Source organism: Papilio polytes, unplaced genomic scaffold (genome assembly GCF_000836215.1).
Source record: "Papilio polytes unplaced genomic scaffold, Ppol_1.0 DF824080.1, whole genome shotgun sequence".
NCBI lineage: Eukaryota > Metazoa > Arthropoda > Insecta > Lepidoptera > Papilionidae > Papilio > Papilio polytes.
The window spans coordinates 987,456-1,059,544 of NW_013525124.1; the positions used below are offsets into that span (position 1 = coordinate 987,456).

Below are 72,089 nucleotides of genomic sequence, written 5' to 3' on the forward strand. Positions count from 1 at the left end.
GAAAAATGTTAGTTTTATTCGACTTTAAGGGGACCTGAGGATTCGTCAGGTCCTGTCATTTAAGAGTCTAAGATCGGGTATATGTTACAAGTAAACAGTAATGGCATACTGTAAATCATTCGGAGTGTCACTTTGATTTCAAACTGTCACGAATACATTTAATTAAGCCGCCTTTATGTCAATTTGTGTTCCATGACCACATGCCTGTTGCTACACGGGGTATTTTTAGAACATATGTCATGTCTATATACGTCGTATTATGTAATAATTGTAGTCGGAGAATTAAATTCACTTCCCGTTTAGGTTCGAACACCGTAGAACAAACAAGTGTTACACTCATGTATGATAATTTATCGATCGAAAATCATAATCAAATAACATTTTACACAAATGGGCAGGAAATTAAAGTCCTCAACTGCAAATTTATTTGAACAAAATATTTGTTGAATACTGGGAACACTAGCAGAAATTGTAACTAACGATAATAATGCGAATAAAATAAACAGGAAACGAGAGAACAACAAACAGTAGAATATTATCTGAAACAATCCAAACAGAATGGAATTAAATAGGTGACCCATTTCTCTGGAGTACTGACAACATACGTTTCAACTTGAAATAATATTGCGACTAACAAAGGAAATGATTGCGGAGTCTTATTCGTCTAGAGTACTGAGACGTGTGTAACTATATCTTTACACACTTTAAGAGCGCGCGGACACCTTTGACTAATCTATCGCACAACTGTTCTGGATTGTCGGTTTGGTAACTGATTCAAGTGTTTAGTTGCACAATTTAAAATCTAGTAGCATGCAAACCTCCATATAAGCTCATAGAAATCAAAGCAAGTGTAAGAAATTGGACCAAAAGTCGAAGATGTGCACGCGCTCTAATTACACCCTAAAATGTTTTAGTATTTAGTTTATTATAAACGACTAAATAGTCATATTTTAATAGTGGTACGCCAGCAACATCTGTTGCATAAATTGGTCAGCTCGTCTGGTGCCACGACCATGCAGAATACATATGAAGTGGAAGCAATTCCGCGTTTCATCTGAGTAGAAGTTGCGGAAGCATAATTTCAGTCCCTTTTCCTTTCCATTTTCTTATAAGGAATGCATGGTAAGGGGAAGTGGAATTGATGGAGGAGACCACATAGGATGTGAAAATGTATTCTTTCTATGCGTCCCCTCCTTCGTCGATGTATGAAGGCAACGCATCTGCATTGGCGAATTTAGATGGCCGCTTGCTCATTTGCTATCTTAAAATATAAAAAATAAATATGTGATGTGACTTTGTTCGTTTCTAATTTGATAATTCAATTCGTTTCATCTAATTTATCCGTTAGTTCTTTTCTCCTGAGAAACTTTTACCTTCGCCTTTTTCCTTACTTAGCGAAGTAAATTGCACAGCGACAATGGAATTACCTTTGAACTAGTTCTCGGGAAAATGAAATGCTTTCTTCAAATGTATTGTGAACGACTGATGTATTAGTGTTTGAGAGTCACAGGGAAAGTTCTTTTCTTAATTCAATTAAGAAAAGAACTATAATATATGTTGTGGTGATATTATAATATATGAAAACACAGGAGATTGCGTGAGAGTTCTCATTTATTAATGTACTGGCTGTTTAAATTAAAAAAAAAAAAACAATAATTAATGTTACTTCCTGTTAACGTAGCTTTTTAATGTTGGAAAATTATGAAATCGACCACATTATTTTTGAGTTTTTTTTTTTGCTCTCCCTTTGTCGTAGAGAATCCAAGGACTTTGTTCTCTTTACTTAAAAATCAATAACAATATTGAATAATAATAATTAATAGTTTGTTAAAATTTAAAAATAATTATAAAATCACAAAAATACAAATTTCATTTTTATAATTTTAGTATAGAATTAGTCTATAAAAGTCTTAAAATATTATAACGTAAAACTAATAAATATTGGTAAAGCTACTTTGAGCAAATCTCCTTTGATTATCAAGTAAACTTCGGAACTGAAAATCCAATGATGATAATTCCTTCTTTGTTTCCATTGTCTTGATTGAAGATTCTTTACATAATTCTCGAGTTCTTAAAAGTCTACTGTCAATGAATTACGTCCGGAATGATTGAATTAAGTTATTTAATTAAATTAACAATTTTATATGCAATTTACTAAGAAATTTATCTGTAAGTCAGTAGTAATTTCTTTCTAAACTAACGTATCTCAATAAATCTGAAAAGTTGAAAATGTAATGGTAAACATTTTAAAAGCTCAAATGTAAAGGTTTTTTACTTTATAAAAGCTCGATTGCTTGTAAAATTTTCCCACACGTCAACAGCATAAAAGGCCTGATTGATCAAAGCCGATGCAAGCTTCAAAGCAATTCCGTTGAAAGAAAAGTGCATGGCCACAACAAACCTTGAAGTGGTTTCATAGAATTTGTATAAAAATAATTTACGGTATTATTAAAATAATTTGTGTTTTCTATTTATTATTAGACATAGTGCGGACACACACTTATGACTAAACTATCGCACGTCTGGGATTGTCGGTTTTTTGCATCCAATTCAACTTTAGTTGCACAACTAAAAATCGTATAGTGTGTGTACCTCTCTATATAAGCTTAAGGAAACGATTAAATAGTTGTGCGATAGTTTGGTCAAAGGTGTGCGCGCATTCTTAGAATTATAGTAGAGCTCTCGTGCAGACATAAAGGTACTGTACGCTTGCCAATTTTCTCCGTAACATCATACACTCAATTTGCCTGTGTTAAAATAAACTGACCTTAATTTGTTTTACCAAGTTATTTATGATTACTCTCAGTTAACTCAATATTGTGTATGATTACTTCATGATCATTTTTTTTCCAAATGCTGTCTATATTTTAAATTCAGAATGTTGAGGTCACCTATAGTACTATAAACTTTCTGGTAGACAAAATTGAAAGCAGTTTTGTGTTTTTCTCGCGAAAGAACGAAAGAAGAAAGAAGAATAGAAAGAAAGAAAGAAGAGAAGAAGAAAAGAAAGTATGTATCTCTTCAAAATATTTCCGAAATTTTTTCACGTTGTTTTCTACTGCCACAGTGTTTTTCTAATCGCCTACTGATTTACTTTTTGACCGACTTCCCAAAAAAAGTAGGGACTCAATCCGTCTGTATGTTTTTTTTTATGTGTGGTATAACTCCGCCGCTAGTAAACCGATTTTGATAATTCTTTTTTTATCTGAAAGATAGTGCTTGTAGGTGGGTCCCATTTTTTGTTTGATTTTTGTTTATTCAAAAGAAAATCTAAAAACGTGAACGTTCTTTTGCAAAACTATTTATTTAAAAAATCATACACAATGGATCATCATCGATTGAAGCCTTCTGGAGAGATTTCATAAGATTTATTGCGAAATAAAGTTTCGGGAACATCTATTTGTGTGAAATTTATTTGGTATTTCGTATATAACGAAACAGTTTCCTCTACCCATATCACTTAACCGTCTTTCATCGGAAAATGTCAATTTCGTTCACCAATACTCTGTATTGAATGGGGAGTCGGTTTAAATTGGAAAGGTACGAAAGGGAGAACGTCAACACGATATTCAATTGAATGTGTTTGGGAACGGAAAAGTTGTTTACGTAAGTGAATATGTATTATAATAATAATAAACAGAACGTGAACAATATACCTATTTAGATTCGTAATTATATATACTATTAGATTTTTATTTACGACTAGCATTTGCCCGCGACTCTGTTCATGAGGAATTAAAAAAGTAAGTAGTCTATGGATTCTTTCAGACTATCCTCTACATTTACGCCAAATTTCATTGAGATCCCTCAAGCCGTTTAGGCTACAAATAAACAAACATCCACCCAACATTATGATGATATGGTATTTGGTATATCATTTTAAAAAAGAGGAATTATAGGATATGTTTCTAATTTTACATGCTAACTTATCTATATAGTAAAGAAAGGGATATGATATCAACCTCTAAGTAATTTCCCGACTCTATAAATTATTAATGAACTTCTATGTTGAGAGTCAAAAACACCTTAACCACCGCACAACAAGCCTTGGACCACATAGCTCCAGTTTTCAACAGCCTTATTAAAATGAAATTCTTAGTTCACTTGAAGATCTTATCAGTAACATTGCTTAACGATCGATCGAATTAACTACCATTTTCTGCGGCATGCGAAGGTTTTTATATCTCACAAGCGAGTCGATTACCGACCACGCCATAAAGTAATTTTTATTTATGTAAACTTATATTTTTAAAGAATACGTTAAAATTTCTAACATTCCTGGTAACAAATTGCTTACCGCTGTAATTTGTTAAGACAGCTAAGGACCAATAGTCTATGATTTAATTGCTACTTAATGTCTATTTCCACTGAACATTTAATCGCATAATTATAGGACCGCTGTTTGTAAAAACATGTCATATTTCGTATGATTCGGCCGTGAGTCATCGTGCAGCTAGTTGCTAAGTGGAATTAGATCTTTAGTTTCATTATACGTATTATTAAGTTGTTTCGGATTTTTACGATAGTTACAAGAGTAAAGGCTCATGTGAATTAAATAGAAGTAAAATATATTACTTTAACACAAATAACCTAATTACGGCAAGGCAGTTTACAGTTTTAGTATATGTAGAACAATTTAGCAGATGTGCGGGTAATAAGCGATCAATTATACGTTGGGTAATTTTCCATTGTCTGTCGACTGTCTTGTTTCGCGCGTCATTATCTCCACACGTTTGGCTTAAATTCAATTCCCTTTTGAAACGCATCCCATTTCATTTCAATTATTAACGTCAATAATTATTATTGTTATTTATTATAATTTTACAGATATACATCCACTATTTTGTTAGTAAAATTTGACTTAGTCTAAGTTAGTATTGTACATTTAAAATAGATTATATACTTATACTAGTGCACATGGAATACTTGTTTTATAAATTGTAATTATTTACTGAAATTAAATTTCGCTTGTGAACTGTGTTTCGATAGTAATAAATTAGTTTAACGTGAAAATGAATTCAAACAGACGACGAAACAATACGTAAAAGGTCTTTTTTAAAAGGTAATTCGTTTTTATAATAAATATAATAAATAAATAGTTTTTATTAAGTTGATTTATTTCTAAATTTCATTTTCAGTCACTTAACTCGAGTGATTTAAATTGAAAAAGGTTTAAAAAAGATCCCATTAAAGAAAATACATTGAAGTTTTCCTCGACGTAGAATAATGCAGAAATCTGCATTGCTTAACTCCGATAGGAATTTATTCTAGAAGCACTTTCACAGATTGATTAAAATTCCTTTGTGCTTTGTTATTTGTTTTAAAAAAGTATATTTAGATTATCAATGTCCCTAGTAACATCGTCTGTGCAGAAAAATATAGCAAGTAAGGAAACAATTAGAATAAAACTATGCTTATTTTACGAGTAGTATATAGTTCGAACAAAAATTGTAATGTAACGTCATTGTAATGTTCATCTAGAAATAATTCTAAAAAAAATCATACTGAAGAGACACTATAATATTATTCTAGAAATAATTCCTATTATTATTTGCCATTTTCATTGAAAGCTATTTTTAATTTTTTGTAACGCAAATAACATAAAAAACAAAGTTCTTCTGAAAGGAAAAGAATGCATTTATATTCAGAGAGAATTCCTCGACTTGATAATTTCGCCTTTATGATGTACGTTTCTTCATTATGGAAGGAAATAGACGTCGCCTTTTTCTCGACTTTGAAAACTTTGAATGGAATTTTTCTTCAACAGAAACAGAGTTTAATGAAACTGTAAAATGTCAAGGTTCCTTTTAAATTAGGTTTTGTACATTATCAATAGCTACGTAATATTTACTTTTATATGTATTTTTAATATTGTTCTAATGTAAAATAGTATAATTGTGTAAATAAGATAGATTAGTTTGATAAATGACGCAAATGAAGTATCGAATTAAATTTGTATTAAGACAAATGCCGTACTTAACAGACCGCAGTAGCTATGTACAACGCTTAAACAGCAAACAGGTCCGTCAGCAGATCCAGGCGCCTCGCCGCGGTGACGCCGGCAACTCTGCGACAGCGAAGCTCGGCAACAGCGAGGCTCGGCGACAGCGATGCTCGGCGACAACGTGGCTCGGCGACAGCAAGGCTCGGCGACAGCGAGGCTCAGCGACAGCGAGGCTCGGTAAGAGTGTGCGCGGGCCACCGCGTAAGATGGTAAGATGTATGAATTCGAAGAAAACATACGGGCTAAAGAAGACTATATTTTATTAAAGCATAAAATGGCTCTTGGTCCTATAGTAATATCAACATTTCTATACATTTATTTTAGTACACATTCGTTACGGCATTAAGGTTGCTATTGACAACCTGATAAGATTAAAAGCAAAGGATACACTCTCAAAGGGTCTTTTATGATACATCATTAAGTGAGACCTCTTTTGATATAGTTTATCTTACGATCTAAGGAATGAAGGAATGTTTAACGCCGCTAAATAACTGTGCGTTCTTCCACAAATAATTAACTGAATGTTGTTCAAAGAAATGTACATTTTTTTTAGAAAAAGTTGTGATATTTTTTGATTAAACCACAAAAATATAAGTTTTAAAACAATAATTAAATGTTAAGTGCATTATATCTGCACTTTGTTGCTTTTTTATAGTTGTCTTATATAGTCATGTTATCTACACCTTATTTGGTTTAAAACCTTTTTTGACCGACTTCCCAAAAGGAGGTACTCAAGTCGTCTGTACGTTATTTTTTATTTTATTTTTTTAATGTGTGTTACGGCATGACTCCGCCGCTAGTTTACCGATTTTGATATTTCTTTTTTCATCCGAAAGGTAATGCATACAGGTGGGGGACCCACCATCAAAGTAACAAAGAAGTAATAATAATTGTACAATATAGACATAACAGCTACAATAAGGGAGGTTTAGTACTTTATTGTAGGGTAACCTATACAAGGAATTTTTTTGTTACTTTTTAGTGAACTGTCTTTTTTTGCGAATATTTTGTTTTTAGTGTACTTTGTTTGGAAGTCGGTTTTGTTTTTTTATTAAAAAGTTTTTATTTAATTCACTTTCCTAATTTGCAACTGTCTATTTACTTTTAAGCTGTTTGGTGAACCTAATAAAATAAAATAAAAAATATCATTTCAGGAATAGTAATAGTTAAACCTTAAAGTCGAACCTATTGAGAAATAAATGTCTATTTATAACTAAAAAACTTACACAAATCTTATTTTATCTGTGTATGTATTACAAGAATTGCGTAGTCTTTTATATTTCCTTTAATAGGAAGCCGGCGCGTCGTATATTTTTACGATTCGGATTAGATTGGGTAACGGATCACGTGTGCGGCCAGCGATTATTTTACTCGATTAACATTTACAGCACTCCCTTAGGCCGTACTATCCATGATCGATAGTCGAACTGGGATAGAGTTTTACGTTACTTTTCTTTCTGAAGTGTTAGTCGAAAAAAATTGAAAGGAGTGTAAGTAGTTATAAAACGCAACATTTGTATGGGGCGGATTGTTTGTACTGGCATCTCGACTGATTTACAAAGACTGTGCGAAGCCAGTGTCATGCGGCAAGTTGCGTAGTGAACATAGGTATCAAACATTTACATCCATTCGGACATTATTGCTTAGTTATAAATAGTAATATTATAATACAAAACATTTCCCTCAATGCCAAAAAATATCGCTTAGTTATGAATTGATTTTTTTGAAAGACTATAGATGTATTACGAACTCCCAGACTATCACAAATCTTCGTTTAAAAGACTTTTATCGCGTTAGTAATACAGTTAAATCTATTCTGAAGGAAATTTACTGAGATCGAAAACTTCGAACGCAGATAACTTAGTAAATTAGATAGAACGTGAAGTAAAAAACATTTAAAGCGAGAGAATTGTCCGCGAGGACATTTTCTTTGTTTTCTTGAATAATTTAAGTAAATTGTTCCCTTTGTTGTCCTACATTGAGAGATTGAATTGAGATTCTTTACTTTTGTGTCGTATATAAAAATATAAAGAACATAAACATAAAATCTTATAAACGAAGTAATAGAGGTAGATAAAAGTTTTTAAAAATAAACATGAATTGTTGTCTTTAGAATAACATAAATAAAAATTATTTCTTTTTTCAGTTTTGCCACAGACTATAATTATAATAATTTTAAATGTTCGTCCAATGAAAACCTACGATTATATGATGTGTTTGTAAGGTCAGGGTTAGGACAGTGAAGGTTACACTGATGGAACACCAACGTGATTTGATTACACGTGTTTGCTTTCACGAATTCGCCTGTTGTTCGACAAACTCTCAAGTCGACTATAGCAGTTTGTTAACTATGCTAATGAACCTAGTTAGTGCCACATTCAGTCATAAAGTGGTAAATAAAGGTGCATCTTAGTGTAGATTGAGTACGGAAATTGTACACTAGAAATTAATTATGTAACCATCATATTCTGAATGTAAGATATATAGGAGAATAGATTAAGCCATCCCTGTGCGGGTTTTCAGTAGGTTCTATGAGTTTAACTAAATGGCTACATAAACATTTGCGCAAAATTTGTCGATAAACGAGTTTTTCTGTGACGTTTAACATTGGTAGAGCCCGCTTTGACATCTTGGCATGCTTGGGCCGCTCACCCGGTGCAATATCACGATCACACAGAAGACAGGACTGGAAGGCTAATTTTAGTCGCTTTCCCTTTTAACTCTTTTCTTATAAGAATAATATGGGAAGAGACTAGTTAGCGGCGGAGAAGATGCATAGAAAGGGGAAAAATACTCTATATGTGCGTCTCCTCCGTTCTCTTTTTATATCACGTGGGCGAATTCTCGATCAAAAGTTAGTCTATTCTAATATAATAAAGCGTAAATGCACACTTCTTTGTGGCGTAAGATGTCAGCAATTACAGAATATTTTTGAAAAACTCTTTTTTAAATAAAAACCTCTACACTTACGTCATGATTTAGGCTATATATTTTCGCAATACACTTAGGGGGTAAATGAATTGAACAATAATCCTAATGTGGGAAAGTGATCATAAGCTGCTGCCAACATAAAGGAAGCAAGATTGCCAGGTAATTGGTATTTTGACATTTGCAATTGAAAGTTTTTATAATTTCACGCAGATGAAGTCGCACGGGAACAGCTAGTATGATATAAAAAGAGTATTTATATTTGTTAGCTATATTTCTGTCGTATTTGTTTAGGTACCAAGAGTTTCGCCCGTGTTCATAGCCGGTCGTTCGCTTTAGTGATTTATGTATCCGATGCTATCACGATGTGACGTCACACTAAACAACTAAATTAACCTCTGTCTGAATCTCTGCTAACAAACGCCTTCCTCTATATACGGAGATGATATGCACAATCCAGCATACATATAATAATTTATTTTACTTTCTAATTGTAAACGATTTAACATTTGTAATGCACAAGGCCTTTCAATGCTTAATGTTATAGAAGACTTTTTCTAAATTGTTTATAAGTGAAGTTAATTATTTAAAAAAAAAATTTGTTTACTGCTATTAATGGTTTCAGTATCATATTGAAAACTAAAACTTATAGAGCGGGCGCACATGCACATGTAGTGCGATTGTCGATTGTTTCGCAGCCAATTCAACTGTTTAGTTGCATAATTAAAAGTCGAGTAGTGCATGCATCTCCATACCAGCTCGTAGTAATCAAGGCGAGAGTAAACAGTTGTGCGACAGTTTAGTCAAAGGTGTGCGCATGCTGATAGCAATAGCTGCAACAGCTTTAGTGTTTTTCAATAAGATACGAGCGTTTATTTCATGACTGGTATAGTTTTACAAATTCAATTTGCCAAATAGCAAGTCAGCGCCATTCCACCGATCACGCGCCAAGCGACTGTCAATTGTCTTTGTTTATTCACGAGGTGGGGTCGAATACAGTCGACTACCTAGCAACAGTATATAATAAAATGACTACCTTTCGCGCGCGACTCGGTCCGCGTGGAATTAAAATATGTGAGTAGCCTATGTGTTCTTCCACAGTATCCTCTACGTCTATGCCAAATTTGACCTAGTTCCGTTCAGTCACTTAGGCTACAAACTCTAACAAACATCCATCCATCTAAACTTTCGCATTTATAATATTAGTAAGAGTAAGATATAACAAGATGATATTATGATATACTACCTTTTGCCCGTGACTCTGTTCCTGTGGATTTATAAAAACAAAAGTACGTACACTATGTGATCTTTCAGACTATCCTCTACATCTATGCCAAATTTCACCGGAATCTTCTCAGTCTTGGCTACAAACTCTAACAAACATCCATCTAAGCTTTCACATATATTTGTTTAACTTGTTACCGACAGCGCGGCAGCCAAAAATACGAAACAAACCTTTTCTTCCAACTAAAACATTTTTATTTAAAACTTATGTAGTTACATATTTAGAAGTAGTTAACAAAAATATATCGAGATCACATCTGGACTCTTGTATGCGTCTTTTCCTTCTATTTCTTTTTAATAATAAATAATGCAAACGTCTTGGTGGCCAGTTGCAACCTCTTTGGCTGTATTCGTACTGCTTGTCACCCAAAGAGGTTGTATTTGGCACTCAGCAATTTTATTAGTAAAGATTTTACATCTTTTGATTCTCTTAAGGGCAGTTTTTCCCCTCTGTCTATAATATAATATTAAATAGAGACTTAGGGAATGTCTCCATATCAATATTTACAAGATATTTCTACCGATATTAATTTTAAAGAGAACAAAAGCCTTCGAAGCCAATCGAGAAAGCTGATAATAAGTCTTTAACATATAACCTCCGTAACATATTACAGTGAATTAAACCTTAGTGTCTTTTAAGTAAAGTTCAAATTTCTCTGGGATGAGTTTCTCCCTTTAATGCCAAAATTTGGCTTTTATTTCTCGTCGTATTAAGTTGATACTTGGAAGCTTACTAAATGGTTTGTTATAATGTTGTACAACCGCTGTGTTTAAACGTGATTTAAAAATATTCTTTCTAAAGCTAAATAAAACCCTATAGGGAGCATATAAAATGACAATGAATCAAACGTCGAAAAAAAAGACTTTTTATAAATAACTAGCTGTTCCCGTGCGACTTCATCAGCGTAAAATTATGAAATTTTTATTATATCGTTTACATGTGACAAATTATCAATTGCAAATGTCAAAATGACATGACATGGTGACAAAGCATGGCAACCTTGCTTCCCTGATGTTGGCAGCAACTTATGGTCTCTTTCCTACATTAGGGTTTTTATTCAAAATATTTACAAGTTTAATGACGTGAAAATATATAGCCTAAAGCGTGACGTAAGTGTAGGGCTTTTTGTTTAAAAAAGAATTATTCAAAAATATGCTGCAATTTCTGACATCTTACGCAACAAAGAAGTGTGTGTTTACGCTTTATTATAATAGTATAGATATAATGGTAATCTTATAACTATTTACGTAAATACAAACTAAGTTATCGCTGTTTTCCCAGTTATGTTAAACCATTCATTAGTGTCTTGGTTCGATAATTTCATAAAATGCGTTTCCGAACTTCGTAAGTTAAGTTTAACGTCATTCAAACTTAGGTTTTAGTAACATAGTTTAACTTTGTACCGCGAATTAAATAGAATACCACAGAAAAGTACATAAACTCAATGTTTACTAATGTATGTTGTTAGAAGGTATCTTTAGATCAGCTCAGCAGTTCTTGATAAAATTAGGTACGTATAACATAGTTGGGAAGAACGCCTAAGTAACGTAATAACATTACTGAGTTATTTTTAATTGAAACGTGCTTCCAAAAGCTAATGACGTAGTTATAATTTTTCACAACAACAAACTGTAATTAAACTTGCGAGATTATTCTAAAAAAGGAACGAATGACGTAGGGTAATAATCCCTAAGCGGCGGAGTTAAGAAATTGTAAGAAACATATAAAAAGATTTCATTGCGAAAGCTTACATTTCGAAACTCGATTTCGTTACGTGTTCCCCCAACGTTGCTACCCTTTGCGTCACGAATTCTTTTCATATTGAAATTTATCTTGTTCATGTGAGAGCATCGGATAAATGACTCGACAGTTATAGAAAGGCTTATAAGATTTGCAAATTGAAACTTTTCTTTGTCAATACAACGTTTTTTTATTTTAATTTGTATCTTTACTGAATTTTAATATTTTAAAATAGGAAAAGCGGGCATAGGAGAAGCGGATCGCTTGATATTTTGGCAGACCAAAGGCATCAGAATGCCTATGAAAATCCCCAACGCAAAGAGAACTTCAGATGCGCTGCCGACCTATAAGGAGGAGTACACTCTTTTCTTGAAGGCCCCTAGGTCGTAACTAATTTATATGTTTTAATGATTGTAGTTTGGACTTGATATTATTTAGTAAGAATGAAACGATTTTCGTAACTTTGATAAGTCGGCTAATAGAAATGTATTACGGAGCAGCACATACTGTGTTGACCCTTCTTAGGGACAAGGGCAAGGTGATGATGATGACTACAGTACTGCTATTGGGGAGAATTTTGTTAAGTTAGATTTGTAAATGTATACACAGGGAGTGATGACTGAGATGACGGATGGTAGAGTTATTTGGAGGACGAAAACCCGGTGTGTCGACACTACGGGAGTAGGATAAGGTAGGCTTAGGGGAGATGAACACATTTTTGCAGGTTGTACATAACAAGGTAATAATTATTATGGACCAATCGCGGCTTCTCTTCAGTTAGTTTGTGAATTATAATTTTTTGTAAAGGTTATGGTTGAGATAATGTAAATTAATTCCCTTGCCTTCACAATAACCACGATAGGATCTATTAGATAAAATAATTATTTTAACAATGTTGCAGCGATTGACTATAATTACTGGCACTGGAAATTGGCAGATTATTAACACTCACGTGCTTGTTAAAATAGCATTATTTAATAACGTTTTTCATTAAAATTCAATAATTAACACAGGATTATTTAACAGGAAGAATTGTATTGATTAAATGCATTTATGCATTGTTTAATTTTTTGATTCCAGTAAATAATTGTGTATATTACATTGTGTCATATTTAGATTTTAAAGGTCGTTTTGAAAAAGTGAAGAATTACAGTTATTACGATAATACAATTTTTATTTCTATTTTCTTTTATAAAAATCATCTTTTCCAATGTATTCGTTCTGGGTATTCGAACATACTTCTCTTTCAATTGTCAATCCGTTAGGCGGAGGAGGGGGATGAGCCTTCAACGCTCTTTTGAGTGCAATATGAACTCGATCACCTAAATCTTTATCAGTCAAATATAAAAGTTCAATGAACCTTTTCTGCAGAAAAGGTGGCGCGGGTAAAACTTCCGCAGCCGCGTTTGCAGCGAGTCTCTCTCGTTGTGTGTCATTACGAAGAATTTCATTATAAACGTATGCCGCTTCTGCCAAATCAATAGCATTGCTTTCATATACGACAATTTTTTCCCTCGGTCTCGATGCATCTACGTATGATATTGGTCCGCTGAATGAATCAGGATAATAATTAGGTACATCTCTCATATTATCTTTTACAGGAGAAACACCATCACGATTATAATTTTTACTGTATAAAGGACAATTTACTTCTATCTTGTTATGGTTAACGCCTAAACGATATTTCTGAGCATCAGGGTACACGAATCTACGACTTTTGAATATGTAATCTACCGGCCCTGGAATTCCTGGAACTAAATTTCCAGGGTTAAATGCAGCTTGTTCAGCGATACGGAATATGTTATCAGGGTTCCTATTAAATACCAGCCGCCCAATCTGCACTGTATGATAAGTACCCTTTCTCCAAAATCTATTCACTTGGAATATATTATAAGGAACTTTGGGTAAATCTTTGAATGATATCACATCCATTTCTAACTTCCATGAAGGGTATTTCTTTTCTTCAATAGAATTATATAAATCTCTAATAAAATAATCCGGGTCTCGAGCACTAACAGCAATTGCTTCTTCGGTTGTTAATACTTCTACGCCTTGCTCAGTTCTTAAATTAAATTTAACGAAATATCTGTCACCGTGTTTATTATGTATTTCGTACGTATGTATTGGAAAAACATCCATTTTCCGATAGCCATTAGGAAGTCCGTAATCAGAAAATGTGTATAAATACGCAGGCAGCAACTCTGGTCGAAGAGTCATAAGATCTACTTCTGCTGTGCGATCAAATAGAAATGTTTTTGGATTTGGCTTTACAACATGACCTAAATGCTGGAATAGTATTGGATCTTTATAGAAATATATAGGTTGATTTAAACAAAGGAAGTCTAAATTTCCTTCTTTGGTGTAAAACTTTACTGCCAGAGCTTTGGTTTCTCTGGCCAAATCACTTCCTCCTTTAAATTGAGCTCCGGTAGAAAATCTTCCAGTGATCGAAGTTTTCTTTCCTATACCGTTGAAAACATCAGCCTTGGTATACTTAGATACATCGTTAGTAACTTCAAAGTAGCCAAAAGCCGCTATACCTTTTGCATGTACTATTCTTTCTGGTATTCTTTCATCATTCATGTGGATGGCAGAGTCAGTTAAATAGGCATTGGAAAATATATCAGTGTTCAAAGCATTGGTGTCTCTTATTTCTACTGGCCGTCCAAAACTAGTGGTCATAAGGCCAATTGGTTTCTGGAATAAGAAAATAGAGTTATATATTTTTTTTAAATATCATAATATGGCAAATGAGTAAGCGATCACCTGACACCGACAAAATGGCGAAGTGACCGCTGACTAAAGGCATTCGCAATAACGGATGCGTTGCCTTCCCTTACTGAACAGAGGAGGAAACGCACGTAAAGAGGATATTTCCCCTTCTTATTCATCTCCACCAGCGTCAAGTCCACGTTCTCTTCTCATCCTTTTATTATAAGAAAAAGGGCGGGAAGGAAAAGGGACAAAAGTAGAGAATCCGGCATCAGACTCATCAGACGAAACGCGGCATTGGTCCCACTTCAAGCTTGTCTTGTCTTCTGTGTGGTCGTGGTATTTCACCGAGCCAACCCATTCGTGCGGAAATGTTAAATCACGTTCTATCACTGTCGTACACAATTTTGACGCATGTTTTAATTGAAGTCTGATACTATGCTAAGAATTTTTTAAAAGATAATCAAAGTTACGTACCGGATGATGTTTTCTAAACTCATATAACTGCCGAGTCGCTGGATCTGTTCTGTTTTCATATTGATATGATATAAATTCATATTCACTACAGTTTATATGTTGAAATATGAAAACGCCCAAAATTAACCTAACAAGTATTCCGTCCATCTTGAAGTGGTTACTTTGTTCCGGCGCGTTTCATTTTAAAGGATAGGAATTGTAGTAATTTTTTTATAATTAGATCCTTAATTCGTTATATCGGAAATATGTAATTGTATAATACAAGTAAGTATAAATACTTCATTTTTAATAAGTGTTACTATCGCATAGTAGTGTTAGAAATACAAACAGTAAGCAAAATCAAAGTGAGTAAAAAATAGAAAATTAGTATTTTTACAATCCACAAGACTCGAGAAACACGATCAGAGAGATTGGTCGTGAATTCCAGAATTAAAGAATTAATATTAAAATCAAAAGTATCTAATAGTATTGTACAAAAGTGATGATTATTTCATATTTTATTATTGTCTGTTTTATACTCTGCGTTAATCATTTTTTATATTAGAAGGAGGCCAGCAAGTGGCCATCTTATTACGCCAAAACAGCGAAGTCACGCTGCCGATAGCACTTCCAGTACTGCCTACCTTTAATGGTCAGAGGAAGACGTACAATAATCGGAATAATTACGTATTAATTAATTCTGTAATCATTACGAAAATTAATACAGTATCCAAACTAACTATACTACAAAATAATTGTTGATTTATCCGGTCTGTTGCCTTGAATAACTTGAATTGCAAATTGTTTGTTTAATTAGACTATTTATAATAGCGCATTACAATTTGCAAATGTATTGTATATTTTGTTGAACTGTATCATTAAAGTCTCTTAATTGAAATTATTCAAAAATACGGAGGAATTCAAACCAATCTTTATTTATTTTAAAATCTTTATTATAATATACATAAACAGTTTTTAGGCGTAAGTTAAGCTTTTTCTCCTTTAGTTTTATTCCTGCTATTCAATTCTCTTGCAAATGTTTAGTAACATTTATCTCTTGAAATTCTCAATATCTTCCTTGGTGTAATTGTTGTATTAGCATGTTTAAGTGCTCTATGTAATAATGTCGAAGTATCATCACCTAAATGATAATCAATCATGTAATACAAATTAATCCATCTTCGTTGCAGGAACGGAGGGTTTCGCAGAAGTAATTGCACGGTGTTGTTCGCTAGTCTTGTTCTTTGTTCATCATTTTCTAACACGTGATTATAGAAGTATGCTGGTTGTTGAAAATCTGCCGCCTGGTTCTCTAGCAAAGAGATTTTATTCTTTGGTTTACTCGTCTCAACATAAGGAATTGGTCCACTGAATGAATTTGGATAGTAATTTGGAACGTTTTTCATATTATCTTTAACAGGAGGCTCACCGTCACGGTTATACACCTTAGCGTATGTAGGATGATTTACTTCTATTCTATTATAATTTGCACCTAAACGATGCTTTTGTGTATCAGCGTATGAAAGACGACGCGATTTAAATAGATCATCAAAAGGGCCAGGTATCCCAGGCACTAAGTTCGCAGGATTAAATGCACTTAGTTCAGATACTCTGTACATATTGTCTGGGTTCCTGTTAAAAACGATTTTCCCAATCTCTACTGTATGATAAGTACCTTTCTTCCATAAGACGGTGAGATCGAATGGATTGTAATTTAAATTTAAAATATCTGTAAAATTCAAAACGTCCATTTCGAATTTCCAAATTGGATAATTTTTTTCTTCTATCGAATTATACAAATCTCTGTTATAATAATCTGGATCCATTCCACTAATTCTCATAGCTTCATCAGATGGTAGATTTTCTATGCCTTGTTGTGTTCTAAAATTAAATTTAACAAAGTGTTTTTCGCCTTTTCCATTGTTTATTTCATACGTGTGAATCGCAAACGCATCCATTTTTCTATAACCATTAGGTATACCGTAATCTGATAACAGCCACAGTACATTATGTAAACTTTCAGGTCTTAAAGAGAAAAAGTCTATCCTAGCAGTATTGTCTTCTAAATTAGTCTGAGGATTTCTTTTTAGCACGTGAACAAAAGATTTAAAATATTCCGGATCTTTTAGGACAAAAACTGGGAAATTTAAACATAGGTAATCAAGATTTCCTTCTCGAGTATAAAATTTTATGGCCAATCCTTTCGCTTCTCTCGCGAGATCGCTTCCTCCTTTGTTTTGAGCGACGGTTGAAAATCTTCCAACAATAGGAGTTTTCTTGCCGATTCCATTAAAAACGTCAGCTTTGGTGTATTTGGAAACATCATTTGTTACTTCGAAATAGCCCCAAGCTGCTGCACCTTTGGCATGAACGACCCTCTCAGGTATAACTTCAGAGTCTAAGTGTAATAAATTGTCAACGAAATGTGAATTATCCAATAGGTCAGTGTTCAATGTGATGGTATCTCGGATATCCACAGGCTCTCCTGAACTAGTTGTTAACAGGCCGATCGGCTTCTGAAAATTTTAAATACAATTGGAATTCGTAATTTAAGTTAATTCGTTCTACGATAATTGTTTAAAAACTTGTACCAGATCTTTTGTAATCAGAAGCAATTCGTGGATAAATAAAAAATTACAATTTACCAACTATAAGTGAACTCCATATTTGGACGGGCGCTTTTTTAACGCTTGCGTTCATATGAACACTTTAAAATCACTCTTGTTTCGTGTGTTTGGCGTACAAAATGCAATACTGCATGCTAAAAGGCATTGCGCTTTAAATTCGCTGCCGGATGAATAGAATCATGGAAGTAAAATTATAGCGTATATATATTTGTTTACTTTGAATCTTTTAACACGCGTTATAAAAGCGCTCGTGCGAATATGGGAAAAGGGCTTGAAAGTGATTTTAAAACAAAACATAATTAAGTGGTAAGACATTGCACCCGCGTTTTGCACCAATACATTGTTGCACTAAATTTTCATACAATAAAACTTTCTGGGATATCTTACCGGATGTTCTTTCATAAATTCAGAGAGCTGACGTGTGGCTGGGTCCGTTCTGTTCTCGTATAACAAAGATCTGAACACATATTCACACAAAACATGTTGTTTAATAATAACAGTAAACAAAAGAGTAACTACAATCACCATCGTGTCGATCGGCACGGAGCCAACTGAATTAAATATATTCCGAAACAACTAACTAGTTGTAAAATAGTTTAATAGCCGCTATAACACCAATCTATCAAGATAGAAATCAGCAATTACATCTTTTTTTCAATTTCTGATTTCGTATACAATTAATGCCAGAGGCAGTGAACGATTAAAGTAATTCCGTAGGTGCCTTAAAAAACAACGCCCTGATGGATAAAATAGGTGTTTTTACGATTCCGCTAAGGTAATTAACTTATGTGAAACTTCCTTTACAAAGATAATGCATTGTTTTCTGCAAGATAAAAACATGTTAACGAAATAATCTATATAACTATACTAATATAATAATGTGTAAACAGGCACTACTTCGTGGCGTAGGATGTCAGCAATCACAGCACATTTTTGAATAATTCTTTCTCTAATAAAAAGCCCTACACTTACGACACGATTTAGTTTATATATTTCCTAGCAATTAAACTTAGGGGGTAAATTAATCAAAAAAATCTTCATTAAGGAAGCAAGGTGGCAACGGTAATTTTGACATTTGCAATTGAGATTGAGACATTTGCATTTGCCAAATGTAAACAATAAAATAAAGTTTTTTTTTAATTTCATGCGGATGAAGCCGCACGGGAACAGCTAGTTATAGTATAATAGTACAAAAAAAAACGTTAAATTAAACCCAATACGTATTCACAATATGGAGAAATAAAACCAAAAGTAAACAATAATAAAATTCTGTTGGAATATATCACAAAAGCCGTTGTACGCAATAAAACAGATGTGAGAGAATCAAGTGAGTGAAATAATAAATGCTAAATTTACCGACTTTCATGAAACCTTTTATAAGAAAGCAATATCCAATAATATTTAATGGGTTTGTTTGACGTTTGCTTTATGTTCTCTTCTCAAAGAGATGGTATTCAATTTATTTGTATTAACATTCAATAAAGTGGGTTTCTATTGAGAAAAGTATGAATCCAGCCCTTGAAAACTATTAGAAGTATATTTAACTTTTCAAATAAACAGTTGTACACGACTTCGTAACGCAGGAATAAAAAAATAACCCATAATATTCCTGCGTCCATCAGTCAGTCTGTCAAAATTGGTGTAGCCGTTCCAGAGATTTCACAATATTGCTTTCTCCTTTCTTTTACTCATATTAGATGCGCCTTCTCTTTCGTGTAACGAATTTTTCCTACAAGTAACTTGACCTTGAAAACCACATATGAAACCATATTTTCGTAAATAAGTCATGTATAACTTAGCGACATAAAGCAAATACGCTTCATGTTTTCAATACTAATGGTAACTAGTGTTTCTGATATTCGTTTCTAAAACCTCATGTAACTTATTAGCCCTCAAAAGCAGGGGTTTAACTTACTAGCAATTCATTTAGGCAAGAAGTGCCTCGAACGATTAAGTAATTGGTATTACCAATATAAATACTGTATCTATAAATAAGTCGGGCGTTCGTAAGCCTCCCGCTCGGCATTGACCGATTAAAGCGTAGAACTTTACCCCCGGCCTACGCCTACGCCGAATTACGTCATACTTTGACAAGAAAATAGAGCGTATGGAAGTGGCTTTATTAAATTCTTAAAATTGAGGCATAGCTTTGACGTGATATAGATGACGATAGTTACGTAATGATTTTATAATATAAGGTGGTAGTAGGAAATGACCACTGTCCGTAGACATTGTTTATTAGTAAAATTGATGTTAAATATAGTGATACTCGCCCGAGACTCCGTCAGCGTGGAATTAAGAATTTCATCTAAATCCCTTCAGCCGTTTCGGCTATAAACTCTAACAAACATCCATCCATCTAAACTTTCACATTTATAATATTAGTAAGATTAGTAAGATTTATTAAATTCGATCCTAGTATCAAAATATCCAATGTTTTTAGTATCTATACAGAGATGTTATTCTTTACCCTATCGTTTGATGTCGCATTTAGATTTTCTAATGCTACGTTGTCCTTACGAAGGTTAAGTCCCAACCTCAATTGCATTAATGTAGCTTCTCTTTTTATTGTAGAACTACAAAATTATATTAATCCACTGGGAGGAGTTTGTAGTAAGTTTAAATAATAACAAGTGGTCTAATAACCTATTATTTAGTATATTGAGTTTGAGGTTACTTTAATAAGTGTGTGCATCTACCGTGAAATCCGACAGCCGTGTGACATATCGCTGTCTTTTTTGTTTTTCAAAGAGAATGAGCAGGATGGTAATATGTTTATTACTTCGACTGTGAAAATCCACTGTTAGTTTATTGCGTTGTTACTAAGAGTAATAACTCTTGTCTTAAACGAATGTTTTTTATAAGTAAAGGTCGTTTTTGGGCTAATCTTTTAGTAGCTCAGTTTTAACTTATTGTAATTTTTAAGCAAAAAGTATTAAATAAATGAACCGTTAGTAGACGATGGTTATTTTAGAACACACTGAGGACGCTCACGTGCCCAACCTCCTTCACAGCAAGCGGGTGCACTCTCTCAAGTGGAAAAGTCTATACGATGAAACATACAGGATGTTTAAAAAAATTAACGGAATGGAAAATATCTTCAAAATTATCTATGCATCAATACCGAAGTGACATTGTTTGTAGTTTTAATTCTAATTTTTTATTCCTTTTCCTTACTAGAAATAAAGATAATTCAAATTATATTTTTCTAAAACACTGCTTTATTTAATACATGTTTTTTTTTTACAATTTCAATGATTGTCGTTTGCGATTGTTTGTACAATTCTCATAACATTGTAGCATAATTTTTAACATCCTGTACAACCTTTGGTTATTTATAAAGTTTTATTTTAGACAAAATATGAATTTAGCTATCTATTTTCCTTCACGAGCGACACCAGCGCAGGATTGTGTTCAGTGTTCTGTGAAAATTTGCACATCAAATTTGTATTCTCTTTGAATAGATGCAAACAAAACGTGCCACCTTCAAAGTGAAAAACTTTTTTTAACTTTTAAAAACTAACTATATGTAACTTACAATTAAACTTATTTCACTCTTAGCATTATTACTATATAGTTACTACTTTTAACAGTGGTAGTGCCCGCTTTAACATCTTCGCACGAATAGGCCGGCTCGCCTGGTGTAATACCACGACCACACAGAAGACAGGCGTGAAGTTTTTCGTCTGATGAGTGTGGTGCCGGAGGCCTAATTCTAGTCACTTCCTTTTCCACCCTTTTCTTAAGTGGAAAGGATGGGAAGGAAAAGTGGAGTTGACAGAGGAGACGCATAGGAAGGGGAAATGTCTTTTTTTGTGCGTCTCCTCCTCCGTCAATTAAGGCAACGCATCTGCAATTGCGGATGTTTATGGGCAGCGGTCGCTTTCCATTTCGGTGGAGACAGTTGGCCGCTTGCTTGTTTGCCACCTTTTATTATAAAAAAAAAACTTTTAAACCTTTCGAGAAATGTCTATTTGTAATTAGACGGAGTAAGTAATAAATCAAAATTAAAAACGCCGGCAATTATTCAAGCAATAAATTTTGCCAGTAACATTTCTGGAGTTGATTGTAAATATTTACTGGTTTTATTTATACAAATACAATTGACCTTTTTCGTACAATTTTAATTCGATTCTTTATTAAATAAAGCTTCTATTTGATATACGAGAATGAAATTAGAGTTTTTTTGTAATTAATGTACTGTGTAAGTACAAATAAGTACAAATTAAGTTAAACTCGGAATGAACTGAGTATAAGAAGAAATGTACTAATATTTGCTTATACTTAGTTTATTGTTAATTTATTTGCAAGGCTGTTAAACAGTACGTAGAGAAAGAAGAAAAGGTTTTTTTCCAATATCATTAAAGCCTCTTTTCCACTAAGCTATTACTAGCTACACGCTATTAAAAAAAGACTCACATAACTTTGTATTTAGAATACGAGTAGTTATTGTGACTACCACACGTGTTATTAGAATAAATGACATTTAAAAAGGTCAGTTTTATTATTAAAAACAAATGAACAATGAATACTATTTTCATTATAGTCCAATGTATAAATTATCTTTGCTTCAAGGAATAGTTTTATATAGAAACGATTAAAATGTAAACACCACTATTTTAGATAGTAAGAGCGTGCGTACGCCTGAAACTAAACTATCGCACAACTGTTTTGTCTCGCGATATTACATTATTGTTTTTGTAATGGCTTTTTTTGTATATTTGAGCGTTGTAGTTAGTCAACATTCACTCACCATATACTAATATGTTTTTAAATTTCGAACGGTGAATGAATACATCGTGATATTCATACAATTTTGTTAATGTCGTTACGAATACGTTTTCATAATTGTCACTTGAACATTCGTAATAGGTTCTCAGACCAGAAGCCAGTTTTCGTACTGTATTATCATAACTTTACATATTTCTGTCAAAGTCCATTTCCAATTAAAATTTATGTTAACAGCGACTGTTGAAAAAGTTTAAAAGTAAACGCGACTACGTTTAAACGGATTGAAGTGATATCTGTAAAAAGATATTGCATCTCTTTCTTTTACAAAGATAATGAAAGGGATATGTTATTGTACAGTTTCACGCTTTTTACATAGATTTGCATAGATTTTTATTGTACAAATAACTCAATTTAGTCTACACACAATGGAATGAACGTAAATATCACGCATTATATGTAAAATATAACGCTACGGTTTGGTAAAAATCTTGCATATCTATATTGTAATTCAACGACATTAAGCACTCATTCGGATAAACAATTTACTTCCAACTCAAGCATCCAGTTAACATTAAACTATTAACACTGCACAACTGTATATAAAAAGCATGAATGGTATTAGTGTAGGGGTCTTTTTAAATGGACTTATTCGCTCCGATTCTTCCTGCTACTGCCATATTTGTTTATTCTCCCCTATATCTATGACGATAAGGTTCATAATAACTCGTAATTATTGCGATAAAAGTAAGAAAAATTAATTGTATGACTCCGTCTATGTTTAATTTTTTTTATTATTATATTTTGAGTAAAAATAAATGTGAACAAAAAGGTTTCCCGTACCGGGAATCGAACCCGAGCCTCCTGGGTGAAAGCCAGGTATCCTAGCCACTAGACCATACGGGATGCTATGTGGTAACCAAAATAAAGAATTGGTTTCAACAACATAGTATTTGCTTTCAGTTTTGAAAGCTGTGAGAGTTAATAAAAATTTGCGAGTATCTAAATTATAAAATAACATTTAAGATTAGATAAATTCATAACTTAATTTTGGCCATTTGTTGTTCTGAAAAGTACAGAAAGGAAGAAACTGTTTCTCTAGATTTTCAGTATAGTTACATATATAATATATAACATTAACCCATCAAATCTTCTTTACTCCAAATGTAACATTCGTAAACATTTATATAACATAATCTCCGTTTTTTATTGATTTGCCATTACACTTGAAAATATGTTTATAGCGACATCTATGGAAATAAATTGAAAACTGTTAAAAATATTTTCACCAATTGTGTTTTAGTTCTTCAATAGTATAATAGAGGGCGTTATTTTCAATATTTATATTCAACCCGGTTTGATACTTGCTATCTCTTCAAAGTAAAAATTCTAAGTATTTTTTTTTATTTTCGTGGAAAATATTATTAATAAATAATGTTTTCCACCAAAATAACGGCTGTAACGTAAAAGTAACTTAAGACCTAAACTATTCCAATTCTCATAGTCACAATAATAAAGCGAATAAATGAGAATGTTTCTATTTCGGCGATGGCTTAAATCGGGTGTTAGAATTACGTTAAACTTTTTACGTGTGTTTCTGTTCTGTTTTTAGTCATACGAATTACAAAAGAAAAAGGGCTACTAAGCGGCTTATGTATTTCCATAATGTATGTTATCAGGCTTTGGTACAAGGGGTCCATCTGCGTACATTTTAATGAAGGTTTGATATTTCGGGGCCCGGTCACTTCTGTTGTCTTGAAACTAACATCTTTTTGAGGTTAATACAACTGCGATAGTAGCTTTTGTATTAAATATTTATAGACGTGTTTCAATGACCAATAAAAGTCATCAGTTTGTAATCCGTCTATACTGTACGTTTATTAACTGAAAGTACCTTTTTTTTTTAATTGTTTTCTCGACATTTTAGAAGCTTCAGCGTCTAACTTTGAACTAGTATTTTGGTGGCCATTTTGGATTTTTCATAATGAACTATACTATGCTATATGATGCCCATGTAGAATTTATACGAAGTTTTGTACAGTTTTGTTAATATATCATCCGCCATTTTGTAATATCGGCTATATTGGATTCTTCTGGATATTAGTTATTTAAAACTAGCTTTCGCCCGCGACTCCGTCCACGTGGTATTTATAAAAACAAAAGCAAGTACCCTTTGTGTTCTTTCAGACTATCCTCTACATTTATGTCAAATTTCATCGAGATCCCTTAACCCGTTTAGGCTACTAACTCTAACAAACCATCCATCTAAACTTTCGCATTTATAATATTAGTAAGATTGATAGACCTAAAAACTTTTTTGTGGTTTATTAATTTTATTATCTATTAGATAAATTAGTGTTGATGGGTTTTAATATATCATTAAAAAACTGAATAATCGCTTAATGAGATTTAGTTATTTTAAAATAGAAAGTACATAGAATACATGTGTAATGTAATAGAAACAAACATTCTCAATATGAATATCTCTTTAATCATTAACAGTAAAATTTAGACAGGAGGTAATTATCACTCTCTTATATCTATCATCTATGTTTTCTCTACGTTTATAGGAATAGTAACTTGAAATCACTTAAAAACTATAACAAACTTAAACGAGAAATCAAACTCGAAGTTAAAAGTTACAACATTATTATTAGAGAGATGTATTTAACAGGAAATCTACACATTAATATAATACTGTTTTAAAAATACTGATAAACTATTGAAATTGTTATTATAAATTAAAAATATTTACTTCAACATTATTAAAAGTTTTAATTAAAAGATTTCAACAGATTGAAGGAACTGAAATTTGTACGTTTAAATTCCTAATCTAAATATTGAATTTTAAATAATAGGCCATTTTTTAAGTACTAGTAATTCAAAACAAGTGACTAGATAAGCCTCCTAGAATATTTTACAGCTAAACAGTTAAGACGGAAGTGATTAGCGTATGCGTTCAGTTTAGTGAGCATCACGGCGCCTCCTGCCGGGTCCTCCGGCGAAGTTGGCAGCAGCAAGGCCCATAAGGTGCTTGGCCTGGAGAGCGCCGGAGTAGCCACGGGTCAGGCCAAGGTCGAGAGCACGCTTCTCGCTGTAATTTAAAAAGTAAATACTAAAAACAAAAAAGCATAAAAATAGGACTTTATTTTGAAATATTCGTCTGGTAATAAGGAAATCAAGGCAAGTAAAAGATGCATGCAATTTGTAGTATCAACTAGACTTGCTCTCTGGCTTATTGTAATGTATAGTTCAAATTAGACTAATTTAGTCGAATAGCGAGTAATTTAGTAGCTAAAATATTTATCTATGATTTGACAATTTTTATTTTTCAGATACGTTTTACTTTAGATTACTTGCAAAATTATTTTTATCAAAAAATAGTAATTTAAACTACTTCAAGCGTGCGTTATTCTACGAATTTAAATTTTCTTTCAATACATTATTATAGAATAGGAAAAGCGATGAAAACTTTCCACCAGTAAATGTAAAAGTGATTTTTCATGAAAATTTTTATTCAGAAAATAGTATTTTCCACAAAACTTCTTCCTTTAATCCTCATCAACATATATTACGTTTTCATGAATTCGTTTTATCGTGCGCTTTAATTTACTTGCAAACTTTTTGATATAAATTCAAACTTAGAATAAACTAGCTTTCGCCCGCGACTCCGTCTGCGTGGTATTAAAAATAACAGAAGTGAGTAGCCTATGTGTTCTTCCAGACTCTCTACTCTACATCTGTACCAAATTTCATCGAAATCCGTTCAGCCGTTTAGGCTACAAAATCTAACAAACATCAATCCATCCATTTATCCATCCATCTAAACTTTCGCATTTATAACATTAGTTAGATAGAGATTTACCTCCTCATCTTAATAATAATACAGAAAAGGTGGAAATAAGTTCAGTTATCGGGTTGTAATGAATATAAATTAAAGTATTCAATGAAAGTACATAAAATTATGCAAAACTGCAGAAATTTAACTTGAAACCAAAATGCAATGTTTTTAGTAAAAGCAAATCCCAAAACATGTACTTTGGTAATATGCGGAATTTTACACAAATGCATGCTATTATAGCTAAGGTAACTTAAAAATAAGCATTTTAAGTATTCATGTATTTTAAAGCGATTATGCGACTATAACTTGCATATTAAGTTATATCAAGCGCTTTTTGCAGACATACCTAGTGATGCCATCTTTGTAGCTGTAAAAGAAAACTACATTAAAACATGAATATAATTATACTAGCGTTCGTCCGCGACTTCGTGCACGCAGAATTAAAGAACACAGTGACCTGTGTTCTTTCATACTATATTCTGCATCTATCCAGAATCATCGAGACCCTCTAAACAGTTTTGGAGGTATATAGTAAAAATATCCATCCAAATTTTGGCATTTATAATATTAGTATGATTAAGAAGAAACAAATTGTTTACGCAGATTTTTATTACAGCGTATTAATAAGCTTTGATGTGAAAATAAGAACTCAGAGAATTTCGACTGTTTACTGTTTCGACTTTTATTAAAAAGCTTAATAAAAAGGACAATAATCTTCTTTGTATTTCAATTGTAATATTTTTTATTAAATAATAAAGTAATGGCTGCTGAAAAATAGAAAATCAAAATGCCGTTTATCAGTATCCTTTTTTAACGTAGATTTGAATTTAAAAAAACATTTTTACCGACTTAAAAAAAGGTTCTGAATTCGTTTGTATATTATTTGTCTAGATAAGGGTTTACACATGTTTTGTTTTAGTTCTGAATATTTACATACTTTAAAAATACAGTCAGAATAATTTTATAAATGTGAAAAAAAAATCTTTTTATGGTTTATGATATAAGAATTAAAATATTAAGAACTCACTAGTCCATTTGACGCTGCAGTTGGATGAGGCTTTCCAGGCGGCTCAGCATCTCCCTGATCTCTTCGGGATCCTCGGCGACGTCCTGGCGGTAGTCGTTGACACTGAAATACACAAATAAAATGTCATCAGTTGATATACAGGATTGCTGTACCGTACCGATGTGGTACCGAGTAATCTCCTTTAATATTTAGTAACTTGTCAGTCACCCTGTATATTAATGATGCCATAAGACATTAATGACATCAATGACACATTTACATCTTTGCTAATATTACAAAGAGGAAATATTTGTATTATTGTATGAACGTAATAACTGAAACACTACTGGGCCGATTTCAAAAATTCTTTCACCATTAGAAAGCTACGTTATTGCTGAGTAACATATTTTTAAATTTCACGTGAAAGAAGTCGCAAGCAACAGTTAGTATTATATAAGTCAATGTCAAATAGTGGTCAAATTGCTTGTAAAAAATCATTATAAACCGCTGTCTGTTTTCTCGATAGCGCGAGTATTGTAAAATGTACCACAACCTGGGATAGGAAGCCGCAGGTACGACCAGCATCAGCGCTCCGAGGAGGCAGCAGACCAGCAGGCAGGTGGGGCGAACCATTCTGTAACAAAGAAAAGAAAAAATAAAAACCTATCTTCTAATAGAAAGAGTTTTATATATCATCCGCTTTGTGAACACTGTACAGTCACACTTTTTCTTCCATCCATAAAGTGTGGTCACTAAAGAGGTTTGCATAGTTTATTTTACACTAAGGGTTTGTTTAAGTCACCATTAAATAAATGTTATTGTGACATCGAACGTTTATAGCAAACTTTGGTATATTTATATGATACGGTTGATGGTTTGACGAATTACCCAACCGTCACCCAGCTCTGTCCCCACGTGCCGACAGATGAGAATAAAAGTTTGGAACATATTTTTTTTCTTAACGGTTCCATTTGTCCCCTTATTGGTGATAGTGAGACTAAAAGGTGGGACGGATGAAACTTAAGATTCTTATACAAATTGCCTGATATTTTGCAATAAATAAAAACAATTATAAAATCACTAAAAAGGTTTATTGATGATTTTCACAGTAATGATTTCAATCGCACAAGAATAACTCTTGGAGTTAATGGGTTTACGATTTATTCCCGGTTTACAATCGGTTCAGTTCACTCGAGCTGGCGTTTTCTTGTGCTATGAGGGGAATTGATTCACTGCTTTAAAGCGAAGAATTCTCTTGAAATTTCTATTAATTTATTTACTGTCGGCTAAGATTCGTATAATGTAAGTGAACTTTGATATCATTGGAATCTTTGGGATCCAAAAGTGATGATAGACATCATTGTATCACACACAACACGCATGTTGAATTGCTTTTGTTTTGACACAATTATTTAAGCATGTTATGTACAAGTGTAAAAGTAGTTGATTACATACTTCTGACGGGTTCGGATGTTAATTAACATTTATATTTTGGACATTATTTGTATCTAGTCAAGGTTCGTAATCGCTTATCAGTCTCAGGTGAGCGGTCAAGCGCTCTATTGACAGAGATTATCTACTAATCAACCGCACATTACAAGTATTTTTTTTTATAATATAAGGTGGCAAACGAGCAAGCGGCTACCTGAATCAACCGAAATGGAAAGCGACCGCTGCACATAAACATCCGCAGTTAAGGATGACATAGTATTTTTCAAATAACAATGAGCATGAATCTGTGCCATTTTGTGCCATATAGTCAGGAAAATAAGGGTTATTTTAGAAGTGTACAAGTCGGGGGCGAGAGCTAGTATAACATAATATTATAGTAAGAGTCCGATTACGTACCTACTTATAACTACTAGGTATATAAACGTCTACATTGCATGTACGTTTAAGTCTTTGTGAGGCCACTTGGCTCGTGAATAGTTGAAGTTCCCATCTTAGCTTGCGGCCTGTTTCGACTTGCGAAAAGGGTTTGACGCACGCCGATGTTCAGTGAAAGGATGCTATAGACTTTAATAACGGAGTATTTGACAAGATGTTATAATGAAATTCTACTTGATTGTCCAGAATATTATTATTTAATCGCTTTCTTAGATTAAGGAATCTACAATAATTTTAATATTAAGTTAAATTGTATCATATTTTAATTATTGGTATTTAAATTAAATTTAACGTAGTTAGTTTTCGGATTTCCTAAATGACGTTAAATGTTCGCTAAGGTCGTCCCTTAATATAAATTAAGCGGATGTGAAAGACTGAACGACTGTCAGAATAGCATTTACAGCCATATTTTGTTTGTCTTCCTACTCGTATGCCGGAATACATCACAATATTGTGTGTTAGTTTTCATGCATTTACTTTGTAACTGTCGGATATTTTATAGAGTGCAACAAAGTGTGTCACTGCTCTAATGGCAGTGTGAAACGTGTACGTTACTTTTGAGGGCAACTGTCGTCACTAATGGATCCTTTTCACACTGCTGAAGCTAGCAAATGTTACGTGCGGTTTGCAGCGAAACTGACAGCGGTACACGTGATGTATGACTGAAATTGTCAACTTTTATACGTAACGAATGCTAAAAAGCTACTAGTGGATGAGTTTAACAAATATTTTACCATTAGAAAGCAACATTGTCATTGATGGATGTTTGTTAGAATTTGTGGCCTAAACTGTTTAACGGGTTTCGATAAAATTTAGTATAGATTTAGTTATAGTCTGGAAGAACACATAGACTACTTACTTTTTTTTAATTCACGCAGACGAAACCGCTTGCGAAAGCTAGTAGACTACATTTCTGTCTAACAGGAAGGGTAAGGATACAACAGAAAATATATGAAACGTATATTCTTTTTCAATTGAAGCTGGGGCGGATCACTAGTCACATTATTTACATTTTATCGAGAAAATAAAGTACAAATAAAGCGTCAAAGATTGTGAAAAATGTATATAAGTTGTTGCTACCACAGCAAAGTTATTAGACATGATTCTCGACATAATTCAAAGTTACATCGTTTCGTGAAGTCAGTGTTAAGTTCTATAACTTTGCAATTGCAATTTATAGTTATGGAAAGTTATCTTTACCAGTTTCGGAATTCGACCGACCGTGTTCGTGAATCAAGTTTATTACTTCATAAACACGTAAACTTAAAGCTAGTTTTTACTAAAAGTAATTAACCCTCAATTAATCTCAGCAATCACTTCAATAGTTATAAGTAAAGCTTGAGTCAATATAAAAATATTCTGTAATTGTTGAAACCATAAAAACATAGCAAAATAAATGTAAATGAAATCAAATAAAAATCAAACTTCGTAGACAGTATAAAGAACTAATGATGAGTTCGATTGAAAAGAACGAACGAAAGTAAACGGAGATATTTCCAGCACACGTTAAAAGAAAAGATAAAGAAATGAGTTAATTGGAAGTTTCTTAACTGAATTATTTTGTTAGTAAGTTTAAAAGCGAGTGGGAGAATTAATAATTGAACTGAGCAGTACTCGGGCGTCTTGTTAATTAAATTATCAATAATATTCAGTCACTGAAATAACTTTTTTAATTGTAGTTTTCGAAACTAGTTAGAACTTCCTTCATTTTCACAGGAATTTGACATTTTTTTTTTAAATCGAACAGATATAGATAATAAAAGTGAAATCTTTTAGTAAGTACATAATAGTTAGCAAATAACACAAAATAACTGACTAATAAATGACTAGAGAATGAGAGACTTCAAAGCATTTTATTTTAATATAAATGTAGTTTTTAATGGAAGATATTATTTACTCTTTAAGGCTAAGCGTAGATATTAAGTTTATCAAACGAAATGAATCTTCATAGTTTATAGTGGAGTAAGAATTGCACAAACATTAGCATCCTTCTTGGGTATTTTTAATATTAATCTACTGACATAAGATTTTTTTAGTAGAATAAATAATATGTCCTTTTTTCAATGGTATGAAGACAGGATATTGTTTTTTTTACAATATAAGGTGGCAAACGAGCAAGAGGCCACCTGAATCCACCGAAATTGCAAGCGACCGCTGCCCATAAACATCCGCAATTGCAGATGCGTTGCCTACCCTTAATTGACGGAGGAGGAGACGTCCATAAAGAGGACATTTCCCCTTACTATACGTCTCCTACACCGTCAAATCCACTTTTCCTTCCCATCCTTTCCTCTTAAGAAAAGGGTGGAAAGGGAAAGGGACTAAAATTGGGCCTCCGGTACCACACTCATCAGACGAAACGCGAAATTACTTCTACTTCACGCCTGTCTTCTGTGTGGTTGTGGTATTGCTGGGGGGAGCCGACCCATTCGTGCGAAGATGTTAAAGCGGGCCCTACCATTGTAGACAGAAGTTCTTGTAAAACCGTCTTTGTCGAAGCAACAACAATTATCTTTTGTACAGTCAGCTAGATAAATATATATGCATTTACTAAACAGAAACTTCTATAGGCGTTCGGTTTCAAAATGATGGATGCAGTTATCAGTTAATAATATTTATTCATGGTCGAAACACATGCAGACGTGTATACTTGTTTTTAAAACCCAACGCGTGTTTTCTGTAGCCTGGTAAATGTTATATTTATGAAGCTGACTGTACAAACTTAAGGTACAATGAAGGAATGCGGGATATGTAATTAGAAATGTTTGTTCTGGCGTAATTTTGTACGAACATCAAGGTAAAACTGAGAACCGCGAAATTAAACAATGATACAGTTCCACTTTTGTTTTTAAAGATAAATGTTTGACTACATAAAAATAGAATAAATATACACGCCTATGTTCACAAATTGAATATTTAACTATTTAGTAAAAAAAAATGTTTCATGGTTTAATCCAACATGCAACAGAAAAAGGTAAATCAAGAGAGAATCAAGAGAGAGAGAGCAAATTAACCGTAGTTTTACACTTTCAGAAAGAACTGACACAATCTGTGTTGTATATACGATAGTGGAAGCCCACGGTAAGCCATAATGTTTTATAGTACGTTATTGTTATTGTGAATACTGTTGTTCTTAGGCTTGTATTGTTGCAGTGATCACAACTTATCAGATGTCTACGATGTCGTTTCTATTTTACTTTAACATCTCTTTGTTGAAAAATAAATTCCTAGGTTTTTATATAACACTAGCTGTTCCTGTGCGGCTTTATCCGCATGAAATTATGAAAATTGTATTTTATTGTTTACATTTGTCAAATTATCAATAGCAAATTTGAAAATTACACGACATGACAAACCTTGACAATCTTGCTTCCTTAATGTTGGCAGCAACTTATGGTCTCTTTCCCACATTAGGGTTTTTATCCAAATTATTTACCCCTAAGTTTAATAGCGTGAAAATACATAGCCTAAAGCGTTACGTAAGTGTAGGGCTTTTAATTAAAAAATAATTATTAAAAAATATGCTGTGATTGCTGACATCTTAGGCAACAAAGAAGTGTGTGTTTGCGCTTTATTATAATAGTATTGATTAAAAAGCTCGTGTTTAATTAAATTTCTAACTACTTAGTCTTAACTATATATTGCTAATATTTTAAATGTTGTTCAGTAATTTATTCTTGTACAATTCGTCCTAAATATTACCAGAATAATAGCTTTCGTGATATAACGTAATAACAATCTACTCTCTTTTCTTACACATTGAAATATCGTTATGGTTTTTCACTAAAGTATTATTAATGTAAAATCATCACGATATAATATTTAACGATTATATATGAACATATCTTTTACTGCCTAAAAACATTTAAAAAACTTTTATTCCATTAGATTTACGCTTTTACTGTTTTTCTTTGTCCATTTGTTTTTATAGTCATCTTCTCTCGTGTTTTTTTTACATTTTTTTTATTTACTGTAACTCGGGACACTCCCAAAATTGTAACCAACCCATTATTTGCTTACGTGTGTTGTAAGAACGTGTTACAAATGTTTGCTATCCGATTCCCCGACAAGTGTGACGCGGGTAAAGGATTTGGGAAATAATAAGCCTTCCATATTTGATGGATGAATTTTATTTGTCAAACCTTCGCCAATAAGGCCTTGTCTATTTGTATTTTTGTCTTTTTCATTACCTATAAAGCTTTCTACATACGGATAACAACTAACATTTTTAAATGAACAGTCCTACTGTTTAGTTAATACTGTAGTTGTGTAGACAAAATTTTAACTGTACAGTTTTAGCCCTTTATAACATCAATCGACTGTTCTGTTAAAATTGTTAATACAGAGCGTTTGTAGCCAGATTTACAACCGAATAGAATGTAATAAAATTTATAAGTCTTATAAAATTTTATTAAACAAAACCCATTTATTACCGTAGATAATAATTTTAATCATTATCTCTTTTGAAGCCGGAATATTAAAATATGAAGTTCTCATAATAACGAAGTGCACAAAAACAATTTACTTCAAATTACTTTAAGAACAGCGACCCCTCAATTAAAACTCGAAACAAAAAGAATTTTGGACCGCTACAATAATTTCAATAAAGAAACAAGAATTTCGAAACAACAAACGAAAACAAAACGCCCGAAATAATATTCTCCGAGAATAATAACTTTGTACGATTAAACACAAATCTCTGATGACATGAAAGAAATTGTGGAGAATCTCGTAGTTACGAAGTTAGATTTGTTATAAACAATAGGTTAAGTACATTGGGGGCTTGGCAACTAAAGGTAGAAGACGAGTATTAGAGAAAATATGCCTCGGTTTCTGACTAAATTGGTAATAAAACAAATGAGGAATAAAAAAGCGAAATTGCGTTTCATTCGCAGTTTTTATTTATATACATTTTTTATTATGTTTTATCTTAGTCGCTGATTAAGATGTATTTGTTCTACAAGATTAGAAAGTATTCGATTTATTTAATCTGTAAGTTGTATTTTTACTTGAAATCATTTTATTTGGATTTAGAAACACATACATGACCTACTTCATTCGAATTTAATTTTTTACGTTACGTTTTAGTAGATTGTTCATACACAAACAGATAGATATTTTTATTCTCTCGTAATTCAATGTCCTAACAACACAAAGTACAAAGGTAGGTTCTGTTCGTGACATGAGTATTTTCATTGTTTGTTTTATCACTTTGTGAGATTATACCTCGAGTACCCGCTGTTGAAAAATCACAGACAAAAAATCTGAGGTCATTGTGCACAATATGATAAAGTCTTTAGTAAAAGTACTTTATAAATATGCTAGCTTTGACCTGCAACTCCGTCCGCGTTGAATTAAAACATAAGCTACGTGATCCTCCAGACTATGCTCTATATCTAAGATGAATGTCATTGAGATCCGTTCAGCCGTTTAAGCCACAAACTCTAGCGTCCATCCATCTAAACTTTTGCATTTATAATATTAGTAAGATTAGAATGTCAATGTAACTAGCTTTAGCCCGCGACTTTGTCTACGTGGAATAAAAAACGAAAGCAAGTAGCCTACGTGTTCTTACAGACTATGATCCACATCTTTGCCAAATTACGTCGAGATCCGTTAAACAATTTAGACTACAAATTCTAACAAACATGCATCTAACCATCCATCCATCTAAACATTCGCATTTATAGTAATAGTAAGATATGTGCATTGGTTTTTTTATATAGAGAACAAAATTAAAACAGACCTTTCATTTCCAAAGACAAACTTTTTTTTTATAATATATTGTGACAAACGAGCAAGCGGCCACCTGAAACCGAAATGGAAAGCGACTGCTGCCCATAAAAGTCCGCAATTGCAGATGCGTTGCCTACCCTTCAGTGACGGAGGAGGAGACGCACATAAAGAGGATTTTACCCCTTCCTATGCGTCTCCTCCACCGTCGAATCCACTTTTCCTTCCCATCCTTTCCTCTTAAGAAAAGAGTGGAAAGGGAAAGAGACTAAAATTAAAATTAAAAATACTCTCAAGTCTGAGTTTCGACACGAATATACTCATATAACATAGAGTTGCTACTTTAACTGGTTAGAGTGGGCTTTTGTAACTCTATAAAGTTGTTATAAAAGAAGGTTCAATATTTGTGAATCCATCGGAGAGTTAAGTTGATGTTAAATATTGTTCTATCACTTCGAAATAGCTTTATTTTATCGTCAACTACTTAATAGTTACGATCAGAAATATTATTTGACTAATGTAAACTAACTGTAACTAACTAAACTATTGTATTGAAGGTGATTCTTTTTCGTAGTTTATAAGTAACTAGCTGTTTTTAGGACTTCGCCAGCGTAAATTTAAAAAAAAATAGTTGAAAAGTCGCCTATGTTACTCACTGATAGCTTTTTAATGGTGCAAGAATTTTTAAAATCGATCCAGTATTTTTGCTCGGAATGTCGGTAAAATTGTCCAGTAAAGATTTAAAATTTTTGCTTGCTTTGCAAATAAAAGCTCCCAAAATCTTTTAATTTTGGTTCATTTTAAAATAGTTTACTCGTTTTAGCTTGTTAAAATATTTCGTAGGTCACAAAGTGCAGAAATTATTTGTACGTAATTTTCATACAAACGACGAAGCATGCACGCTTTGTGGGAAACTGAGAGCAACAATTTAAGCCATCCTTTGGTCATTTAGCTATATAAACTAACAAAATATGACGGAAACGGCTTTTGTATAAATAATAAATTTTAATTTCATGTTGTTTCTACTTTTCTTCTAACTACTAGCTTTCGCCGCGACTCCGTCTTCGTGGAATTAAAAACAAATAAAAGTGAGTAGTCTGTCTGTTCTTACAGACTACATTTACACCAAATTTCATCGAATTCTGTTCAGCCGTTTAGGCTACAAACTCTAACAAACATCCATTCATATAAACTTTCGCATTTATAATATTAGTATGCGTATGATTTTAATGTTGAAATATTGTAAAGCTGCATAAAGAGGATAATCGAATAAATTGTAGTCAAACTATTTCTTGACAAAGAACAAATTGACTTGTAAGTTAATACAGACCTTTAGTAAATGGACCCACGCACAATTCATTTTCTAAACGTTCTAGAATGTCGTAACATAAGTAACTCAATTGATATCGGTCGAAGGATAAATCAAACGTAAGATATCGTTTTTATTACATTTTAGAAAACATCTGCTGGATTGTTTTTATTCCTTTACTATGTTAACTGATAAATTAATTTAGTAACTCTAGATTTAAGCTTGTCAAAGTATTGTATCATAAAAATAATACAGTGTATGAAACGATTTACATTCCCTATCAATTACGAAATTGTTACCGATCAAAAGTATCACGGGATGTACTTTGATATTGCAATTTTAAAGCGGATTTCATTGGATTTGTTGATTGATATTTCGATAGCTTTTTAATTAAATTAAAATGAAAAGTTTGTGAAAGTACTTTCAGAAAGACGACATCTTGAAATCTACACTATTATAATAAAGTGTAAACACACTTCTTTGTTGCCTAAAATGTTAGCAATTACAGCATAATTTTGAATAATTCTTTATTTAATAACAAGGCCCTACACTTGCGTCACGCTTTAGGCTATATATTTTCACGATATTAAACTTAGGGATAAATATTTTGAATAGAAACCCTAATGTGGGAAAGAGACCATACGTTGCTGCCAACATCAAGGAAGCAAGGTTGTCATCATGTCATGTCAACAATAAAATAATTTTATGATAATGACATCGCACGAGAACAGCTAGTCCCTGTATAAATGTGAATGAGTGTTAAGAATGCAGTTGTGCAGCTAAACAGTGGTAGTGCCCGCTTTAACATCTTAGCACGAATGGGCCGGCACGCCCGGTGTAATACCACGACCACACAGAAGACAGGCGTGAAATGGAAGCAATTCCGTGTTTCGTCTGATGTGAGTGTGGTGCCGGAGGCCTAATTTAAGTCCCTTTCCCTTTACCACCCTTTTCTTATAGAGGTTGGGAAGAGGAAGTGGATTTGACGGTGGAGGAGATGCATAGGAAGGGGAAATATCCTCTTTATGTGCGTCTCCTCCTCCGTCGGATAAGGGTAGGCAACGCATCTGCAATTGCGGATGTCTATGGGCAGCGGTCGCTTCGCCATTTTGGCGATTTCAGGTGGCCGCTTGCTCGTTTGCCACCTTATGTTATAAAAAAAAAAAAAAAAAAGAAATACTAAAAAGGGAACGCATCTAGAAGTCTCATTTAAGATCCTGGAAAACATCACTCATTCAATACTTGATCAAAACATAGTTACATCTTAATAATATATTACGATTATTTTTAGCTCCTCACAAGGACGGTTTACAAACTTACAAATATATCACGGGGAGCTATTCAAAGGTAATGAAGTAAACATGATATCGGAATACCCAATGAATCCCGAATCCGAATGAACATTCGTAAAGATCAATTTTGCGTGAATAATTCACCAAAGATACTGAGGTCTGACGTTGACCGATTTGGAAGCGATGCGCGTAACATTAGATCTTATTGCCTTCTTCAGCAGTTGTGTTATAAATCTAAATGTATGTTACATTATGTATTTTGAGCGTTTTATGAAATTGAAGATATTTTAGTTCAATATTATACTAAGCATTTTAGGTCGTTGTTTCAATGTAATTTTTCCTCATAACAAAATCAATCATTATTAAAACTTTTTGAATGATTTGGTACGTTTCTGCCTCCCTTCGCCTGTCTACTAATCTAGTGGACTACGGTTACGACACATTCAGTCGTATCTAAGAGCATGGGCACACTTTTAACTAAACTATCGCACAACTTTTTAGTCTCGCTTTGATTCCTATGACTTTATGTGGAGGTGCACACACTACTCTATTTTTAGTTGTGCAGCTAAACAGTTGAATTGGCTGCGAAACAGAAAATAGCACGTCAGTTGTGCGATAGTGCGGTGTGCGCCCGCTCTAAGTATGTATTTTTCATTAGCTTCTTGCCCATCTGATGCCCTTAATCTTGTTCTTTATCTACTTTTTATTTCTACCTCAAAGCAAAAATGTTGTCAGAATGGTTATTATATGTACTTTGCAAATAAAGCATTTCATTTCAACACAATATTTTTCACATAACAGAAACGCCTGTACTAAAAAGTCGCCATATTGCCGTAGCACGTCTACGCAATGTCAACTTAATTATAGCTGTCCTACGTAGTAAGGTGGCCTTGCGCGGGAAACGGTGAATCTGCCATCACACGGACCAATGAGCAAAAGGACTACAACAATGTGACATGTCGTTACGCTGTTTTTTTTTTAATATAAACTTATTATTAACAAAAGGTATTCCAGCCAGCAATGCTGAATTTGTTTTTTTTTTTAATATTTACTATATATAGAGTAAAATTAAAGTGTCTGTTTGTAATGTCAATAGAAAAATTCCAGATTTCGGGAAGATCGCATTTAATTCTTTTTTGTTTGTCTGTCTGTCCGCAAGCCGCGTTTGTACTGGGTAAACTTCGAAATGGCATTGCCGATTTTGAACATACTTTCACTAAAGGGCAGCTGACATAGACGGGCATATTGTATGCTACTTTTACTTTATCTTATATTGCGGAGACGATATCGCGGGTAAACGCTAGCTGTGAATAAAATACCGATTCGGCATTCATAGTTGCATTTCTAATCACTTGATTGTATTTTTGTTCTATTGTTTTATGGTTTAAGGATTTTTCTATTTGATTAAGTTGATTTGACTTTTCGATATAACAAAAGCATGTGACCTGTTAATATTTCTTTAGTGTAAATGAAATACAGTAAATATAATTAATTATGCATTGATATTAATAAGCCGCGAACAAATATTTATCGCTGCACTGGCCGGATCAATTTATCAAGTTATTTGGACAAAATTTAATTATTTCGCGGTTATCGTTGATCTGTGGCAACATCCACATTATTAAACAGAAAATGATATGTTTTTAAATCATGGTAATCAGAAGGAAATAAACGGCTACAAACAGGAAGACCGAAGAAAGTATGGATGGATTGTGTGAAAGATATGATAAAAAAAGAGTGGATTCAGATATGACGGCTGATAGAGATGTATGGAAGAACAGCACATACTGTGCCGACCCTCCATAAGGGATAAGGGCAAGTGGATGATGATGAGAAGGTAATAAAAAGATTAGTTCGTTCTTATAATGCCTATATTAGAAGATGAGTACATTAAATTATTTTCATTTAATTGTATTTAACCATTGAAAGTGTAATTGAATAGTTCGTAGATGTTTACGAGAAGAATGAGACATATCCACGTGGAATTTAAAAAAAAAAAACAAAAGTAGGTAGCCTATGCGTTCTTACAGGCTATGTTCTACGTCTGTGCCAAATTTTATCGAGATGTGTTCAGCCGTTTAGGCTAGAAACTCTGACAAATATTCATACATTCAAAGTTTCGCATTTATAATATTAAGTAAGGTTTTACCTTGACTTAACTCATGTGTACTTCACAGTCATTATATTGTATGGTCTAAGGCAGTGATTCTCAAACATTGTGCCACGGTACTTTTGTATACCGTCAAATTTGAAAAGTGTGCCGCCAAATTTCGCATATTTACGTCATAAACTATTTGTGCAGTGTGTTGTAGTAAGTAAGTAATTTCTATCTTTTTCTTTGTGTGCCGCCAAATTTTGAGATCGTTAAACATGTGCCGCATCAAAAAAAGGTTGAGAATCACTGGTCTAAGGTATGTTTACTTGAAGTGTAACAAGAACGGGACTCTCTTTAAGGTCCAGTTTTATGAATATTATATTCTGTTATGCCGTTTTATGAATACAGTACACCCACAATTTTAGTCTTTTATTATTTTGCGTCAAAAGTAATTTCCCTTCGTACTTTGTGTTAATTGGCTTGTTTTTTTAAAGTATCGCTTTACATTTTATTACAGGAAAATAATAGAATAAGAAATGTTATTCTTTAACTTAAGGAATTTAAAGCTTAAACAGTAAGAGATTAAAATCTCTTTTTTCACCGTTTGCTAAAACGACTTTTTGATTTGGTCTAAATATTTTGTAGGTTTGGAACTTCAGAACTTTGCTCCTGGTAAATCGAATTTGATCTTTTTTATCTGAAAGCTAATTCGGTTTCATACATTAATAAATATTATCTGTGTGTTTTTAATAAAGCCTACATTATTTAGTATGAAAACACGAGAGTTATAAAACCCATCGTCGAACACGCAATTGGTTTAAAATCAGAAAGGGTTCTTAAATAAATATCAGAGTAGCCGCAATAATAAAATGGTTGAATGTTGCAAAACGTAATATTAACTTTACGACGTTGCTTGAAAATCAAATAAAGCAAGTCCCGTATTGGCCGTTAAAGTGTTAAGAGTTATATTACCGACACTATTTAATGTGCAATATGGATTAAAAACGAATCCTTAGAGGAAAAAAGAAGAAGAAGAAAAAAGAAGACTAGAAGAAAAAAACATCCCGGGCGCACCTTCGATTAAACTATCGCACAGTTGTTGCGATTGTCGATTGTTTTGCAGCCTTGCCAACTGTTTAGTTCCACAAATAAAAATCGACTTATATGTTCAGCTCTGTTTAGGAATCAAAATGCGACTAAATAGTTGGATGATTTTTTAATCAAATGTGACCGCGCGCTCAAGTACATTAATTCACTTACTATTTGTGTATACTAACTAAGTACATTTTTAATATCTAGTGTATTAAAGCAGTATCAGAGTTAAAAATAATGTTGAATATGTTAAAACACTAAAATCGGGAAGTCAATTTATTTAAATCCTTATATTTCCAGAGGCCTGAAGGCTTGTACTTTTGACTGACAGTTTCGAAGCTTCTTGTTTTACAGATTACTAAAAGCACCCTTATTACTTAATACCCATCTTCCCTTTATTTGTCTTATTGACATACACAGATGGGGTCCAACTTACACAAGGTGAATAAACAACGAAGTTAAATACAGTTATTTTTTTTAGTTTATAAATTCTAATTGTTTTTAATATAAAAATGAATAATATACGGTCTACTATCGCACTCGGAGTTCTTAATCAGTCCCTTAGAGTATATTTTTCTTACTAATCTAATAGACTCCCATAACTTTTAGATGCCAATCAATATAAAAGTCTTGTCATATCTCAAATCTACTATGGCTTATAGTTCCGGATGCAAGCGATTTCACTTTAATCGAGAGGTGGAAGTTATTACGCGAACTACCGCGGTATTCGCGAGACAGAATTAATCGATAGTTCATTATAGGTTATCTGTTTTGAACTATATATCATCGACGTATTTGCTGTTAAAGTTATTATTTATTATAAGGAATAGTAGAAGCAAAATGAGCCATATCATCATCATTATCATCATCATCTCCCCTGCCTTATCCTACTCCCGTAGGGTCTGCGATGAATGAGCCATATCATGTGACCTCTAAGAGACAACATTTGTAACATTATGCGGTGATATATGTCACTTAAATAAACTTTTTATTCTCACGTGGGGACAGAGCAGGGTGACTATTGGGAATAATCCTTTTTTAACGTCGTCTACTATTTCTTTTACGTTAGATCTTTTCAAACTAATTTCCACTTGCATTAGTATTCAGCGCAAAAGGGGAGCGATACAATTAATTGCGAAATTTCTTTACAGAGGGCGTTTAATTGCTTCTAGAAATGGTGTTAAAGTGCATTCGTTTCTACGTTTCTGGTTCGTTTAATTCGCAAAGGCGAAGTTATAATGAAGTTCAAGGTTCGTAAACGGAAATGTCTTCTATTATTAAAATACTTTTAAAATTTCAGTATCAATATAATTAAGAAATAGTTGAAGTGTTAAAACGTAATACAAGTTAAGTGTTCACTTAACATTTATGATAACGGTTTCATCAACTTGTTCACATTAATTGGTTCCGGTATCCAATTGGAGTTGACTCTTTAAAACACTTCGATTATGTAAAGGAAGTTAATGTGTTTATTATATCTAACATTTACAGAATATTAAAATATCTCTTAGTGCAATGTACATTTTCATTATCGCCCGCGACTTCGTCTACGTGAAATAAAAAAAAGTAAGCCTATGTTCTTCCAGACTATGCTTGAATCTATGCCAAATTTTACCGAGATCTGTTTAGCAGTTTAGGGTACAAACTATAACAAATGTAATAAATCCATCTAAACATTCCCTTATAATATTAGTTAGATAGTAGATTTCCCTTCCACTAACATGTTATTTTGATTATCGTAATATGCAACTTACATACTTGATTTAAGAAATCTAGATCACAGTTTCTGTGATTTTGGTGGTTTTATCAATACTACTATCGTACTTTAAAGAGGATTTGTATTTTAATGTATTGAAATAACTCAAAAACTAACAGGCCGATTTTTAAAATTCTTTCACCGTTGCAAAGATAATTTATTTGTAAGTAACATAGGCCATATTTGTTTTTTTAGCAACATTAATTAGTACTTACTAAATTAAGTTACTAGACAGCATTCTGTGATGTTTGTTGTACCAAAAATATTTGACAATGTTCAAAAGAAAGACTATTTATCATTCCAAAGAAACCCTTGCGTTCTGTTAAAGTCGTTTTCTCATTAAGAGAAACGTTCGTTCAATTGTTTGAAGTCATTCTTATTTAAACAACCACTATTTCTTAAACGTCGCGTTTTAATCAGTTTTAAAATACTGTACACTGCAGTAATTAATTTCTCATTATATTCATTTCATGCTGGTTTTAATTTACATAGAAAATTCATCTAAAACTTTACAACTTACATTTAAATGCACATTTAAAAAAATCTATTTCCTCGCGACTTTTACACGATGTCCGATTGTCAAAGTTGAATTTTTATTTAAAAATGTAATACTTTTGTATAGTATACTATCATCAGTCATATACTATATTTCTAGACTTCTATACTAATGTAATAAAACGTAAACACACACTACTTCGTGGCTTAGGATGTCAGCAATTACAGCATGTTTTTGAATAATCCTCTCTTTAATAAAAAGCCCTACACTTACGTCATACTTTAGGTTATATATTTTCACGCTATTAAACTTAGGAGGTAAAGAAAGTGGAAAAAACTTCATGTGGGAAAGGGACCATAAACTACAAGCTGCCAACATTAAGGAAGCAAGGATATTATGGTAACGGTAATTTTGACATTTGCAATTGAGACAAACAATGAAATAAAGTTTTTATAATTTCCAGCGGATGATGCCGCACGGGTATAGATAGTTATCAAAATGTGAGTTTTTTTAATAAAAGAAAACGCTCTATCGTTATGAAGAAATCAATTTAAGTAGCTACTTTTGTTGGTAGTAGTGTATTCGAAATGTTTGTAAGTATCACGCCAATCCATCAACGTTTGGTTTGATTGATTAACTCTTGTCTTATATTATTGTACCTGTTTTTGTTCATTGACGTATTTCATAATTTGTGCTTAAAATGTTCTTAATAAAGATATTTCATTGTTTAAAAACACATATAAAGATGGTATGCGTATTGCAATAAGTTTCTGTACTAATAGGTTTTATTAATAAAAAATAAAGTTAACTTAAGCGAAGAAAATGAGAAGTTATTTAAGTTGTTAAGTTATGTAAAATCTTCTTAAATGAACAAAAAAATTGTAAACAATTCGGTAACTGAAACTTTTCTAATAAAGTTGCAAATTATGTTACGTTTTTGAAATCGCCAGTAAAACAGAGTAATTCTGTGTCGAATGTGTCTGATAAAATTTGCAGATTTTTAATTCACAAGACGGAGGGAAGGAAGAATACGGTTCTCTTAATTTTGTGATGGAGTCCGTCAAAAACAGGCTTATGATCTTGGTGTAAAAAAATGTAAAAAAAAAATATACAGACGAATTGAGTACCTCCTTCTTTGGGAAGTCGGTAAAAAATATGTTTTTTATTCACATGCAGACGTTGTAATATCCAGAATATAAAATGATAAATTTTTCTAATGTATTCTAATTTTACGAGTATAAGGCAATATTGCATACCAAGATTTAAATTGCGTAGAAAAAAAAACGATACAAGGTTTGATTTCTGATATAACTAAATACAGTTTTTCAAACGTTTTTCATTAACTTTAACCTTAAAAAATATCCACTAAAAGGCAAAATTGTAAAGGAAACATTGTTCCTGTCCATTCTTCCGACAAAGGTTTTTTAATCTATCCGTATTTTGTATAGGAAGCGAAAACAATATGAAAGAATAACTGAAACAACACAAAAATTGTTACGGGAACGTAAAAAATATTGCCCAATTTATAGCCAGTGTTTTTACGATGAACATTTTACAAGCTCGATCGAACTTTTTATATCTTTTTACTATAATAGTTTTTATTTACGTAAATCTTTTATGACTATCTAATAGTTAAGTAGTATTAAGCCTGGTTCACGTTTGACCAGTATAGTTCGACAGTAGAGCGTAATATCTGGACCGACATTAAAATATGACACGGCTCGAAGGACCATGTTTAAATGAGAATAACGATAAATAGGAGTTATGAATTTAATGTGAGAACCATTTTTTAGAAAAAAAGGGACCCTCCTGCAAGCACTACCATTCGGATTAAAAAGAATCATCAAAATCGGACCATTAGCGGCGGAGTTATGCCGTAACACACATAAAAAAATATACTGACGAATTGAATACCTCCTTCTTTTGGGAAGTCGGTCAAAAAACAGGATGACATTTTTTTTTTATATAATACAAGGTGGCAAACGAACAAGCGGCCACCTGAATCCACCGAAATGGAAAGCGACCGCTGCCCATCAACATCCGAAATAGCAGATGCGTTGCCTACCATTAATTGACGGAGGAGGAGACGCACATAAAGAGGACATTTCCCCTTCCTATGCGTCTAGCTACTTCATAACTTAAAAATATAACATTGTCATATTTCACCAGCTTACCTGTTGATGGAGGTTTGTTGACAAACCGCAAGTTTATTTAGGACAGTGATTCGATTGTTAGAATTTAATTACGCCTACATAGTTTTGTTGTCAGAAATGTGTTCGCTGGTAAAAGTTTCTGTATGTTTGTTTTCCTCTTGCTAATTATTTTATAAAGTTGTCTTTTCTGAACTTTATGAGTAAATAATACTAAATCAATTAATGTTCGCTAGAGGATGCATTTTATGTGATTTTAGCTTTACAGATAAAACAATAATTGTATTTAACTTTTTCTTATGCTGTAGGATTTTTTTTGGAAATCTATTGTTTTCTTTACACGTATTTTATTATTAACTTAATAGTAAAAGGATTATTTAAATACTTTTACAAAGGGAATATCTAACGTAGATAGAAATAGTTTACAAGAGCCTGTATTTTGAAAGGGCCCTAATTTGCAAGTTTTCAATTGTACGCATTGAATGTATTTGAAATGAGGAAACTTTTTAAATATGATGTGGTTTTAAAGGAAAGGAAGGAAATCCTTTAGTAAGCATTTAACTTTTATGAGTCCACAGTTTGTCCCCTAAAATTCCTTGTTGATGGTTCAAAGCTCAGAAGACATGTTAGCTCGTATTACGTCGACCTCACGTATTTCATTTATATTGGGTGAATATTTGGAGATATTACATTATAAATCACTTTCTATTTATGATATAACCATCTATATGTGAATGGGATATGAAAAATACCATGATTATTGTCATGTTTGTCATCATACTAATATTATAAATGCGAAAGTTTAGATGGATGGATGGATGTTTTGTTAGAGTTTGTAAGAAACCCGTATCTTACCAACATTACATTTGTAAAAACCACGACAGTTTGGTTATATATAGTCATGCATTTTTTCATTAAATTTGATTTTTTTATAAGTTCAGAGAAGGTTTTCTTTGGATCAAAATATAAGAAAGACAGAAGAGAATATAATTTTATGTTTTTTACAAGATAACCTTGAGATTTTTCTTTGAAATTACCTGAAAATGAACGACAAGAGGGAACACTGATGTTAGATAACTTTCTGGTTGCCGAATTAAAAGCTTTATTATAAAACAATCTTGATGGTGGATACCGTTCTTTGTGTATTACGCGATTTGCCGACAATACGACAGAAAAGATCCTTTGTATTTCACATTAGTAGTATTTTCATATATTTATTGTTGATATAAACGAGGATAAGACGTTCGCATTTATAAAAGAAGATGCGTAAATACTGAGATCTAATGAACTTTTTAAATCGATATATTAAAAGTAATAGTTTAATGGCGTTTCGTAATTATGAATTTAAAGTCCTTAGTTTTTTTATTAAAAAACACATTTTTTCAAATATTGTAGTAGAAACTTTTTCTGTAATGGATGAGAATGGAAAGTAGAGTAGATTCTTTATGTGTGTCTCCTCCATTTATTAGAGAACGCATCTGCAATTGCGGATGTCTATGGACAGCGGTCGGTTCGCTTTTTTGGCGAATCCCACTCGCTTACCATGTTATAATATAAAAATAAATGTAAGAAATACTCGATGATTTGATTTCGATAATAATTTTAAGAAAGTTTTACAGCATTTTGTCAACATATAACCATATTAATAGATACTAGTCGATATGTAATATTGTAAACATACTTTGCGAAAGAATAATAGGGTGTAGCCAGTTTGTGTTGCGAGTATCGAATGACGGTCATTAACAAATTTGTTAGGTTTTATTTACAACATTTGGTTTTTATACTTAGTAACAGTGACTGTAAATTACATAAGAAAAAATATTATATCTGTTGATTTGAGTAGTTACTTTAGTATTAAAACTATATTAAATCGTATGTAACTTGAGTTTTTAACATTTTATGGGGTTGTAAGGTTGAAAATCATTAATTTTTATTCATAACGAGCAGCAGAACAATTTATCAGACCACTAAAAGACATTTATTCCGACGACCGCGTTGAGTTAAAGTTAATTGCCATGATAAACATTTTGCCGAGATAATTTCACGACGTCCCGCCAAATTCGTCTGGAATTAATTTTTATAACAGGCCATTTCTTAATAGCATATTGTATATCAATTTAAAAAGAACGTGACGTCATTAATAATAGCAATACTGAAAGAAATTCATGCTCTGTATTAGCTAAAAAGGTATGTAAGCGTTCAATTCTTCTATTTACCTCTAGATTTTTGTACCGATTTCTATGTTAATTTTATATTTGTATCAAAATATAAATAACGAGTATTCTATCAGATTAGTTTTACTAATGTAATAAATGCATAGTTTAGATCGATGGATAGATTACGTATCTTCAGGACCACTTGACAAATCTCACGGACATTCGGCAAAGATATAACACAAAGGCTATTTATTAAGTTTTTTTTTAAATTCCGCGCAGTTGGTGTTGCGGTTAAAAGCTAATCTAAAATAATCATTTTTATTAACACACCAAAAGCATTTTGTATTTTGCTAGTGAATATCTTTGTATTTGAAATACTTGAGAAACCATTTTCATTTCTTCGTTTTCATTGCAGCTGCTTCAATGTCTATTTAAATGGAAAATTAACTTCTAGTGTTGTCTCTGATAATAGTAGCTAACTTCATATGTAATTATTTAATTTAACGAAAACATAAAACGGCTCTTAATAATAGGGTTTCAATAACACAAACATTAGTAAAGTAATGTTTTCTTTTGTTTCTATCAGTTAACCATACCTTCTAACTGACGGGCTTAGAGCTTATATGTGAATTACAAAAAATGAAAAAAGAACAAATTGTTACGTGACAGGACTCGAACCCAAGATAAAGATTACAAAGTCAATTCAACCCCTGAGCCACAGACGCTACAAATCCATTAATTAAAAATTACAATTGTGAATAGGTACTAATAGTCTTTTGAATCGTTCATTGCACTACATTCTTTTATCTATTTAAACGATGAATTTTTTATAATTTCGCCGATGATGCTTAAACGTTCGATTTAACAGCAACGGAGTCTAGTAAAAGCCTCGTCGGAGCTGTGATCTAATAAGAAGAATTGGATCTCGTTTGGCCCGTGCTAACAGCTTCCCGCGTCAGCGCACAACGACCTCGGGGAATAATTAAAAATTATCGGCACGCGTTAATAACCCTACTATTACAATAATGTACATTTAAACATATCTTGTACTCATGTTACTGGGAATTTTCATTGAGGAAAAAGAGTCTAAAGCGTCGCAGTCTTTTGTGCATGTGTTTAATACTGCGTTTACCTAGCAATTCATTAGTGGTAACCTTATTGAATTAAAAGTTAAAAGAATGGTTAAACGTAGCTGGGAAACCGGCCTTTAATGGGGTATTCTGTAGACTTATTTTTTGTGTAATATAATATTAAATAATCCTATTGTTTTGAGTAATTGTAATAAAAATTGACTGTTAAAACTTTTTTTATATGAAAGTGCATAGAAAGGTAAATTAGTAGTGCTTAATATTATATCGATATTTATGTTTCAAATAATTTTTGCCTTCAATTTCGTATGTTATTCGTAATATAAATCATTCTAAAATGAAGGTGTAAAAAATACCGAAAAAGATTTGGCTTATAACGTTGCTCCGGTAATTTTACGAGATGAAATTGTATGAATTTCATTCTTGATATTGAATTACGTCGCAGACGACGAAAAATGTCCTTAACATTGTTTAAAGTAAGATGATTACGTGCGATGTGATGGCTTCTAACTCAGGACTGTGATTATTTTCCTCAGAAAACAAAAGAAAAAGTTTTATTTTAAACAAACGACAAACGATCCGCCGCAACTTCGTCTGAGTGGCAAAGTAAATAAGAATCATATCTTTTCCGTCATATACCCTTCCTGTTGATTTTAAATAGCCTATTGATAATGTAGCTTTGTAACGGTGAAATAATCTTTGCAATCGGTTCAGTAGTTTCGAAGCGTATTCAATACAAAGAAACAAGAAAATCTTTCCTCTTTATAATGTCACAGAAACGTAGACGTTCGTCTATAATGTCCCTGTCATCTGTCTTTAGAGAGTGCACATTTTGTATAATGGAAACACGTAAACACATCTCTGAATTAACAAAAAAAACTCTAGCAACGACATCTATTGAACGTTTTTGGATCATCCTTCACTTTTAGAAGAAAACATACATTTCTAATTAGATTAGGTACAATTATAGAATATAACGAATAAGTACTATTATTGTTCAAATTTATTTGCGAACTGATATCACTATTTCATATTATAATAGAACAAAGCGTATTATAGAACGAAAATAATATGCCCGCTTGCTTTGCTTGTACATAACTGCGTGATATTCCATTATGGATAAAGTCTGGATAAAACGAAGAATGTTATCGTACCTTTTGTTAGTAATTTAATGACTTTTGAATACAACTACGTTTATAGTCTAATAATATAAACTGGTTTCATGTTAAGAGGTTTTAAGTGGCTTAGTCATCATCATCATCATCCCTTCCGGAGGGTCGGCAGTATGTGGTGCTCTTCCATACATCTCTATCAGCCGTCATATCTGAATCCACCCCTTTCTTAAGCGTATCTTTCACACAATCCATCCATACTTTCTTCGGTCTTCCTCTTTCTTTGTAGCCATCAATTCGATCTTAACACTTTCTGGTTTTTAAGTGAGACGCTTAGTGTAGAATAAAAAAAGAACTGTTTAAATACAGCATTAAATGATTGTGTTTGGTAGGAGTAAAATATTTTAATATTTTTTTCTCTTATAAAAATTGCGAACGAAAAATAAAAATTAAAGAGATTACGTGATAATTACTTAAACTGTTACTCGAGTTGTCTAATAAATGTGGATTCCGTTAATCTTTTAGAATAACGTTAATTTAGCAATTAGAGAGTAAGAAAATTCTCAGCAGAATACAAAATTAACGCTGCAGATTAACTCAAATTAAAGCTTTAATGACAGACTAATTACCTTGATACTGCATTAATAGGGTGCTTATTTAAATATCTTAAAATACAAAATTCTTTTTTTAAAAGTCACAACGAACAAAGGAATTAAAAAGATTTTCAAATATCTGTTAAAGTAAAGACTTCACTCAATGATACACCTTACAGAACATCGACTGGAAGCTATCTAGTTTCGTTTAATAATTAACGGAGGCTTTGTAGAACTTTCCCCTTTCAATGTATAGCAAAAATACTAAACATATAAGGAACATAATCTTGTGTTTTTGTACTATTTTTAGGGCGGCCTATCCCACTACTGGCTGATAAAGCTCAGATAATTTGAAAGTGACGTCACTGCCAGAGTACCAAAATCCTATACTTCCATCACATATTTTAAACGATGGAATGTTATCTAACAATTTACAGTCGTGGGAAAGGCCCTTAATGTAGAACCAAAACTTTGATTATCATTTCTGTGATATACGTGAGAAGCATACACAATAGAACACAATTCAAATGCCTTGCAAGTGTAAGATCCGTACCCGACACTTGTCTCTTAGGGATTATTCATCTACTTTACTGTACGACGGAGCTTTACTTAACATGAGGGTGTAAGCTTGGAAGACACGAAGAATTACTTTATTTTATTTCATATTTTAAATGGATATTTAATTTACAGATAGAGGTATGAGTACGTGTAAGCTATTTGTGTTTAGTATTGTAGTAAATTACATTGCTCTTAACGATGTACATAAGAAGTATATAGAGAAAGGAGAAAGGGTCACATGAGGAATATCATCTTTCTGTGCGTCCCTTCTTTTGCTTATTAAAGATGGGTAATGTATCTGGAAATGCAATATTTTAAAGGTAGTTGTCACTTCGCTATTTTGGCGAATGACTGTTGCCGCCTGTTCGTTAGTCTCATTTCAAGTTCAAATATCAGAAATAGCTGCAATCTCATATTGAATATCCACATATTGATACAAAACCTCGCGGGAGTTGGTCGTATTAAATTAAAACAGGCTAGCAATGAACGTGGTTGAGTACACGGGGGACTACTGTTAGTATTGTGAACACAAACGGAACTTAAGAAAAGGTTATTGTTGATAAATGTCTAAGAATATTAGGAATATCGCGCAGATTCAAATGACATATACATCGTGAAATTACATCGTTATTTTCATTCTCATATTAATTACATATTTTAACTATAGTAAATGTAAATAAATCCATTTCGTGAAAATGTTTACCCTACTGGCAATCGGGTAACAAGAATTATTGCAAGAATCCTACAACTGTCCGCTGTTTTATTTAACGTTAAAAATAAAACAAGGTTTTTTGTTCTCGAAATGTTTAATTTTCTCTTTTTATACGTTGGAATATGCGCTGAATATAAATGCAAGTTGTACGTCGACAGCGTTATGTTGTAATCAAAAAATGCTTGTGTACCGCGAACATTATCTGCCGTGTACACTCGTGCGAGTTTAAACAACATTTTTATTCTAACATTTAAACTTAATTCCTATTTAATTTGCATTATAAAGCTTATGTTTTATGAATCCCTAGCAAAGAGATTTCTAAACAAGTTGATGAAATGGGTAAATCAAAAACCATACATATGTTTAAATTAAAGTCTTTAACGCTAACTTAGTTGTAAAGATAATAGTTTAAAAATTGTGTTGAATTAAGACTCAAACGTCTGAAACAAATAATCTTATACGGTTTGTAATTTTATCAAATTACTAGCTGACGACTCCGTCTGCGTAGAGTTAAAATAAATTATAGTTATTTTGTTAAATTGTTCTTCCAGACTACATCTACGCCAAATTTCAGCGTGATCCGTTTATATGTGGAGGAGATCCGATGGAGGTACGTGGTAACATCTATCTAAACGTCTAATATTGTTAAGAAGAAGAAAAGTGTACTTAACAAATATACAAGTTATTTAGAAAAAAATCTTTAAAACTAACTTTTAACAGTGGTAGTGCCCGCTTTAACATCTTAGCACGAATAGGCCGGCACGCCCGGTGTAATACCACGACCACACAGAAGACAGGCGTGAAATGGAAGCAGTTCCGTGTTTCGTCTGATGAGTGTGGTGCCGGAGGCCTAATTTAAGTCCCTTTCTCTTTACCACCCTTTTCTTATAAGGAGAGGATGGGAAGAGGAAGTGGATTTGACGGAGGAGGAGATACATAGGAAAGGGAGATATCCTCTTTATGTGCGTCTCCTCCTCTGTCGGATAAGGGTAGGCAACGCATCTGCAACTGCGGATGTCTATGGGCAGCGGTCGCTTCGCCATTTTGGCGGATTCAGGTGGCCGCTTGCTCGTTTGCCACCTTGTGTTATAAAAAAAAAAAAAAACTACCTTTAATCAATTTGTATAAAAGTATTCATTAACATTTCGCAAAACAGATAAAATTAAAGTACAGCAATTGTAGACCGTAATAACATACTGTGGCTTTTACTTTAAGCGATTGATACAAGAAATATCTCACTCGTTCAACCGAAAAGGCCAAATGTAAAAGAATTTCGTTTAGAAAACGCAAAAGATACGAATGATTTGTATATTCCATTCTGTTATATGTGTTGGAAGGGTTACGTTGTATTTTGCTCTTCCAAAATATTGAGAAAATGTTTGCCTTGAAAGTTCAATATCAATACATAATACTTTGTATTTATTAACTTAAGTGTGATTATTTGTTAAGTAAAGATTAATAAAGAATAAATAAATTGCTTTGGTAAATAACAAGACAAGTTGTTTATGAAATAACGTAAACAAATTATGAATCTCTTTAAATTGATGCGTCCATTGAACTCGGAGCGTATGAATAATTCAATAAATATTGTTATGAAATGTTTTCGATAAACAAAGAAATCTTTCTTACCGATTTAGTAAGAAAATTGTTAAGTTTATTCTTTAGCAAATTATACAATTACACGTAGTGGAAGTTCCATATTTTAAATCACTTTACATACTTATACGAGTACTAACTAAAAACTAGCGTCAGATTAACTATAGAACATTTAATTATCTACCCTATAAAATTACTTTAACATGTAATGAATAAATGGATCGATTACACTCTTAATGATTACAGTTAAAATGGGTTATTTAAAAAAGTAATTTAGATAAAATGCATTTAGATTATGTGTTCAAACATTTATCAAAATGGTGGATTGATACTCCACGTTACGAAACATGAACTATTTAGACTCCACTGGCTTGTTGGATATCGAACTCACGATATACGTTGATAATGTCATATAATGAACTGTAAATAGACGCATTTAATAGAATCTTTTGTGAGAGCATCAGATTGACGCAGCTGCATTCATCAAGGGACGGGCCGCGTCAATTTCACGCATGAAAATTTTGAGCACCGTTTGTTAATCGAGTTACGGCATTCATTTTAAAATAAATATATGTACCGATTTAAATTGACGTGATGTTTTATTTACATTTAAAATCTATTCGTGAATTTAACACTTTTCATTTCATCTTGTTTATTTTGATTTTGTATAAATATAATTCAACATTTCATAAACACGAAACTTAAATTAAAAATAGGGATGTATCTAATATGGTTGTCTACATTTGGTTGAGTAGTTCAAACAACAATTGAATCATGCACATATATGTATACTTATAATAGAAACCAATACGTATCGTCTTCAATAGATCACAGAACAGGATTTCGGAACTCGGTCACAAATCCGTTTTTGCCTTTCAACACCGATCAAAACCAATTTCGATGACATCGCCTTTGAAAGACGTTTTGAATTGATCTACCGTTCATACGTAAACTCCGTTTAGCAATACTTCTGTAAGGAACTGAACATACCAGAGTAAATATTTATTTTCAATTACTTCTAAAATTTCAAACTTAAAAAAAAATAGGAATATTTCCAACTTTCCTATGTTAGAAAACAAAATTTACAAGGTTAAAATGGCTTTCTATTGTTATATTTTTTAAATCAGTTCTTAAGTTCTAAGTTATGATTCTCGTTCTTAAGTTGACACCACCTGAGACTTTAACAATTCAATGACAGATGTCCGAATTTGCCTCTGGTTCATTAATCAACAGCAAATGTACCTTAAACTGAAAGCATTTAATAAATTCTGACAAACAATAATTACAACGTCTTTAGATTTATTAAGAAACTTGAAAGTTTCATTAATAAAGTTAAAGGCGTAACGAAATGTTTTGACACGATTGTAAACGACGGATTAAATCATGTAAAAGTTGATTAAGAGTTAAGTTGTCCTTAATTATTTAAATACATTGTTATTTATAGACAAGGTTTTGATAATTTGAAACCATTTGCAAATAACATAAAGGAAAAAAATAATTTCAATTATTTGTTAAAAATCTAATCTAAAAAGCTTTAACAGTCTCGTGAACTTAACCTCAAATGATTTTTTTTTAGTATGATTCAAAAAAGTTAACTAAATACGTAATTCTAGCCTTAAGTTTTCTTTCTTACGAACAGATCCTTAAAAAATGTTCAAACTAAACACATCATCGACGCAATGATAGTAATAAAGTAAGGGTTGAATCACACTAGCGTCCAATTTACTCGCCTTAGTAATTACCTGGGAACGGTTAATCGTTACACAAGCTTAGGATAGTCATTCGTAGTGTGAACGAGACTCGAGGGATTAACGGTGGGGCGATTTGTAAGGCTCGGAACACGACAGCTACCTTAAATATATTAGACGTAGGCCTTTTTAAATAAATTATTGAAGCTAAAATATCAGAGCAATGTTTTGATTATGTTCAAATTACATTATTATATGCATTATATCAAAAGAGTTATTGATTTAAGTCATGATTTTGTATGATTCTGTTGATGTTTTTTGTGTTCAAATAACTAAGTCATTATACCGTCAATTAGTTATTTATTTCTAGTTTTTATAAAGACAAGTTAAGTTAGAGGCTATATACTGGTAAAATTTATCAAAATGTCTATACAAGTACCAATGTAATAAATCTTAACCGACGAATAATTGCACAATATAGACATATTAAGGGTAAAAGATATGTGCTTGAATTTCGTGTGCGATGACGTCACGAAGCGTCCGAAAATTCCCATTATAATGACCTCATTTTATGGTAACTGCCTTAACGACATTTTATAATATATCACCGAATTTACGGTCATCTCAGACCTTTTCCGTTTGGTTAATATGTTAATTTAATTTGGTACATTTACATTTAGATTATCTTAAGGGTTTACGAAGTGTAAATGTTTTCAGTTTGGAGAGGACCGTTTGCAATATTTATATAATTAATTTAAATGTTACACAAGTCTGAGAAATTCTTAATTCATCCACAAATGTAATGTAATCATAGCAATACTTAATATTATAAATACGAAAGTTTAGATGGATAGATGGATGTTTGTTAGAGTTTGTAGCCTAAACGGGTGAACGGATTTTAATGAAATTTGGTATAGATGTAGAGGATGGTCTGGAAGAACACATCGACTACTCACTTTTGTTTTTTTTAATTCCACGCGGATGGAGTCGCGGGCGAAAGCTAGTTGCTTATAAATTAAAAATCCAAATGTTTTAAGGGACTTTTTAAAGATTAAACTAGCATGAATTAATATTTTGTTTTATGCAACTGTTGATTTTATTGAGCATATGTGATAAGTCATGGCTGAATGATTCTATTCACGCTCAGCCAGCGACACACAGCCTGTCTATCGATTATTATCACATTCATTATATCTCAACGATTTTCTGCATAAATTCTACTTTAAGTAATATCTTCGGAGTAAAATTACAACAAAATAATACAAATTAAGCGGGTAAGTTAAAAAACAACTAAAGACAAAGGTTTGGTTTATTTTCTAATCTATTTAAATTGATAGTAAAAGTTTTTGTATTTGTACAAATTCTTTCGTAGTCGTTATTTCTTAAACAAGCTTTACCCAAATTAGGGCAAAGTTACGTTCCGAAGCTTGTGAGACATAAAATATAATAACTATTTTTTTTTGTACAAAAGGGTCGCGTTCAAGAGACAATGTTTTAGAAAAAATGTAAGCATATTTGTATTTGTAACGCAAAAAAAAATTTTTAAAGTGCTGATACTAGTAAGGTAAACTCGTTACATGCCAATAGTAAATCTATTTAATGATTAAAATTTTAACAAAAATAAAAAAAAAAACAACTAAAAGCACGCCCTATGTTCTTTTTAATGTTATATTTGTACATATATCTCTGAATCAATTTACAAATAACTATATCTTTATAATGAAATACAATAAATAGTGTAATATCTCTTTAAGCTAGCAAAACGGATTATAACGAAAACTTATTTACGATTCAGCGTTAATCGGTATTAAGTTATTGAAAGTAGAACTGAATAGCAATGAAATTCTAAAGGCCAGCATCCGGCTTGCGACTTTCGCCATTAAGTGATTAACTTAGATAAAGTTATGCGAAGTACTAAAAATAGGAACAGGTTATCGATGTTACATGTGCTTTATTAAATTGAAAGGTAAAATTAAGATGTACTATGAAACGTTCCGAAAAAAAAAACAATACTAATTTTAAACTTTCGTTCCATTTTCCTTACAATTATTGTTTAGTGAAGTATGGTAAATAAAATAATCTATCCGTTCTTTATTCTTTGAAATTTTATGGATATATTCTAAAGTGTTCAGAATATCTCAAGTTATTCAGTATCCGATAACTTTTTAATAAGCTTTACATTGGGATAAAAAAGCTGGAAATTTTATTGTTGAATAAAACCCAAATAGAAGTTTTACGAAATTTTATATTTTATTTATTCAATACTTGAATTTACCGCATTACATTTTTACTATAAATAGACCATGAAAATTACAAGGCATAAGTTTAAACGGTTCATATACGAGTGGTATATTTTGGTAAATATATATTTGTCAAATATATTTTAGTTTCATTTAGTAACAAGTATTTTTTCTAAAACACGCGGAATAAATTTATCACCCTAAATTACTAACGGATATAGATTCGAACTAAATAATTTCCTACAATTTTTCATCAAGAGTAATACTGACTTACCTGAAACGTGTGAAGTTAGGAAGGCTTCGACGACAAGCTGACAGGAGCGATCGCAACAAGTGTTGTGTAGCCCGCCCAAGCCTTCGCTTATATAGAGCCTGCCGGTCGCCGCCCTACGCCGCCCACCACTAATGCTTACAACACACGACGGTAGCACAGTGACGTAGAGCAATATACAGTTACAGTATGGCTCACTGAAACGAACAAAGCCCGTGTATAAAGTTTTATTCAAATAGCAAAATTGTATAAGAATAAATTCGTGAAACTAGCACGTTGCATATCGATAGTTATTGTCAGTTTTAATATTTTCTATTTGTCCGGGGGATAGTCCTCTAGACGAAGTAATCAAAAAGTCAAGCAAATTATTGTATGTGATTTATTTTATGATACTTGTACTGTTTCATCGGTGTGAGTTTAGTAGCACTACTGAAGTGTCTACTGCTCTGCTGCAATGCGCTGCCTTCGTGTGTAACTAGCATAACCAACTAGGGAATGCTACTAACATAGTTTGCATTTCAATTTAAGAAATCAAAATTAGCAATGGATTTCGACATTGGCAAATTGTTGACACGTGTGATGGGATTGTTAAATAAATTGTAATCATTTTTAATAATTATTATGGTATCAGTAATAATAAAGAGTGCATATGAAATTTATTTACAGAAATATTCATAGAATAAAATTTGCCATTAAAATTATTTAAGATTCTTTTTATTTATAAAACTCAAATGTTTTGATGTCTCTTAAGATTATTTTGAACTAATGGATTTTTTTTATTCTCGATATTTCAGAAATATTTTATTTATAAAAAAAATGGTTCCTTCTTCATGACTTTTGCAGATTGCTATTATTTACCGAGATTATTAATTAGTAATTAATAGGATTTGAAATTCAAAATTCTAGACGATCTTGGAATTTATGAGTTGCAAAGAATAATGGCTTTGCGAAATTGATTTGCAAAAATCAGTTGTGAGATCTTCTTCGAATTAAACGGGTTCCGGGCTCACAAAAGTAGCAGTATCTCACACTTCTATACATAGTTGCACCTCTATTGATCCAAATCAATGGACTACACAGATTTTAAATTAGTTCAAAAAATGGTCGCTGAAAATTAAAAGGTAAGCAGGCAATCTCGAACGGGAAAAGTTGCGGTTGACGATAACTCATTTGCGGCGAGTGCCAGCCCTATAGCTGGCGACAACGGTGCTCACATTTGATGGATAAATAAGTCTATTGTCAAATACCTTCGATAGAAGAATAATCATAGAGTAGCTCTAATAGTAGCTGTAGCTCTAATGAATAATTCTAAAACTAAATATTATTTTGTATTCATTTCTGACAATGTCAAAGGATTTGTAACTTATTTGGCTATTTTCTTTTCGGTTCAAACATTTTATATGATTTACAACCATTTTGTAATAAAAAACTTGTATATGAATAAATTGTGGTCAGTAAGAATGTGTTGTATAGTTCACTATATACAGAAAAGTTATATGACCCGGTGGGTATATACGAAACTAAATCATGATAGGTCACAAGCGCCCTTTTATGCCATTTTCTATGCATTTATGAATGCGAAAGTTTAGTAAAATGGATGGATGTTTTTATAGCCTAGACTACTGAACGGTTGTCAATGAAATTTGGCATAGACGTATAGGAATATGGAAGAACACATAGACTGCTTACTTTTTTTTTTTTTTTAGTTAATCAAGTAATAAATAATAACTAATTTTCGATTTAAAATTTTGCCAGCCCTAGTGAGAGATTTTTCTGTGAACAAAAGGCGTCGGGCGACTATGAGGAGACTGGGAGTAAACAAAAGGAAATATGATTGGAACGGGACGTCTGAGAGTGGCGCCCACGTTGCCACAATCACACACGGCGTATCAAATGACCGTATTGAGGTCATCGGTTGTGTGCTCAGCAAGATTTGGCAATAATTGCTTCAAATAAGGATATTTTTACGGTTTTTTTGTCTTTTATATGGCTGTAATCTGTTATTGCTCATTTTATTGTAATTATTATAGGTTGAATTTTATTGTGGATTATCGAATGACTTATATGATTAGCAAGAAAAAAATATTATACCCTTCTGTGTTAGACAATAGGATATATTTAGAGTTGTTTATCCCATACTTATTTCTTGGAATATGTCCTCAATAAGGGTTGTGAACAATGTTCATCATCATAAAAGGTAAAGAGTCACACCATCATTACTTTTATCGCGCTAGCCTAGCTTTTTAAATTCTGCTTTTTTGATATTATGTTCATCACATTTATTAAGCAATATACTAAAAAAGAAATCATCGATCGTTTCATTAATAAAAAAAAACAAAGTAACGATTAGTCTAATATTACTTATTACTTATTACGAACAATAGAGAAACCCCACTGTTATAAAGCTAAAAATACCTCTTCATGATTGCATCTTAATATTATTCAATTCTAATTTTTGTTTTTAATGTCTATAACTTTAAAAAATAGCCATAGTAAAGGGAAAATGTAAAAAAATCTTAAATTTCCTAAAGCATTTCTCTTCTCTTTACTGTTTAAAATTGTTTAATGTTTTCACTTCAAATCAATTAGCGCTGGGACTTAACATTACTTAATGATCCGTAATTACTCTTAGCGTCTCGAAGCGCCCTTTGTAATTTTTACAAAGTAAAGTAACTTAATACTCATCTCTTTACGTCCTACCATTTATAATATGATGAAATTCACACTAAAATATAAGAACGATATTTACAACATTATACTTTTGTTAGTAGATAAATTGAGGACTTAAGGAAATACATAGACGTTCGCTTTAGCTAAATTCTCAACCAGGTGTATAATAAGATCATATGTTACTTTACATTACACTATTTCAAAATGTTGCACATTTTTTTTAAAACAACAAGCGACCACCTGAATCCACTGAAATGGCAAGCGCCCATAAACATGCGCAATTGCAGATCATCATCATCATCATCACCAGCTCACTATATGTCCCCACCGAGGGGCTCGGAGCCTACCCTAATGTTAGGGTGACTAGGCCATAGTCAACCACGCTGGCCAAGTGCGGGTTGGTTGACTTCACACATATCTTTGAATTTCTTCGCGGATATGTGCAGGTTGCATCACGATGTTTTCCTTCACCGTAAGAACGTCGGGTAAATTATGTACATATGAAAATTCGAAAAATCGAAAATCACATTGGTACATGGCGGCGGGATTCGAACCCAAGACCTGTAGATTACAAGTCAAGTGCTTAAACCACTGAGCCACCGACGCTCTACTGAGCCACCGACGCTCAATTGCAGATGCCTACCCTTAATTGACGGAGGAAAACAAGCACATAAAGAGGACATTTCCCCTTCAAATCCGTCCACTCAACCGTTAAATCCACTTTTCCTTCATATCCTTTCTTAAGACAAAGGTGGAAAGGGAAAGGGACTAAAATTAAGCCTCCTGCACCACACTCATCAGACGAAACGCGGAATTGCTTCCACTTTACGCCACGCCACAAATGGGCCTGGTATCCTGTTGCAATAGGCATCAAGTTGGAGTAATTCCACATTTTGTCTGATGAGAGTGCATGCAGAAGACCTAATTTTAGTCCTTCTGACTTAAACAGTTTCTTAAAAGAGACTGAAGGAAAATGGAAGTAGATTTTAGATGTCGTCCATCGTTTTAAGATAGGCAATGCATCTGCAATTGTTGATGTCTTTGCACAGCGGTCGCTTTGCTACTTCCGAAAAATTCCGGCAAATTCCGAAGTTCGTTTTCTCGTATGCCACATTTTGATATGGAATACAAGCAATGAAAACTTACTGTAAGTTGAACTATGATATATAGTTGTATAAAACATTTTTTAACAATGGTTCAGTAAAACCGTCGCCTACAGCGTTAGTCTGATCATTTTATTGTGCAATCAAGCTCTGTCTATAAAGATCCGAGGTGTCGTCACAGACTTTACCGACCACTTACAGGGTTAACAGAGTTGTTAGCGGTATATTAGATCAAATAAAACTAAGTTAAGACCTAGATTTGTTAAATAAAATTTAAACAACATGATTATTATTACAACCCACGTTTTTATTAAACTTAATATTACTTTTCTGAGTCCTAAATGTAGTAATGGAAGAATGGAAGTCCTTTAGTAATGGAATTCTATTGTAGCCGTGCCTTAATAAATCCCTTACCTTTTTTTCTGGTATTAGCTAATATGTTTTATAAAATGTATAAGATCTTAGTTAGTTATTTTTATTATAATTTTCACTACTACTAGTAATCAACAAAGTAAAGCTATCGTTACAAGCTATGACCACATCGAATCTCCATCGATGACGTCACAGTGTAAAGCGGTATGCAGATAAGTTATTGGCTGTAAAGTTGATTGCTACGAAACGGCAATAAAATCGTAGATGTGCGTAGCGCGTAACTGAAAAGGACATGATACTCGTAGACAATCGTAGCGTGACACGTGGTATTTTTTTAAAGTAAGTGTTCCTAAGCTGCCAGTAGACTATTTTAAAATAGAAATACAATTAAGAATGTTCTAACAAACATCCATCCATCTAAACTTTTGCATTTATGATGTTAGTAACAGTCCAAATAACGAAAGGAAAAACTTAATAAGTTAAAACTAATATCTTAAACAACCCACGTTTAAATATATTGCATTGTAAGGTTGTAAACATAGTTGAATTGTAAAATATATTATTTATTTTTATCGACGAATAGAATGCATTTCTCTCGCTAGGAGAGCTAACGTCGAAATACTCCAGGTGTTGTTAACCGCTGCCCGCAATTCTCTAGAGAGAAAAACCTTTGCGATTTATTTCTAATACTAAATTTAAGTTCGAAATGTATCTGAAATTGAATTCAGATATATAAAAGTTTGAATTGGGTGGATGTTAATGTGGTTCTTGAATATTTAAATCTGGGAATAGTATTTTGTAATCTTTTTAAAATTGGTTATGTATTGTACTGTAGACTTTTTTAATCACGAATGTTTAATCAAGGTTTCGGGTCGAAGAGATCCACAAAAAATCAATAAATAGAAACCACATGTAGATTTGTGATATATATAGTTTTTTTTTTATTTTTCACGTCTAAAAGATGCTCCAAATTTTCTACGTGGTATTTAAATGTGTGCATTTTAGAACGAAAATATTCAATAACACACATTTTTATTTTTATGATAAGATACGATTAGCAAATTTCGTGAGTTGAAAATATAAAAATTACCACTAGGCGCTTAGAATTCTTATCAAATACGCAAACATTTGTCAAATACATTTGCTATTTCTATATTGGCTCAAACAGCTTCGATTACGGTCGGTTTTACGACAAATAAACTGAATCGTATCGTGCCAATATGTAATCACTTCACATCTTACGCAGGGCTAGTTTATAGGGATGTAAATGATTAGTACTAAGGCTGCGGTTTCAGTGGAATCACTTTGTTCCTAATAATTTAAACAAAAATTGTGAGATTTTTGTACACAAATATAAAACCAATAAGAACAAGTGATAAATAACAGCAAAGTTTTCACGAAAAAAAAAAATATAATACTAATAACTAAAATGAGTATATTATTATTTATTAAATTCGTGTTCGTTAAAGTATTTATTTAAATTCCTCCCTATTGTCTATGAAAAGGCATCCTAGTTCTATATGATAAAAATGAATAAGTTCCTAGCGGTATATTAAAACACTTCGAATCCCCGAACTCATATGGACTTATTTCAGTTTTTTTGATGGCACATAAAAACGGTATTGGAATAGGAATCGCTTCATTATAGTTCTGTATTTTATCATTCAAGTCCTTCGTTAAATAACTGAGTCATAAAAACAGTAAAGGGGACATTAGACAGAACAAAACATGTGACAATCGGATCTATTGAATCTTAATTGTAAGAAGACAATTGGAATGTTTCGCCGTATCTTAATCGATAGTGAAGACGTCTGCTTTACTTCTTTGTGTATTGCAGACTTGTTACGTCAGTGTAAACGATCATTTTCACAATGTCCCCTTCCTTATTGTACAGTCAACACAAAATAAATATAATCTTGTCCTAGACTAAATCTATCGATGTGGACAGTCGAGTCGAAATGCGTTATGACGTATCACAGTCTATATTAAATTATAATGTAATGAATTTTGTGCTATCATATATCAAAGACATTGTTCTCGGATTACGACCTCGATGTTGAGATATTTAGGGTATAATTTCGCTATGTCATTATGTCCTTTATGTTGTTATCAAGAGAAAATTTTCGTGAGTTGAATAAGTTTTCATGCGTGGATATTACATATTAAAGTATAATATGCTTGGAATGTAGAATACTATCACATTTAGCCAATACCAAGACGCGATATTACATTCAGTGCAGTTGCTTGGGTGAAGTCACTTTTTTTTTAAACTTTTCTCCAAACTTTTTCATACTCTAATGTTGTGTACCATATTGACTGGTTTTAAAAAAAGCAATCAAAAGTACAAGTGTATCCTAATCTGTGTTAAGCAATATATATTTTTACTTACACGCGTAATTACAAGCATACATACATTTGCATATTAATATCAAAGCACAAAAAATATTTACCAAAAACTAACTCTAGTTATTACGTTTAACATATTGTTTGTAAAATGTTTTATCGGTAGTTGTTAGAAAATTTAACAGTAATTCTAGCTAATTAACAATTCCTCGGGCATCCGCCCATTAAAACTTCCATGCAATTGTGCATAGTGTTCGCTCTCAGTTTGGATGGGAGTATTCAAAGTTTGGTAGGCGAAAGCGTGCTATTTCCGCGTGCAAAATGTTACTTCTTTTTTATTAAAGTTTCACAATGGAATCATTTAGTTTCACGTCATCTACGTGTTCGGATCTCAATCTTAAAGTTGGTTTCCACTGTAGAATTTATTCGTCTCTATAAAAATACAAATAAAAACAATGAAATTCAAGTATTACGGCAGAAGAATTTCACGGTTAATTATTATTATTACGACACAGAATTTTACTTATCCATTTTATAACAATTAAAGTCTAATAAAAATTACGTAGTAAATATACACTGCCGGCCAAAAGTTTGAGACCACCTTGAAAAAATTACAGTATTGAATAAAACTCCAAAAGTTAGTGCTCTACAAATTAACTCGAGGAAAGAAACGTAGCGTATAATAAACATTGTTATACATCTGAAGAGTGTAAATTAATTTCAATTCCAATAATAAACAGCGATTATTAAGTTCAAGCGGGTCGTGACACAAGACAGCAACATTTCAAGAACATCTCCACGTCATTGATAGAGTTATTTATAAAATAACTAGTATTCAACGCGGAATTGCTCATTTTATATTGTTTCCAAGAAAAATGAAAATAAAAATTAAAAGACGATTGTGTAGAAAATTTACAGGAAAGTTGCAATTAATAATTTTTATAATTACAACAAGACTTTTACTTAAGAAAATTATGGTTTTTTCTTTTATTAAAAATATAAATTATAGTCTCATATTGTCATCACATCCCCTCCCTTATCCTTCCTTTGTTAGTTTGTATTAACCACCCCTTTTGTTACATATTGCTTTAGTCTCTGCCTTGGTACATCCATATATTTTCTTATCATTGCTGCAACAAACAGAACATTTTACACTTTACCTATTAATAAAAAATGTTTTATATTTATAAATTGTAATCTTTCTGTTTATAGTTGTGCAAGCGAGGGCCCTCTCTCCATTCGAGGACAAACTCGCGAGTTGAAAGCTCATTGTTGAAAGAGGACACAAGTGCAAAATGATTCGATTATTTTCATACCTTACGTTGTTTATTTTGGTGAGTGTTCAAAAGGTAAAGGTTTTCATTTTATATATTCACTAGGTAGCACCCGCGAGGAATTTAAAACAAAAACTTTTATTACATATACGTTCTTCTAGGTTATGTTTGACATTTAAGCCAAATTTAATTGAGTTCCGTTGAGCCGCTCTGTAACAATGTGACAAATATCCATCCATCCATTCTTCCATCTAAATAATAGCAATTATAACATCATGTAAGAACTAGTAATATGAAAAGTAAAAGTAAGATAATAATTGCATATTATTACTTTATAGAAACAAAGTAAATTAACAAACTAGTTATTTAATATTCTTGGATACATTGTTTTAATCGCACTCACGGTTATTTAGCATGTTTTCTTAAATGTAGAGTTAATTCTAGTAACAATTTAATAATATTAGAATTGTTAAGTTTCTTATCTCAAATTAATGTTCAATATAATTTTATCACTAAGGTCGACTTTAATAATGTCACGGGGTATTTCCTGACATTAGAGACCGTACTAGAAATTCTTTAGTAAGTGCAAACGAATATAAAAGATGCTTCGTTTTTTATTAGTTTGAGGTTCTCCACTGTTATTTATAATACTAATTTTTAGTCAGTGACCAATTTTAACAAATTCAAATTATTACACAAATAAAACAAGTAACGAAAACACTTACTTAACTAATTTCGCAAATCGCATAATTTAGCATTTGCTATTTTATTTTGGCAGGCGCCATCACGAAATTATCATGTCTTATTATTTGCAATTTCAGATGACAAAAGCTGATGTCTTTGTACAAGCATCGAACAGGGGAGCAACTCTGGTAAGAATGGCGTAAAAATTTTCAATTAAGAATCTACCATATCTAGTTAATTATTAATTAATGTTAAGATAACGACTACTTACTAATTCCAGAAACCCATATCAGCTTGCTGTGATATACCTGAATTAGGAGATCTGAAACACTTAGCAGAATGCTCAAATCCGAGGCCTGTAGGACCGGTAAGGTTTTTAAATACAATTCAATCAGAATGATTTGTTAACAGTTTACAAACAGAACGCTATATTATGTACAAATTACCATTTTTAGTGTAAAGATGTGGAGTGTGTTTTCGAGAAATCCGGTTTTCTAACTGACAAAAATACTCTAAACAAGGAAGCGTATAAGAAACACCTTCTAAAGTGGCTTGAAGACAACAAGGGATGGACAGTAGCTATAGAAAAAGTAATCAATGATTGTGTTGAGAAAGATCTTAGACAGTACCTCGATTACCCTTGCAAAGCTTATGATGTGTTCGCGTGTACTGGGATTGCAATGCTAAAGGTAACATAAAGGGTTTTTAAAACATGTGACCGTAAAGTTGGTATCATCGTTACTTTATAATCTAAATGTTTTGAATTTACGGAACTAACTAATTGCTAAATGTAGTTACAAACTATAGGTGCAATGTGCATGTCATTTTTAGATTTTAAAATATTGGTATGTCCGAATATAAAGATTATTCCTGCAAATGTCTTTTAAGGTATTATTTAAACTTGTCTTCAGTGGTTTTAAGTACTTTTGTCTGTTTCAGAAATGTCCCAATGAGTTTTGGAAATGCTGATTGCTGAATTTGAGATGAATTGTATTTTGATATTAAGAACCAAAAAATCGAATAAACTGTTTAACTTGTTACCGACAGCGCGGCAGCCAAAAATACAAAACACTTTTTTATACTAACATCTTTATTGAAAACTTATTTACGCAAAAAATATGCAAAAAACTTAAAACTCAAAACTATGTCGATCACATCTTGACTTCTTCCTTTATATTTTTTTTTACAAACGTTTATTGCCTTGGTGGCCAGTATGCAACCTCTTTGGCTGTATACATATTGCTTGTCAGCCAAAGAGATTGTATTTTGCACTCAACATTATTAAAAATTAGTACGTTATGATTTTTTTTAGTCAGTAATGAATTTCAATGGACAGTAAAGTTAAGAAATAAATAAAAAAATATGTCCTAAAATAACTTTTCTTTTCTCACGTGAATGTTTTATTTTAAGAAAGTTATGATTTCATTTCGTACTTAGCGTAACAAGCAAGGATTTTCCTATTAACTATAGCAGTAAGGTTAAAGATGGTAGTATTTTTAAATAACAGACAATACAATAACAAGGCTACAGGAAATCTAAACTTTTTTTCACTATTACCTTAAACAAATGATAAAATATTTCCTATCTAAGTAAAAAATCTAAAAACATAGTTTTTAACAAAATCTTACTAATTTTATAAATGCGAAAGTTTAAATGGATGGATGGATGATTGTTAGACTTTGTAGCCTAAACTGCTGAATGGATCTAGAAAAAATTTGCAAATATGTAGAGGATAGTCTGGAAGAACACATAGGCTACTTGCTTTTGTTTTTTCAAATTCCACGCGGACAAAGTCGCGGAAGAAAGCTAGTTCGTCTATAAAAGTGTACAGTTTTGACTGTGACAACCTACTTAGAAAAAGACAAAACACAAACATAGTTAGATGATTGTATTCACTATTGTTATGTACAAAATATGCCTATAACAATTAGTTAATTACATTCTCCACGCGTAGTTGGGCTCAGTTCATTGTCCCGGTGTAATTACTGTCGTAGTGCCCAAGGTTTCAACAGCACTTGACACTGATTCGCGCGCCTTGATGACTATCTGCCTTGAGGACATCCGACTCACCACTACGCTCATTATACGCTCAAGTACAAGAAGGCTGGGTACTATAGCGCAACTAATTGTTGTAAACTTCGTCCATAAATAAAAATTGTGGATATCATTACGGAGTTATAATTTTAAAGAAAATCTTCCATTCTTCTCACAGGAATTAAAATCTGTCTTAACACAAATTCGAATAGCCATTATAAAGTTGCCTGCTAACAAATATTCATTGCGAATTTTAGAATTTACTGGAAAAATTAAAGTTTCAGAACTGATAGAATAATTTTATCATTGTCTCTCAATCCAATTCGTTGTATTTCTAAATATTTTGCCTTTAAAAATGCTGTCAGTTACCACAGTAATTTTTGTCATAATTCAATGCACGTATTAAATCTTTACAAGAAGACTTCAACTTGACAAGATGATGATATAAATTAATGTAAATGTATTGTATTTTAATAATAACAACTGTCAATTATTAACCAGATATGGAATGATATATGCACATAGATTATTAATTTTATGATACTGATTATTATAAAGTGACTACAATATCTATTATTACTTGTCGCCCGCGATTCCAAACGCGTGAAAAAATAATGAGTAGTATATGTGTTTTTCCAGACTATCCTCTACGTCTATGCCAAATTTCATCGAAATTCGTTCAGCCGTTTAGGCTACAAACTCTATCAAACACCCATCCATCCATCTAAACTTTCGCATTTATATAAGTAAGAAGTAATATTGTGTCTCAACAGTGGAATTTAATGGTAATATTAAGGCTAAATGGTAATACTAATTAAAACTAAACTATTGCACAACTGTTTAGTCTTGCTTTGATTCCTAAGAGTTTTTTTTTAAAGGGGGGCAAACGAGCGGCGAGAACACCGAGGTGGTCAGCGACGCCCATGGACATCCGCAACACCAGAGGAACACATGCGTTGCCGGCCTTTGAAGAAATGATAGGCTCGCTTCTTGAAGGACCCTAAGTCGTATTGGTTTGGAAATACCGCTGAAATAGAGGTGTACACACTACTCGATTTTAAGTTTTGAGACTAAACAATTGAATTAGCTGCGAAACAATCGACAATCGTACAACAGTTGTGCAATAATTTAGTTAAAGGTGTGCGATGTCTTACACGATAAATGTCATACAGACGATATTTCTATCTATCAACGCCAGTCAACCTGTTTGTTAAGATCATCGTAAAAGATGTCCCTACGATTTTCAAGATGGCGGACCAAATCTACACACGCAACGCGATATCGCGACACCATAAGTCTAAAAGATTTGCATTACTTTGTGTACGAAGACGGTACAAGTTATGCGATCGCATCCAAAAACAACATGAAATGTATTTCTTAAACAGTATCCTGAAAACAACAAGATCATGGTAAAGAAAAACAAAAGTCAATTTCCGACAAGGAAGGAAATTGAAGAAATCTTACTCATTGTTTTAGATAACTGTGCACGCGACAAAAATGATTCAATGCTTATTCAATGAAAGAAATAACGGTTAAGATAAAAATTTGAAGACGCTAGATGTTGGTTTGTTAAAAAAAACAAGCAAATGTTTATGTTTGTTATGAATCATATGATTTTTTTTTTGTATAGAACCTTGTGTGGTTTCAAAGAGTTATGTGATTATTTAAAAAAATCATAAAATAAATACAAGAGTCAGATCAACAGAATGCTATATAAATGCAAACATTGGGTTTCCAAGAAACTCTTCTAAACAACTACATGTGATTAGGGATTGATCCCTTTTTTTTTCGGAGCAAATTGAGATAAATACATTTTAATGTAAGTCTAACTGCTGTTATTTTAGCAAAATTCCACTGTCAGAGTTAACCGGAAGTAGCAAATATTTAGACCATTTAACTTCTCAACGTTAACAAAGTCACTACATAAGATAAAGTATGTTCCTGCTGTTGTCTATATGTATGTTTAGATCTTCAAAACCTACGCAACGGATTTCGATGCTGCATTTAATAAATAGAGTGATTCAATAGAAAGGTTTATATCGTTAATGTCATAAATGCGAAAGTTTAGATGGATGGATGTTTGTTAGAGTTTGTAGACTAAACTGCTGTACGAATCTGGATGAATTTTTGCATAGATGTAGAACATAGTCTGGAAGAACAAATAGGCTACTTGCTTTTGTTTATTCTTTAATTTATCGCCTATGGAGTAGCAGTCAAAAGATAGTGTAAAATATAGTAGAGAAATACAGATAATTTTAGAGGTTTCTAAAGTGATGTCGTTAATAAACATATCGATCGAAACATGATACGATACCTAATTTAGAGTAGGCTCCGAGCCCCTCAGTGGGGACTTATAGTGAGCTGGTGATGAATCCGATGATGATCAGCATTGGACCTGTGTGAAGCTGGGGCAAGTCGCTAATGTTACATAAATAAGTTATGCACATCTATCATGTAAATATATCAAAAGGTAAATTGTAAACGGATGTAAGCGCGATCATCACATTTATTATAAGCCGTGTAATGTTACAGTTGGTTGGAATCATGTGCTCACGTTTGTATGGCTTACATGTTATCAAAATTATAAATAAGTAATCGTAATGCTGTATACATTTTACAGCTGTTAGGGTTACCACAAAATTACGATATAATGTACACTTTTTTTTAATTTATTTAAGGTATGGTCTTCTAATTTAATCGATCTTTTCGTAATAGATAAGGTAATACTTTACATTGTAAAAAAGATTGGGTCATTTTACAGTCCTATAGAAAGAAATTAAAAGTATATAATACTAGCTTTCGCCAGCGACTCCGTCCGCGTGGAATTAAAAAATAAACTTGAGTAGCCTATGTGTTCTTCCAGACTATCCTCTACATCTATGCCAAATTTCATCGATATCCGTTCATCCGTTTAGGCTAAAAAGTCTAACAAACATCCATCTAAACTTTCGCTTTTACAATATTAGTAAGATTTCAAATCGATCTTAAGAATCGGTATTTCGGTTATTGTTGGAAAGCAACTGCTAACATTAGCTTTAACTTTAAACTTGGTTATCAACATACATAATTATCTGAATTTTTTTGTAGCTAATTGTAATAAATCCATCTGTACATAAACCCGGCAACTGTAGTTCCTTTTGTTTCGCTGATCTCGTTTGCGCGCTTCTCATATATAAACAAAAAAACTGTAAGTAATAACTTCATTTTAAACTAATGTTAGCTTGTTAACTATTTTGATGTATTCTGTATTCTTGAAGGTTATTTAGTCTGTGCTATAAATCAATACCATTTGTCATAATTAGAAATAACGATATAAGCTTTGTAATTGTGGTTCAAGACATTATTTAGATATTTATGTCATGGTTTTAAAATGTCATAATTCTGCTTGTTATGTTAATAATCGGATAGTAGTCGGATGTCAAAAATAAGGGTGTTGCATTAGCTCGACGACACGACAGCCATATTGGTAAGGTTATTATGTGCAAATTGGAAGAAAACATAAGAGGTAAAGAAGACTATATTTTTAAAAGCATAACATGGCTGTGACGCCCACACTAATTTGTTAGACTTGTACATAATGTAAATTTCAAGTTACACAATGAATACTGAGATCACTCTGTTGTAAACTTTATGGTCTAACCACAAAAACTTAAACAATTTTAAACATATTTTCCTTACAAATACATTCTTGTACTTAATGATTCTAGATCTTTTATATCTGTAAACCACACGTATATGTAAATATATTTTGTATTGAAATAGGATACAAAGCGTTTAAATAAGTGCCCTATGTCCCTTTCCATATTAATATGATACTTAAGGTCGGTGACTACATAATACTCTAGATATATGATCCTTGTTTAATTCAATGTCATAAAATGTTACTTGTGTATCCTTACCTATCTATACTATTATAATAAAGCGTACACACACTTCTTTGTTGCTTAAGATGTCAGCAATTACAGCATGTTTTTGAATAATTCTTCTTTTAAAAAAAAGCCCTACAATTGCGTCACGCTTTAGGCTATATATTTTAACACCATTAAACTTAGAGGGTAAATATTTTGGTTAAAAACCCTAATGTGGCAAAGAGCCCATAAGTTGCTGCCAACATTAAAGAAGCAAGGTTGTCATCATGTCATGTCATTTTGACATTTGCAATTGATAATTTGACACATGTAAACAATGAAATAAAATTTTCATAATTTTATGCGGATGAAGTCGCACGGGAACAGGTAGTCTATACATATAATGAAATTGTAGTATCTGTTTTTAACATCAAAAGAAAAATTCCAGACTACAGGAAGATGTATTTGCATTGCTGATAACGAAAATCGCATGTAAAAATTTTTGTCTGTCTGAAAGTTAGCTATGTCAGACGGGCATATTATAGGCTAATTTTTTATCTTAATATTGCTTGGTTGAAGTAGCGGGCAAAGGCTAGTATAATTTAAATCC

The 72,089-nt window shown here is 32.4% G+C and overlaps 4 protein-coding genes and 1 non-coding gene across 8 annotated transcripts; 1 reads left to right on the forward strand and 4 right to left on the reverse strand.

The window, feature by feature from the left end:
- Nucleotides 1-12,920: 12,920 nt before the first annotated feature.
- LOC106100060 (catalase-like) lies at nt 12,921-15,314 on the reverse strand. Its single transcript, XM_013278799.1, has 2 exons — nt 15,147-15,314; nt 12,921-14,654 (listed from the first exon to the last, which is right to left on the reverse strand). Exons 1-2 carry the CDS (start codon nt 15,291-15,293, stop codon nt 13,137-13,139), a joined length of 1,665 nt encoding a protein of 554 aa, XP_013134253.1. The 5' UTR covers nt 15,294-15,314; the 3' UTR covers nt 12,921-13,136.
- A 793-nt stretch (nt 15,315-16,107) lies between these two features.
- LOC106099996 (catalase-like) lies at nt 16,108-18,283 on the reverse strand. The gene is made up of 2 exons (XM_013278709.1): nt 18,140-18,283; nt 16,108-17,641 (listed from the first exon to the last, which is right to left on the reverse strand). Exons 1-2 carry the CDS (start codon nt 18,278-18,280, stop codon nt 16,166-16,168), a joined length of 1,617 nt encoding a protein of 538 aa, XP_013134163.1. The 5' UTR covers nt 18,281-18,283; the 3' UTR covers nt 16,108-16,165.
- Nucleotides 18,284-23,314: 5,031 nt separating this feature from the next.
- Nucleotides 23,315-23,386, reverse strand: Trnae-uuc. The gene has a single exon. It is a non-coding gene; the product is annotated as a tRNA-Glu (tRNA).
- A 1,928-nt stretch (nt 23,387-25,314) lies between these two features.
- On the reverse strand, nt 25,315-57,202 carry LOC106100005 (diuretic hormone class 2). Of its 3 annotated transcripts, none has more exons than XM_013278720.1 (5): nt 57,155-57,202; nt 27,881-27,961; nt 27,349-27,450; nt 26,668-26,688; nt 25,315-25,574 (listed from the first exon to the last, which is right to left on the reverse strand). In XM_013278720.1, exons 2-5 carry the CDS (start codon nt 27,958-27,960, stop codon nt 25,445-25,447), a joined length of 333 nt encoding a protein of 110 aa, XP_013134174.1. In that variant the 5' UTR covers nt 27,961; nt 57,155-57,202; the 3' UTR covers nt 25,315-25,444. The 3 variants fall into 3 exon arrangements, with proteins under 3 accessions (XP_013134174.1, XP_013134173.1, XP_013134175.1); XM_013278719.1 differs by having other exon boundaries at nt 27,878-27,961; XM_013278721.1 differs by lacking the exon at nt 26,668-26,688 and having other exon boundaries at nt 27,878-27,961.
- Nucleotides 57,203-64,863: 7,661 nt separating this feature from the next.
- Nucleotides 64,864-66,618, forward strand: LOC106099999. 2 transcript variants are annotated; one of them, XM_013278713.1, is made up of 5 exons: nt 64,864-64,973; nt 65,735-65,785; nt 65,878-65,964; nt 66,053-66,286; nt 66,537-66,618. In XM_013278713.1, the coding sequence occupies exons 1-5, from the start codon at nt 64,935-64,937 to the stop codon at nt 66,564-66,566; spliced, it is 441 nt and encodes a 146-aa protein (XP_013134167.1). In that variant the 5' UTR covers nt 64,864-64,934; the 3' UTR covers nt 66,567-66,618. The 2 variants fall into 2 exon arrangements, with proteins under 2 accessions (XP_013134167.1, XP_013134166.1); XM_013278712.1 differs by having other exon boundaries at nt 64,868-64,988.
- Nucleotides 66,619-72,089: the final 5,471 nt, after the last annotated feature.

Bases quoted from the DNA above. Each gene is read 5' to 3' on its own strand.
- LOC106099999 (XM_013278712.1), top strand. From the start codon at position 64,935: ATGATTCGATTATTTTCATACCTTACGTTGTTTATTTTGGTGAGTGTT. The intron at 64,989-65,734 runs GTAAAGGTTTTC...TTGCAATTTCAG, and splicing joins TTTTGGTGAGTGTTCAAAAG to ATGACAAAAGCTGATGTCTT. The intron at 65,965-66,052 runs GTAAGGTTTTTA...TACCATTTTTAG, and splicing joins ATCCGAGGCCTGTAGGACCG to TGTAAAGATGTGGAGTGTGT.
- LOC106100060 (XM_013278799.1), bottom strand. From the start codon at position 15,293: ATGGACGGAATACTTGTTAGGTTAATTTTGGGCGTTTTCATATTTCAA. The intron at 14,655-15,146 runs GTACGTAACTTT...TTCTTATTCCAG, and splicing joins AGTTTAGAAAACATCATCCG to AAACCAATTGGCCTTATGAC.
- LOC106100005 (XM_013278719.1), bottom strand. From the start codon at position 27,960: ATGGTTCGCCCCACCTGCCTGCTGGTCTGCTGCCTCCTCGGAGCGCTG. The intron at 27,451-27,877 runs GTGGTACATTTT...TGTGTATTTCAG, and splicing joins GCGGCTTCCTATCCCAGGTT to TGTCAACGACTACCGCCAGG. The intron at 25,575-26,667 runs GTATGTCTGCAA...TTTAAATTACAG, and splicing joins TACAAAGATGGCATCACTAG to CGAGAAGCGTGCTCTCGACC.
- LOC106099996 (XM_013278709.1), bottom strand. From the start codon at position 18,280: ATGGTGATTGTAGTTACTCTTTTGTTTACTGTTATTATTAAACAACAT. The intron at 17,642-18,139 runs GTAAGATATCCC...TAAAATTTTCAG, and splicing joins AATTTATGAAAGAACATCCG to AAGCCGATCGGCCTGTTAAC.